Source organism: Opisthocomus hoazin, chromosome 2, assembly GCF_030867145.1.
Source record: "Opisthocomus hoazin isolate bOpiHoa1 chromosome 2, bOpiHoa1.hap1, whole genome shotgun sequence".
Classification (NCBI taxonomy): Eukaryota; Metazoa; Chordata; class Aves; order Opisthocomiformes; family Opisthocomidae; genus Opisthocomus; species Opisthocomus hoazin.
Window position 1 is genome coordinate 33,560,734 of NC_134415.1, and position 71,328 is coordinate 33,632,061.

The window sequence follows — 71,328 nt, forward strand, 5'->3', positions numbered from 1 at the left end:
TTGCTTTATTGCAAGGGTGCATTGTTGGCTCTTGTTCAGCTTTCTGTCCACCGGGACACTAAGGGCGTCTTCTTCAAAAACACTTAGGGTTGCTACCAGAGAACGCGTCCCTGAGAATGTGCTTGCTGCATCCATTCCCTTGGATTTTGGGCTTCTTTAGGCTATCACAAAATCACAGAATGGTAGGGGTTGGAAGGGACCTCTGTGGGTCATCTAGTCCAACCCTCCTGCCGAAGCAGGGTCACCTACAGCAGGCTGCACAGGACCTTGTCCAGGCGGGTCTTGAATATCTCCAGAGAAGGAGACTCCACAACCTCCCTGGGCAACCTGTTCCAGTGCTCCGTCACCCTTAGAGTGAAGAAATTCTTCCTCATGTTCAGATGGAACTTCCTGTGCTTCAGTTTGTGCCCATTGACCCTTGTCCTGTCGCTGGGCACCACTGAAAAGAGCTTGGCCCCATCCTCCTGACACCCACCCTCGATATATTAGGTCCCCTCTCAGTCTTCTCTTCTTCAGGCTGAACAAGCCCAGCTCCCTCAGCCTCTCCTCGTAGGGGAGATGTTCCAGTCCCCTCACCATCCTTGTAGTCCTCCGCTGCAGGGCTCCGCTGGACTAGACTATCTCAGTCTGGTGTCCAAGAAATGAAATAACTTCCTCCTTTCCATACTTTTGCTAGATACCCTTTAATTCTTTGACCTTGGGCTTTAGGATCACAGAGGCCAGTCCCCTAAGTCTCCTAAATATATGGCTAACTCTTACTTCCTTAGGGAATCCTGGAGGAAATGAACTTCCCAAGTGAGTGAACCGCTGTGGAATTTGAGAGCCCAGTGTAAATGCTAACAGGTACGGGCCTGAAAGGATCCGCTGCTTTTACTGCTGCAGAAAGAATGACACACAGTTCTGATAACTTGTCTCGTGGTAAGACCTGCCAGGCAGTGCCTGGATCCAGGATGATTGCTGCATTTCCTGGTGGTGTGTGGAGAAAAACAGGTAATGTGAAAGTGTGGGAGGTGCAAACAAATACTGTTTGAGTTTTTTTGGTTTTTTTTTTAATAAGAATAACTGTGACTGAAGCCACAGTTAGCCACAGGAAACTATCAACTGATATAGGTCAATAGACAATTCATTGTGGATGGCTAATAGAAGCATACATATGTATCTCTCCATGGTACGGAATCTGTATGAAACTATTATGCCTGAGTCGGATTGCTTGCTTTTAGCCTTGAACTTGACTTCAACTCAGTTACGTTTACTGAAGGCGTGGCAGAAGCTGCCCTATAAAGGAGGATGGGGATAGTGCCAGCCTGTCTGTCACTGTTGGTGTTGGCTGGAGAGATATACCGAAGGCATTGCAGGTAAAACATCACTTTGCTGTTTTACTTAGTACAAGATGAAGCAGGTAAAATAGAAGTAATAGTGCTGGAAAAGGACCACAGACACATTGAGAAGGATTTGTCTTCGGGAGACAGAATAGAGTCCCCGTCCTTAATATTACCTGGAGGGAAAGAAAAGACAAATTTTACTGTCCTTAGAAACAGCCTTACAGTAAAACGGTAAGTTGTCAGAAGTAATAGGATCAAGTGGGAGTGGAGATCCTAAGAGGAGGAGGACTCTATAGCTACTGCATGCTGCTGCTAAATGAGGTAGAAAAGAAGTATCTGGAACTGTCCTATGGTATGTATGTAAAACAAGGAGAAAATTGACTTAATAAACAGCCGAAAGGGAGTACTTCACAGACTGTTTGGAGCATAAGGTCATGCAAAATGCTCCTGAGAAAGTAATCACTTGGAGGGTTGCCAAAGTGCCTGGCTTTGGTTTTGATTTTCTGAAATACTCAAGGCTTTTGCACACTGTATGTACGAGGAGTTGTTGTCCATCTGGGGTTTGGGACACCTAAGTTCAGGTCCCTGCTCTCCATCTGCAGTTCACTGTCACTGTGGGCAAGCTGCTGAAAGCCAGCACTCTCTCATTTGTTTTTTTTCTGAATGCAAGGACAGCTAATAAACTCAGGCTTTTCTTCATTATACGACAATCCTGGAACTGACTCCCTGAAGTTTTTACAATGCTCCAAATACATGAATGACACTGTCTTAGAGGGAATGAGTGCTTGCATTACTGTAGCATATATTGAATATTATGGATGAGATGAAATGTACGTTGATAGTTTGGAGTGTTTGAGAGGGAACAGGGGAAGGAGGGCTGCTGGCTTTTTGGCTTTTCTGGTATTCTTTGTAGTGTTTGAGAACTCAGCTGTCTTTCTAAAGTACAGAAACCCATCTGAGCCAACATATAATGGAAGTGTTTGGAGAAAATTGTTGGAGAGGAGAAGGTGGACAGTTCACTATGAAGTAGATGCGTGTTTCTAATTGCCCGTTTCCACTTTCTGCTTGGCGAAAAATATTAGAAGCCATTGGAGGAAATTATGTCTATACTCTAACATAAGTCTTCATGCAAAGTGTGATTAGCTGCCAGTAGCACTTGTCACTGTTGAGTACCTGATTATAACAGTTGCTTGACATCTTTCGTGAATGAGTGCTGGAGGGAGATGAGACACACCCTTTACTGCTGGCTTTTAAGCTGTTTAATGCAGAAAATGGTGGGTGCTTGGGGTTTCCAGGTTGGTTTCTGCAGGGGTCACCAAACTTTTTGCACTGATATCCTCAGAGGCTCACCTTTCCTTCCCATCCCTTCCAACTGTTATACCTGATCTCTTTTTCTGCATCTCTCTATAGCTTTTGCACTGGTCCCCTTCACTTCCTCACTCTTTGTCATTTGACCCTCACTCTGAGACAGACAGCAAGAAGAAGGATCTCCCTCTGCTGAGAAGGAAGTGGGACCAAAAAAGAGCAGTAGATGCAAATTTGAGTGTGAGTTCTTTCTCGATTTCAGGTAAGTAAATGTGTTGGAGGAGATCCCAGGACTAAGTAAATGTATGTTTAACAGCTTCTGAATAATAATTTTCTTCCTTAGTTGAGACTCAGTCTCTTGTTCTTCTGCAGTGTTTCACACTATATCTGAACCAGCTTTTGTGAGTGTTTGAAATCCCTCCCTCTATCCCTATGTCTTGTGGCAGGAAGCAGTCCAAAGGCAATGCCTCTGAGACCCACTGCATTAAAACTTTGTCCCTTTAAAGTCTCTCTTCCTCAGAGTCTAGTAACAGTAAGAAGCTCCCCAGCAGCTGTTGTGATCTTTGCTGTTGCTGATTCACCCATGAAAGTCAGCTGGTGGCCAGGGCTCAGGATGCTACTCCACGAGAGGTGCTGGTGTGGGCAGGACAGTGCTAGCCAGGTGTGTGTGATCCCATGGGCTGCCTATGCAGTGGCATGGATGGATGTAGAGCTTGTGTATCTGTGCATGTGTGCCCCCAGACACAATGCTCATGAAGTTATTCCTGCAAGGGAAAAGTAGTTAAGTGTATTATTTTCTTCAGTCTGGTTGCTAATTTATTCTGGATATGTTAAACAACGTAATTAAACACACACACACATGCTAAAAACTCTTGTTCTCTGTCAGAAGAGAGGGAACGCGTGTCAGACCCAGCCTTCAAGCTCTGTTAGTTTTAATTTGAGTTTTGGAATTAGTAATCAGTTTTGCTGGAACACTGTTGCAAGAAATAGATCTTAGCATGCATGGGGCCTCGGCACAGTTTCAAATGAATATTTGTTAAGAAGAAACCATTCCCTTGTCATGTTATGGTACATTACATGAGATTTATTTCCACTGTATTAAAAAGTGCAAGCCCAAGGGGAATGTTCTCTGTTCTTGTTGGCCAAGGGTGATTTCTGAATACCATCTGATTTTTTTTTTTTTTGGTGGGACTTTTAGTTAAAACAAGGAGATGCAAACCTCCTTATTTTTCTAGGCTGTTGTTATGATGCCAGGAGGCCAAATGACTTGAAGCACTGAGAAAGGTGATGACACTAAGTAAAAACTGTATATGCATGAGGGGGCTGCATCACACGTTCAGTATGGCTGGTCTGTGTTTTTCTACATGTGTGAACGATTCACAATAAAAATCCGAGGCTTTGCTCTTACTGGAGCCATCTGCTCTCTTTGTACCATACCAGGAACATATCATATCTACAGACAAGTTTGTTTGGTAGGAAAAGAACCCTTTCATCTACCAAAAAAAAAAAAAAGTGATGGCATAGGATGGCTTGAAACTGAAACTAAGTGACTTCAGGCTAGGAAATAGCACAGCGAAGTTAATTAACTATAGGAGTGGTTTTCCCAGAGCATGTGGTGGATTTTCCAGTGCTAATTTAAGAGAAGGTACGTCTTAAGTGGAAGCCAAGAGCTAGGGGCAGGAATCGCTGGATCCAGTGTGGTGGCATCTGCACCTGCTTCACCAAGGGCTTCTCTTTTCATGAGAAGAAGGACAAAAGGGGAACTATAGCTCAGGACAGTTAAAGTTTTGGTTTTATGAGGACAACTGCAAATGAAGGATGAAAGCTGGCAACGTAATTTTTCATGATGGAAGGTGCTGGAGGAACCAGGAGGCTGATCAACCTTCCTGCTACTTCTCTGAACCCCACAACAGAGCTTTTTAGCTGAAGGAAGATCCGCAGGAGATGGTGAACACGTGTGCAGCTTTCTGTACATCCACGTGGCTCTGGGGAGTGTACCTGAAAGCTGCTAGTCTGGTTAGACAGAACAAACAGTGCTTTTAAAGCTCTGGTGCCACTGCCTGTCCAAACATGCAAATTTTCCACCTTTCTGTGCCCTTCTCCTACTCATGTTCCAGAAGTCCTCTCGCTCCACAGTCCAGCGTCTCCATGGAAGATGCACTGCCTCCCTTTGGAACAAAAGTAGTTCTTCGATGGCAAGAGTCTTGCTGTGCCCTATGACTGTAAAGGGGACAGAGTCTGCAATGGCAGATTTTATCTTCTGCATCCCTCCATAGCTGTGCCAGCAGATGTATTAGCAGGTCTGTCCGTTCTAGGGATTCACTGTGTGTGTGAAATCTTCACTCTTCCTAAGTGAATTGCCCCTTTCCTTTAGGTGTGTTGGTGAAAAGGGACTCGAATGTCTTCAGACTGGAATAGCTAAGATGCCATGCAGTGACTGCCCAATTTAAATACAAAACTACAATTCTGATCTGTTTAAACACTGGCCTCCCAGTGAACTACTGAGTCCAAAAACCCCAGACTTTGGTGTACGCTCATGTGAGCAAGTAGTGCAGGTGGGATCCGGGTCTGGATGTTGCAGCTTGGTCCCATTTCTGCACTGTACCTTTAGGAAATCTGGTGGAGTGTCTGTGTAAGCTGGTAGGAGGCCAACCCCTAATCTGCCTGGGGTCTTTGGAGCAGACCCCAAGGAAAGGTAAGTCTCTGTCATCTTTAGATCTCACAGGGAGCGACCATCAAATGCTCACTTGTGGAATTGGAATAAATAACTTGAAAGATACCATATGCACAGATGTGATCCATGGCCAGAAGAGTACTGGGTACCTCTGAGCATCCTCCCTGCTCACACCACCTCCCTCCTCCCCTGTGTGTGCAGCTTCTGCTCCATCCCCTACGCTTCCTTATGTTGCGGATGTACCTCAATGCTAACACAGCGGTTCACTAACAGCTTTGCTCTCTGTCCTCGGGGAAGACTCAAAATTGAATTTGTAGCAGTGACAGCACTGGTTTAAGATAAACCAGTTGGGATTTCACGACTACTCTTTCCCCAGGCATTTCCAACTAATAAGGATTTAGTCACTGTGACTGCCCTCAGCTTCGCAAGCTGCTGTTCCACAATCCTTTTGTGGGTCGGGGGGGGGGGGGGGGGAACGGGGTGTGTTTGCTTCCCCGCACACTGCTAAGGCACCACTTTGGATCAGGAAACTAACAGCAGTCCATGTCCCTCCTTCACAGGAAAGAGGTACAATGCTCGCCCCTGGCTCTACTCTGACGTCAGAGCAGGGCTGGCAAACAACAGGGGCAACGGGAAGCCTCCAGAACCTGAAGAAATTTAATAACCAGGACTTCAACCGCCTGCGAGCTTTGTGTCTGAGCCAAGGACTGCTTTTTGAGGATGCCACCTTCCCCGCTCATGTTAGCTCCATCGGTCCCAACCTGCTCCCAGAGGATAAGCTGCGACGAGTACAATGGAAGAGGCCAACCGTGAGTTACGCCAGCCAGCGTGTTTTGTAGCCCTGCTGCTGAATTGCAGCGCTGGTGGCCAGGGGCTAAAGACCTTCACCCTGGGGGAAGAGATCTATGCGAAGCAGGGAAGTAGACCCCAAGGGGAACACTGGGAGCATGACACTGCAAGGGGGGATCCTTGCTGTGGGATGGGTGGAGGGAAGATAACCTCTGTAACATTAATGATCTCACCGGGTACATTTTGGCAGGAAGTTTGTTTCCACCAGTGAACCTGACTAGAACTAGTGTTCCCGCTTTGATCTGCTTGTAGAGGGCTTCGTGCAAACCTGAAAAGATGTCAAAAATCTGTTAAAGATCTTCAATTTCTGTAATCTAAGCCACTGACTCAGCAATACCTATTTTAAAGTAATTGGGACAAGGCATGAGATGAAGTGTGTTTGCTGATTCCCATTTGCAGTTTAATAGGCAGTTGTCATCATCTAGCACATGGATGTTTAAATTGGGAGGCAGAATCACATATGCAGCTCTTATCCTAGGACCTAACTCAGGGAATCTTTCCATGGTTGGATTTGCCACGTGCTGCCCTTTTGGTGGGTTTTACTGAGTGCACCACTAGCGCCTGGGGCGTTTGGCTTCCCTGGGCTGGAGCAAACCTGTTCATCTCCTTGAAGGCAACCCCTCGGGATGTAGAGACAGTAACTGTGAGACTACGTAGACAGGACAAGATAAGACAACTAGAAAAGATTTATTTGGACTGCAGATGCATGCAGGGAAGTGAGGGTACGCTGGAGATTGGCAGTGTGGTGGCCTTGGCATAGCAACAGCAGGGGCTGCTGCTGGCCTGGACGTTGAAAGCCATGGCTCACAGAAGGGAAGCTGGCTAGACCAAGAAGCCTGCAGAGCTGCTGAATGTGGATGCCCACATAGAAAGGCGGGAAACCCCCGCCTTGTTGTAAAAGGAATGTGATGTGGTGAAGTATCAGATGGAGCAGAAGCTGCAGCCTGGACACCAACAGGGCTGTGACTGCAGTGTTGTGATAGGGATGGGGGCTGAGGCTTGAACTTCTCACTACCCAGTGTTGCAGCAGGGCCTGAAAGTGCCAGCAAAATTGTGTGCTCAGAGGTACAGGCACTTCCAGTCTGGGTTCATGCTTTATCACATATTTTGGTAAGTGTGGAAATGCTGGGTGCAGATGTCTGGGTGGCCTCTCTGGAGATGCTATGAAGGGATCATTCTCCTCTGCAGAAACAGTTCCTACTGCTGGCTGAACATCTGGGCTTCTCCTCAGGCAGGCTTTCTTCAAATCCAGGTCCAGTGAGAATGTAGCTGGTGCTGTGTTTTGTACACTAGCACTCCACTGACAGGTCTGTAGTAAGTGGGGATAATCTGTCTTGGAATAGGGGTGGTAGTAGAAGAGTAACTAAAAAATGCAAAGGAGAGGAGCTAGTTGCCAGCATTTCCAGACTGAGACAGACAAAGATATGATAACCGAGCATTGGACTCAAAGACAAACATGGATATTAGGAAGGGCTCTCAGGGGCCTTTTAAAGATGAATAAACTGGAATAAAATGTTATGATACAGTTCTGTTAAGTACTAACCACCCTGGTGTTTTTGCTGTTTAGAAGCCGCAGAGCAGCGTAGGATTTCAAAAGAAAGCAAACTGACTTAGGAACACAAATAGCACTAATTGTGAGGCACCACAGTGTGGGATGAACCTCTATCCTACTCAAATGTCCTGAGAGTTATTTCATGTGCAAAGAGACAGACGTACCTTGCTAAAAGCAGAACCTGCTGCTGCTAGTGCTTCAAGTTTGTCAGGTGAGGCAGGTGTTGGAGAATCCCCTTCCATTTTGCTGAATCCACGAAGGTTAAGGTGATGAATGAAAGTTTTCATGGAATTGGTTTAAAAATTTGCAGAGGTCCTCTCCTTCCCAGAACTTCTCTTTTGAAGATTTTTTTTTTTTCCAACAATCACTACACAGTTTCCAGCATTGCTCCACCAAACTGACTGAAACCCATCAGTTCCAGCAATTTTCCAGAGTTTTTTCAGGAAGTAGCAGGCTTCTGGCTTTGCCAGAGCTCTCCTTGGAAAAATGAAACCATATGCTCATGGCCCAGGGTTCATGACACAAACATTGAAAAGGCTTTTCTTCTATTATGGCTCGTCTCAAACAGAAACCCAGGGCATCAGTGCTGGAGATGGCTTCATTTTAGTATTTTTTTTTCTCAGTTTGACCAAAATTTCTTCCTGTAGCCATTTCCTGATCATCCAGGCTTCATCCTGCTAGACAAGATGCAAGATGAAGGGCAATGGTGCCAGCTGCCTGGGGAGCCCAGTCAGAAGTTCTCAAACATCACCACAACACCCAATGCTGTGTCAAGGTAACATCAAATCTTGGCCTCCATCTCCTGGCAGAATGAAGCAGGGGCAGAAGTTGTTGCTGAATGTTTTGAGCCATGGGTCAGGAAGTAAATAAAACTGTCTTTGCATTTCCTAAGTCCTGAGAGGCCATTGCTGTGTCCAGTTGCCTCTGGGAGTTGATCCTTAGGGAAGGGGAGGGAGGGCTGCAGTGTTAGGAGTCAAAGTGTTCCAGACCTGAAGTTTTTCAGCTGGGCACCTTTCACCTGTGCAGAAATGTTCTTAAACTCTTTGGTCTTAGATCATTTTGATCCTCACTGTAAGGATACGTGATCCCAGGTGTTTAAGCCACCTAAACTAATGAGCAAAAAAGAAACCTACAATTTCCCAAAGGGATTCTGTTTCTTTCCTGAATACATCTCCCAGAGAGTGAGTGTAGTTTCATCCTGCTGACAGCATGGCTAATTTAACCTATGTTAGTATTTTTCTCAGCCTCCATCATTACCTCCCTCTGACATTAAAAAAATTTGGCTGGAATTGTACTTGCGACACAAGTGGCATCTTAGTCCTATTGATCTCTTAGCCTCCATCTTCCGAGTCACATAGTATCTGGTTATTTAAGGGATATATAGCAATTATAAATCCAAATGAGCAGGTGAGCAACATGCTGCTTCTATTTTACCTTGTACATTCTCAAGAGAATTGCCAATTACACTCAGAGTTTGGAGTCTTCGTATGTATAAAGTAGAGAGAAAACAGCTTGGTTTTCAGACAGCAATAGTCAGTGGTGACAGTCAGAAACAACTTATTTTGACTTGTAAAGTGTGCTGATTTAGTATCGGAGTCCCTGAGGAGAGAGGTGCATTCGGAGCACCAACACTTCTTTTGAAATGTCACTTTTCCAAGCTACACAGTAGTTGCAGTTTCCCATCGGATGGGGACTGCTCCAGGCTGTTTTCATCCCCAGGCCCTCAGTCTACATCCGCTGAAATGTGTGCAATTTCTAACAGAGATTTTGCCTGTGGTATTTCAAACATTACTAGCGCTGGGGCTGGAGGTACCAGATAATTGCAGAGCTTCTGCTGTAGCTGCTCTTCTGATTCACCCACATTTTGGAGAAATGGAAAAGAAGTCTATTCTAGACTGAATAAAGTATATTCTATAGCTGGGCTTTTCTAAGAGCAGTTATTCCCGGGGTATTCAGCCCCTGAGCTGGAAGACAGGGATGGAGAGCAGAACAAATCCTCCATAGTCCAGGAGGAAGCAGTTAATGACCTGCTATACCACCTGGACACTCACAAGTCTATGGGGCCAGATGGGATCCATGTGAGAGTACTGAGGGAGCTGGGGGAGGAGCTCGCCAAGCCACTCTCCATCATTTATCAACAGTCCTGGCTAACAGGGGAGGTCCCAGACAACTGGAGGCTTGCCAATGTGATGCCTGTCTACAAGAAGGGCTGGAAGGAGGATCCAGGGAACTATAGGCCTGCCAGCCTGACCTCAGTACCAGGGAAGATTATGGAGCAGATCATCTTGAGTGCACTCACCGGGCATGTGCAGGACAACTAGGGGATCAGGCCCAGCCAGCATGGGTTCATGAAAAGCAAGTCCTGCTTGACCAACCTGATCTCCTTCTATAACTAGGTGACCTACCTAGTGGATGAGGGAAAGGCTGTGCATGTTATCTACCTGGACCTTAGTAAAGCCTTTGATACCATCTCCCACAGCATTCTCTTAGAGAAGCTGGCACCTCATAGCTTAGACAGGTGTACTCTTCACTGGGTAAAAAAACTGGCTGGATGGCTGAACCCAGAGAGTTGTAGTGAACAGAGTTAAATCCAGCTGGTGGCCGGACACAAGTGGTGTCCCCCAGGGCTCAGTTTTTAGTCCAGTCTTGTTTAACATCTTTATCAATGATCTGGACGAGGGGATTGAGTGCTCCCTCAGTAAGTTTGCAGATGACACCAAGCTGGACGGGAGTGTCGATTTGCTCGAGCGTAAGAAGGGCCTACAGAGGGATCTGGACAGACTGGATCAATGGGCCGAGGCCAACTGTATGAGTTTTAACATGGCCAAGTGCTGCATCCTGCGCTTCGGTCACAACAACCCCATGCAATGCTACAGACTTGGGATACAACAAGAGGAAATGGCCTCAAATTGCACCGGGGAGGTTTAGATTAGATATTAGCAACAATTTATTTACTGAGTAGGCTGCCCAGGGAAGTGGTGGAGTCACCATCCCTGGAGGTGTTCAAAAAACATGTAGATGTGGCACTTCAGGACATTGTTTAGTAGGGGTGGTGGTGTTGGGTTGACGGTTGGACTTGATGATCTTAGAGGTCTTTTCCAACCTCAGTGGTTCTGTGATTCTATTCTGTAAAGATCCATCAAAGAGAAATTCTCCTTGAAGAGTTATGTCAGTTTCTAAAAACTGAGATGCTCCCTTAATGTTCACACCACATTCTTTCATTTTTTGGTGCTTTTTCTTCACACAAGCAATCGAGTGGAACAGAGAAAGTCACAAAATTATTTGCTGTTGCTGAATAAGTGTTTTTAATCAATTAATGTTTTAGCTAAAGGTGTCACTTTGTTCTGATCATAATGCATAATACTACACAGATGCAAAAAGAAACTGAATTAGGACGAGCCAGATGATGTGAATTGTGGTGGTGCTGAATTCCGAGTGCTTTATTTTTGCTAACATTGATTATATTTTCAAATACGATATGTGTGAGGGGAGAGAGATTACCACATATGCAGCAGTGCCTTGGCCCTGCACCAGGGATAGCCCACCATGGTGCTTGATGTGATACCCTATATAAATTTTGTTAAGGATAGTCCCTGATCTTCAGTGCTTATGCCTTCAAAGGCTAAAATGGGCAGAGGATGAAGCTGCTGAAGGTTTTTCTGAAGAGTCTTCAAGGTCACAAACTGCTGCTCCTGCAGCTGCTCACCTTTTGTCTCTTGGGGAACCCGTAGCTACCTTACGGAGTGAGGGATTGCTGAGCAAAAGCTAGCATAGGGTGGTCCATCCCCTGTTTAATGTAGGGGGACAACATGTGGGGGGCAACCAGAAGAGAGGGAAAAGCTGCAAAGTGGACAGCGGAGGTTTGAGGGTCAGCATGAGAGAAATCCCTGAGTGCCTCTTCTCACTCATACGAGGGTGTGTGATGAAAGGACCGTCTGAAATAGCCATAGTGGGTTTTGCTCTGCATCATCACAGTCTGTTCGTATCATCAGGGCATGGACTCCTGGGCGTTTGCCTCGTGTCCGGTGTCAGGAGAAGAGAAGAGCAAGGTCTAAAAGAAGCCCTTGGGTAGAAGCCACCGAAAGAGGCTGCACTTGAGCAAGGGAGATGCCTTGTTCTCTTAGCAGAGACTCAGGGAACTGTGCACTTAGCTTCTAAAAAGCGTTGGGGAAAGTGGTATAGTTTGAGTCAATGCTTTTTTTCAGGGAAAAGTGATTCATCATTTGATGCAGTAGTTTTGCAAAAGGACTTGCTCACGTTTTTTCCTCTCTTCCTCTGTCCCTTCCCAAGCCAAATGTAACTTTCTTTCAGCAACAGAGTGCCTATCATGATTCTGCACTGCTTTTGGTGATTTTTTGTTTATTGCCATTTTACTTACTCCCCAGAAATTTCCAGGAATTAACATCAAGGAATTTTGAACCCCGGAACTGACTAAACCAAAACGGATCCTTTAAAAAAAATTTTAAAGTTAGAATCTTTCCAGATGGATAAGCTGAGCTGGAGTTTCTGCTGCATCAGCGTTGGCCTGTCTGTGGCTGGAGGGGAGAAAAAGGCAGATTTTATTCAGGCAAGAAAGAAGACAACACTTTGACGTTAACCTGAAAACTTCACTCTAATAGCAGAGAGGAAAAATGAAGAAAAACCTATCAAAAAAAAAAGGGGGGGGGGGGAGCGGGGAGAAAAGTGGATTGTCACATAAGCTGCTTTAGTAAAGCAAGTTACGGGAAATGTGTGTCGATGAGGGATAGTGCTGTCCTGCACTACCTGCAGGTCTGTCACCATGGGGCTGTTCTCTGGCATGAGGCAAAGCTGCTTGCCAGCTGTTCGTGGCAGAGTTCACAGCTTGAGGAGTTCCCAGGGCCTACAAGGCCCTTGGATCCTCTTCAGTATTTCTTTTTGATGAAAATCAAAATCAATTCACCTTATTTTCGAGTGTGTGTGTGCAATCAGTGTAATTGAACGGGAGCAGCATTTCCAGGCTGCGATTGTCTCAGCCCTTGCTGACTCAGCTGATTGCATCTGACCTCGACTCCAGAGTTCATATCTCTGGGCCAAGGAAGCTGCAGTGCGTCACCGTTTGTCACATCTGTCTTTCTGCACAGGCTTGAGATGAGGAGAGTTTATTTGCATAGTATCTCTGGGTCTGTTGCTTTTGGAAAGGACTGGTTGTGGGTGGGAATGCTCGCATCCCGGGCTGAGAGGAAAGCAGTGCTCCTGTGCTGGTTGGCTGACTCACCCGCTTCCCTGTTTCTCAGGCTGAGGAGTCAGTCAGCACGATGTTATACGGCTGTGGTGGCTGCAGGGCAATTGTTTCTAACACCGTGCCACTTTGAAAACTTGTTCTGTAGAGTCTGAGTGGGAGGTTTCAAGACCTCTAAGGAAACTGCGTCTCAAAGGCTTAGGGTAGACAGGGCTTTTTTTAAGCAACTGAGGCATTTTTGTTGAAAACAGACAATTAGGAATTCAGCTATTTGGCTGTAAAGCCATGAATAGCCTCCCAGGGACACCTGGGCAACGTCCTGTGCAGCCTGCTGTAGGTGACCCTGCTTCGGCAGGGGCGTTGAACTAGATGACCCACACGGGTCCCTTCCAACCCCTACCATTCTGTGATTCTGTGAATTGAGTTCTGGTGGTGCAAGCAAATCCCTTGAGATTAGCCTGGTTTTTCCCATCGAAGAGAAGGTCAAGAAAAGCAGTATAGATGTTTGAAAAACAAAATTAGGCAGATTCAAGAAAAGATTCCTGATTCCCATGAGGTCTAATAAACACAAAACAGTGGATAGAGCCTCTAGCCTACTAAGTCCTTTAGCCACCGGAGCTGGAGAGTGGGAGGGTGTATTCTGGAGGAGCATTAGCTTTGGCTTGCTTGGTTATCCTTCTTCCTCTTCAAGCTGCTGGAGATGAGGCATTGCAACAGGCAGAACTTTGGTGTGACCTAGCACAGCTTATCCTTTCTTTTTGCTCTCCCTTGTTACTGCAACTGGCTTATTTCTGTGTTAGCTGTTCCACGGAGGTTTCCTGCCATTCTGGGATGTATGACAGTGGTGTGGCTGACCCCTCCTCAGTGTACCGCTAGGCAATGCCCTCAGCCCAGGGAACTGCAATACCGTGTTTGCTTCTTAATCCAGACCAACACTATTACAGGCACAGCAGTGACACTGAATTAAGATTTGTCCAGACGAGAACCGAGTTTGGCTTTCGATCAATAGCAGCTTTTTTATTTTTCTTAATTGCTGTTTGCTGAACAGGGAGCACTGTGGATGGCGATGGAAGGATGTGTTGGGAAGGTGGAGGTGGAGCAGGGGGGCAGCAACACAAGTACAGCCAAAGGGAAAAATGTGGTGCTGTGGCAGGAACAGAAGCAGGGCTGGGATTTTGCTGTGGGGTTAAGGTGAACTGATTGGGAGGCAGGTCTGCAAAGAGTCATTTCTTGCCTCTTAACCCTCACCGGCCTTGTGCCTGCACCCAGGATCATAGTGGGCAAGTGGTGAAATCTGTGGGAAAGTGACCAAGGCCAGACCACTGTACTGAGCAGCAGCCTGCAGTCAGACTGGCTTACGCTGCCTATGAAATCCCACCTCAGGCTTCCGATTTTCCACAAAAATGTCTATGTCCTTTGCATATGTCTGCATGTGTCTACACTATTCACTTCCAGCTACTTCTGGGAAATTGTTCTTCCTTAAAAATTTCAAGCAATTATACGAAGAAATTTAGAGACAAATGCATGTACAGTGTGCTCTCCTTCCACCTCTCAAGCTAATTCTCTGTCTTGCCCTTTAGATAAGCAGTACTTCTGTGGTAAGACCATTCTCTAGAGCCTGAACTGGATTGAACTTGAACTTCTTTTTTATTTTGAATACATAATGAAGTCTTCAGTGGGCCAGGGAAAGCAAGTGATGATAGCTTTGTCCTGAGGGGATGAGTTCAGGCAGAGCACTTGACTTACAGCCCATATGGTTGCCTTCACTACTGTACTCGTAGATACTCTGAGAAGAGATCACGTGCCTCTGTGAGCTCTCTCTTCTTTCCCTCTCCAGCTAAAACTGAAAAGTCTTGGGGAAAATGCCACAAAGCCTCATCATAATTTCTCAGTGAAACAGGGCTCTGCTTCTAGACAGACTTCTAGTTAAACCTGTAGTTTCTCTAGCTGTCATGCAATTTAAGCACTAGCGAATAGCGAGGCTTGCACATTTTGTGTAGTGGTAACTGGGCATACCTGTGTTGTGCAATAATAGAGGACAGTTTCTGGTGTTTTATGACTGCTGTATTCTTGCATTTGAAGGAAGAGGAGCTAATTGGAGACTTCCTTTCCTCCTTTTCCTTCCAGTTGAGAAGGCCCAGATTTCCAAAGCACTACACCCATCACTATTATGTCCTCTCTAATCTCTTTCAGAAACCCTCTGCGCGTAGTTCAGGCTTCACATAGCATCCTTCAAGGGAACAGTCCTTCCACCACTGACTTCAGGGGTTGCACTCTTCCAGAGCTCTTTTGAGCATCTCGTCTTGCAATTCCTCACCAATGCCCCCTCCTGCCTTTGCTTCAGCTTCTGTTTGTCCCTGCCCTTCCTTGGCTCACACCCAACACTGTGCAAAGAGCCCATGCACTGCGCACTGCATCCTTTTGAAGCGTGCCCATGCTTCCTCTTCCCCTCAAGCCTGCAGGGAGGTGGCTACAATCAGAAGCACAGCCTCTCGCTAAAACCTGCCCACCATTTCTGACCGCAGTGCACGCAGCAAGGAGGACTGCTGCCGCCATTTCAGCCAGCAGCACTGGTGTCAGCTCCGTGGGAATTCAGCTTGCATTTGCCGCATGGTTTCTGCAGAGGGACAGCTGCTGAGCAGCCCCTTTTTCCATGGCTAGTCACATGCTCTGTGTTGCTTTCCAGTTATTGCCCCAAAACTACACCCCAATGGAAGCAGAGCTTAGTGTGTTGTGGGTGGGGATTACAGTGAGAGTGTTTGACTTCAGCTTTTGTTCTCTCTGATAGCCACAAAATTGTCTGTATGGACAGTCAAGGCATGTTGGCTGGGGTTGACTTCAGATCATGTCTTTCCTGGTTTTAGACAGAATTACTGGTTTCTCTCAGCAAGGAACCTGCTTAATGACTCAGCTCATCCCTGTTTGCTTACTGGGGAGTCGAACGTCTTGGTGGGCAATAGGGTATCTGCTGAGGCATCTAATGGGCTGACTTTTCAGCTGATCTTCATAACAGGCTAGCAGGATCCACAGTGCACTGCAGAGCTTTATCGTCCCAGCACGGAGCACAGCATCAGCCCTTTCCTTGAGAATCCCATAGGAGATGCAGCAGCCTTCCCAATTGTTTCAGGCTCGTGTTTCTGTACGGTGGTTACCCCCATGGCAGCCATGAACTATAGCATATCCATCAGAGCCCAGCCACCCTGCCTGGGGCAACAAAGACTTCAACAGCCTCAGAAATGCTGGGGGAACAAAAATGCCTATTGCTTTATGCTGTTGGCTTTCTGGGATGATTATTGGCAAGTCAGACACATGTAAAGACATAGGCCAAGTTCAGAGCCTTGTCATGCAAGTTACTCTCTACTTGTTGTGGGAGGTTTTGAATTCACCCAGGTGAGGGAGGCAAACTGCTGTCAGGGAAATAAAGGCAGGGAGAAAGTAAAGCTGGGACAGATGTAGAGGGGAAGGGAGAAGGGCTTAGTGCTGCTGCTTCCCTGTACAATGACCAACCATTGCGCTGGTGACCACCACTTCTTAGGTCTGCTTCTGTGCTATGGGCAAATCTCTTACTGCAAATCCCTGAAATCCTAGGATAGGTGTGAATGATTGTGTGAGAGCATCTGTCAAGGAAGACGCCAGGGCAGGCTGCTTTCCCCAGTGTCTGCAGTGCTGCGGGACCATGATCTGTCTGCCAGCCTGGAGCAGCGACTTTGCATTGCATCTTCTCCTGACAAGGAAACTTCTTGGAGGGGTTTGATCACCGCGAAGCCATTTCAGAAAACTGACAGCATTTGCTAATACTGAGCTCATGCAACTGTATAAGTCACGAGTCACGTTGTGTGCTGGTCTCATTTTTGTGCAGCATGTCGAATCAATTGGGGAGAAGAAATGCTGAGGCCAGCTTAAGGAAGAGCTGCTGTATTGTTTTTCTCACTCAGGTGTTTTTTCTCCTGTTTATCTCTTTATTAGTTGTGTGGTGACTTTTCCTGATTGCTCTGTCAAAACAGAGCCTTACCCAGCCAGGGTGTGCCAAGGGTTACTCACAGGTGATGTTTGGGCCATTCCCACCTGAGCACTCTGATATGTCAGACCAATAACAGACACAGGTCAGAGAAGGGTTCACTTTTCTGTGTGCAAAGCCAAGCTCTGAAGTGTTTTCCCCCTTCACTGCCCAAGCAAGTCTCTCAAGGAATGCAAGGAAAATTCTGCCTGAACTAAAAATGTCAGCCAGGCCTACGGGATTTTGTAGCCATAGATTAAGCTCTTTTTCTATAGCTTCCTCACCAGACTGACGAAAAGCAGCCCAGGCTTATCTGTATTAGTCCTGCATGGAAACACAAAAGACTCAGAGGTTAAAACATTCCCAGACTCTGCGCTGAACCGAAGTACAGACCCTGTCCCACTTTGCTTGGAAACCTCTGTGTCTCTGCCCTACTGCCCCCAGGAAACCGCATGATTTCACAGCCAGGCTCAGAGCCCTCTCTGGAAGGTGTTGGTAGCATTAAAGAAACCCAAATGAAAACTCAGCAAGCACCCAGCCACAAGTCTCCATCCCTAGGAGCTGAGCAGACTAAAACGGGGATGCCCGAGTATCTCCTCTGGTTTTGTTTGTGGCAGGCAACAAAATATCAGGGCTCAAGAGAAATAGTTTCATCTCTGGAAAAGGTAGGCAAGCAAGGGTCTTCAAGGGGCAAGAATACACCGCTGGCAAAGGCTGGGTACTAACACTGCTCTTTGCATTTTCTTTACTACAGGAACTTCAGAGAAACCCTTATTTGATCATGGATGGAGTTAGCAGATTTGATATCATGCAAGGAGAAATAGGTAAGGTCATATTCCTGTTTTGGAAAAGATTGGCACAAAACAATAACCTGTGGTTGCTTTGTTATGTTCGGAGTGCTTGGTGGGAAGATGTGGACCATGGTGGCTGCAGTAAACAATTAGGGCAGGTCAGTCCAGACTCATGCAAGTTCACACACAACTTATTGTAGATATTTAACAGGATTCCCAAATGCAGCAGGTCTAATCCCTGTTACTTATATATAGCACCTGCCCTCTATTTATATAAGAACAAGCATGGAAGGGGAGGTCCAACTGAGATCAGGCAGATGTTTCAAGTACAAGGGTCAAACACAATTCTGGGGTAAGTAGGCACGGCTGCAACAAATGTAACACTGGATTTTATTTTCATCCTGTCTCCAGCTGATGGCTCTCAGTATTGTGTTTTCTATTGTTATTTCTGTCCATCTTCTCTGATACTTACCCAGACATGTGTCTGCACCCTGTATCAGTTCCATCTTTTTCTCCTGGCCCATAACCATGTTTGTGTTTAGGAGCAGCTCTGCTCCCATATAGGAAGAAATCTCTTCTCATTTTTCACCCCACTGAAAGGTTTGAAGATTACCTAAACAGTGTTTTAGACTGCAAGTCTCAGCATGACCGCAAAAGATAGGCGGAGCATAAAAGTAGGAAAGGATGGCTGAGTGGCATCAGTGTTCCCAGGGGGCATTGCTGGTGAGTACTTGGGTAGTGTTTCAGCATTTTGGGAGAGAGAAGGGAGACCGCAGAATGTTGGGTTTTTTTAACTAGCTGCTTCTTGGATGTCTTAGATGTTGAACTCTGCTTTCCTAAAGAGTTAGTTATGGTCCGCAACAGTGAGTAACTGACTGAATGCACTGGATTCTTCCCTCCTTTGAGGTGACTGCTGGATGCTGGCTGCCGTGGGCTCCCTGACACTGCAGAAGCATTTTTTGGAAAACGTTTTACCAAAGGACCAAGGATTCCAGGACGATTATGCTGGGATTTTTCATTTCCGGGTATGTATTCTCTGCTGTATTTGTACTGCTCAACTTGGCTTGGATTATGTAGGGGTTGTTTTGGTTTCGCCTGGATAAATGCCAGGTGTCCACCAAAACTGCTCTATCACTCCCCTTCCTCAGTTGGACAGAGGAGAGGAAATAGGATGAGAGGCTCGAGGGTCAAGATAAGGACAGGGAGAGATTACTCACCATTTACTGTCATGGACAAAACAGACTGAACTTGGGGAGAAAAGGGAGTTTAATTCATCACCAATCAAATCAGAGTAGGATAGTGAGAAATAAAACCAGATCTTAAAACACATTCCCCCGACCCTGCCTTCTTCCCGGGCTCAACTTCACTCCCGTTCTCTACTCCCCTCCCCAGGCGGTGCAGGGGGACAGGGAATGGGGGTTATGGTCAGCTCATCACACGTTGTCTTTGCCACTCCTTCCTACTCAGGGGGAGGGCTCCTCACACTCTTCCGCTACTCCAGCATGAGGTCCCTCTCATGGGAGACAGTTCTCCACAAACTTCTTCAACGTGAGTCCTTCCCATGGGCCGTAGCTCTTCTTGAGCTGCCCCAGCGTGGGTCCTTCCCACGGGGTGCAGTCCTTCAGGAACAGGCTGCCCCCCAGCATGGGTCCCCCATGGGGTCACAAGCCCTGCCAGCAAACCTGCTCCGGTGTGGGCTCCTCTCTGCACAGGTCCACAGGTCCTGGCAGGAGTGTGCTCTAGCGCAGGCTCCCGACGGGGTCACAGCTTCCTTCTTGCATCCACCTGCTCCAGCATGGGGTCCCTTCCACAGGCTACAGGTGGATATCTGCTCCACTGTGGACCTACATGGACTGCAGGGAGACAACATGTCTCACCATGGTCTTTCATCACGAGTTGCAAGGGAAGCCTCTCTGCTCCAGCATCTCAGGCACCTCCTCCCCCTCCTTCTTCACTGATCTTTGTGTCGGCAGGGTTGTTTCTCTCACTTCGTCTCACTCCTCTCTCTAACTGCCATCACACTGCAGTTTTTTTTCTTCCCCTTCTTAAATATGTTATCTACTTGGCCTTGGGCAGCAGTGGGTCCATCTTGGAGCCATCTAGCACTGGTTTTATCAGACATGGGGGAAGCTTCTCACAGAAGCCACCCCTGTAGCCCCTCCGCTACCAAAACCTTGCCACGCGAATGTGCAACAGGGGTCCAAACCGCAGTTCCAGATCTCAACATCCTTAAATGCTTTGATTCCTCAGTGCTGACTCAAAGTTTAGAATTTTGCAGAAAATCCCAAATTCTCTAATGGTTCCTGGTGCTCCAGGTGGTGCAATCACACTTCAGGGAATTTGAAGCCCTTTACTGAAAGGTATGAATCCAGGGGTACAAATACCAGCTGTTCAGGTGGATTTGTGTACATATGTGTTTTAGATGACATTGTGGTGTCTGCTTTGATTTGGAGAGTTTGTTATGGCTGTCAGCACACCTGTGTTGTTTATCTATTTGGACTAATTTTCTGTTTCCCCATATACTGCACCTTGCCCTTATAGCTGGTGGAAATGGCTTGAAATTACAAATCCTTGGAGACAGATCAGAGGAACAGGCTTTTGGTATTGTGAAAATAGATTTACTTCAGAGAGAGGAGCAAGGCTTTTTAGTAAGTCTTACTTTCTACCAACTCTTGAAATTCTCTGAATCGCCCAGGAGGCTCCAGGAGGGTGACTGGGATAGTACTGGCGGGCCTTGACTGTATCTGTATCAACCACATATCTTGTGGGATTAGAGACACTTGCAGTACCCTTAAGCTCCAGAAGCTAAACTGGATGTAGAGAGAATAGGTATATACTCAGCCATTCATCACCCCCCTTTTTTCACAGATCCGTTTTGTTATATGCAGTTCAATACCAAGTGCAGAGCTCTGGCAGTGAGACTTCTTTGACCTCCTGGAGCCCTTGTGAAGCAGCACCAGGAGAATCACCTCATGAGCAGTCTAAATTTTGCTCTGTTTCTTTGCTCTTCGGAGTACCAGAGTTTCTGTCTTGGCCCATTTCCAGCATGCAGAGGTGCACTATATGAGACAAACCAGCTGAAGGGACATGAGTCTGCTTAAAATACATTAAAAGGGTTTGAGCTAGATTGTCTTTCATGAGAGCTTTGAAAAGATTAGTTATGAGCAATCCTTAAATCTTAAGCAGTATAAATACCTTACAGTATTTGAAAATGTTTTCCCTGTCATCTCATCTGCAAATCAATGCAACTGTTTCTGGCTTTGCTTGAGCAATAAACCCCTGAGAAAGCTCCTCTGAATGGAAATGCTTCTCGGCATTGCCTTTCAATTATTCCATCAAAGATATTTTACTGCCATCCGCAGGCTAAGCCACCAGTCCCCAGTTCAGTGAAGAATCGCAAACAAGGCACATCATATGCCAGTATAAAAATTTTAGCATATGACTTGTACCTTTTTGGATCTGGATTGTGTTACCTCTCAGGAATACAAAGGGCTATTCCAACCTTCCTGCACAACTCTGGCTGTTAGGCTGCAAGAGTTAAGGGTGTTAAGCACTTCATCAACTGTAGTTAAAATGGGCAATGTTTTCATATAGGGAATAATTACAATTACCCTATTTCACCAGGATTTAAGTTAGTCCTGTGTTTGTACAGGAATCACTTTCTCTGCCACAAACTCTGATTCCTGTGAGGCAGGGTGTGCTATGCATTGTGCCAGCGAGCAGCAGCAGCAGGTCAGCCTGGGAAAAAGCTAGAAATATCCTACAGGGACTACAGGCAGTTATGGCATAGTGCATCATCTCAAAACAGGGAGGATCTGACCTGAGCGTTAATGTCCCTACTCTCAGGAAGAAGCTGGTGAAATTTTTAAAGGCCAGAGGTAGGTGGTCAAGACCTCGGTTTCAGGACATTTCCAAATGTTGCCTTTTTAACACCATGCAAAAGAGAGGCATTGAAATGCATGGGGTTTTCACCTTGCTTGTTTCCAGAACTGAATTTCTCTAAGTTCCTAGCCAAGGGAGGGGTAAAAAGGAGGCAAAACAACCACACAGTATTCCCTCTCCGACCAACAGCACCCTAGGCGTGTTTTTGTTATCTTGCAACAGTCCATTTCTTTTTCCTCCTCTTCTAAGCCCAGGAATATAAAGTCGTGGTTTAAAAGGCTCACCACAAATGTGGAAGTGAAGAACTTCCCTCTTTTCAGTCTGCCTAGATAGGGATTCTTTGTTTCATTTACTGTCATGTTCCCGGCTGAAGTACTTTAAACACTGAGGGTGTAAAAAAATTTCGTGAAGCCAGACTTTCAAGCCGAAAAGTTTTGCCAAAAAGCATTGGCCCTCTCTGAAGGCGTGTGGAGGAGAATGGCTTCTCCTGTAGCTCTCTTGCACTCCCACAGCATCCCAGGACTTTCCATGAGATCTCTGATACCCATTGTGTCTTTTCCTGTCCTTGTGAGCTCAGATGAGACCACGATCTTAAAGTCTGTGGCAATCAGGACAAAGCAGCTCTCTTTATCCAGGTGAAGGAAAATACAGTGCTGTGTTCAGAAGGCCTCCAATCTTGAGCTCCCTGCCAAAGATGGCCAAGGAACTTGGCTTTTGGAAATACATTGCTCGGTGGATATGAACTGCATTATTCCCCACAGCCAGTTCCATGTTATTCTCCTTGTTTACCTGTTGTGTTTACACATGAAGCACCATGGGAAAGTGTAGCTGGATGTCACAGCTTTTCTCCATATAGACCTGCTGCCAGGTGTTGACTGGTGACAGGAGGTCATGTCAAGTGACCAAAAGGACAACTCCTTTCAGACTGTCCTTTTGCCCGTCTCTCTTTTGGGCAGAGGACAGCCAGTGGCAGACTTTTCCTCAAATCCCATCCTGCCAAAATCAAATGAAGCCTCAAACCACTCCTGGAGCTCAGGTTCGAAGAGTCCAACCTTGCCACCTCCTGCTGCCGCTAATGTAGGAAGTGAGAGGCTGAAGTGAGGCAGAATGCGAGTAGGATCAAACATGCTTTCAGCTTAGCAGCCTGTGAGATGCTTTACTGCTGGGCAGATCTGGTCTTGTGCTTTTCTAATAGAACATCTCATTTTGGGGTTTTTCATTGACCAAAACTGTTGAAATAAAATCATGCTAGACTAAATCTATTGCTGGCTTGCTTCCACAGGAGTCCTTAACATTACTGCAAATAAGAACTTGGCCTCTTATGATTGCGAATCACGCTAAGCTACATTAATCTGCTAATGACTCTGGAAATGGCTTCTTTAGTTCATCCCCACAGATCTCTTTCCCTGTCTTCTCCCTTGAAAGATTTCATCAGCTGGATCAGCTGGAGAAACACCTGCTCTGTCCACATGCTGGAGAGACTGCCTGCGTCCTCTCATCTATCAAGGAGATGGATAACACCTCAGAACAGTCTTTAGTCGCTACACTGTCCCTGTCCATGACAACACATCAGAGTCTTAATTGAAACACAGAGGACAGAAAATTTAGACAGAGGCTCTCTGGCCAAGAGCTGTGCTGCAGGGGAAAATCCAAGTGCAGCTGAGTGAGGCTCACTGAACCATCTGCGTGATTGTTCTTTATCATCTTGAATGCTTGCTATCGCCCAATAATAGTAGCATATTTCCCATGTTGAATCTTTCCTCCCACTGATTGCAGGACTATTTATATTCCCAAATGACTTCCCCTGACACTGGGAAATCCAGCCACTTGGTAGCCTTTTTAACAATGTGGACCATTAGCCTGAAGCAGTTCAGGAGAGAACTTGCGCATATCCATGCTTAGATGAATTCCTGTGCTATTTCAGGAGGCTGTTGCTTGGCATGAATATTAGCTTTTAAAAGAGGCTCATGCTTTTCTCTCTCTTCTTGTTTTTATTCTTTTTTTTTTTTTTTCTTCTGCTTTCCAGTTCTGGCAATATGGAGACTGGGTGGATGTAGTGATAGATGACCGGCTGCCATTCCTAAATGGAAGATACCTGTCTGTACACCCTCGAACATCAAATGAATTCTGGCCATCCTTGCTGGAAAAAGCATATGCCAAGTAAACATACCTGATCTATTCTTCCACCCAGTGCTGAATGCTTTCTATGAGTGGTTTCACCCTCTGCTTTAGCAAAGCACGCAGGGAGGAGTACAGGCTAACAGCTGTGTATGTTGTGCTGTGCTGGTGTAAGGAACTGCGGCTGAATGCAGACACAGGGCTGACATAACCTGGAGATGTTTGTTTCAGGCTGAGGTCCTAAATACACCCAGTCTAACTCTGGGACATTAATGCCTGAGAAGTAAAATGAACCAGGCAATGGCTGGTGACACAAAAGGGGCTGGGCATCTCCTCCTTGCTTTAAGCAAACTGCTTTGCTTCTGTTATCCTTTGCACATTTTCCTCTGTTTAAAACTGCAGACTCTGAGCAGGGATTACCTCTGTTTACAGTCACCAGTCAGAGATCATACAGACATTGGGAGCAGGCAGGGAGCGGAAGCTGCTGAAGAACATGCCCAGGCACAACACATGCACTCCTGTGAGTCTCTGGTCAGCTCTCACTTCACACAGAGAGCTCTGACCCTTGGCTGAGGTTCCCAGAGTACTTCAGGGTTAATAATGATTAACAAGGAGATAATAATTAAAAAAAAATCCTGTGAGGAGTGCAGGGATCAGGGTGTAGTCCCTTAGCATCTGTAACATCACCCATTGTTAAATGTGCTAAAGAGAAATTTCTGTGCTGTGGGTATTATGAAGGGCTGGAACTTGATACACACACCCTGCATCAAGCTGGTATAACATTTGCAAAGCAGTAAAGAGGAGCTGAAGAAAAGAGCTGATTATTCTGGCAGATTTGGTCAGGAATAAGCACGTGGTAAAGCAGCATCTGAGTGACTCGGGAATAGGATGCATTTTGCCCTGAGATATCTCAGAAAAGTTGACTCAGGATTCAGTATCAATTTGCTGCATAAGATTTTAATTACAAAGCAAACCAAACCTTTATTAAATTAAAATTGCAAGCGATGCTGTTTATGAGATTCCCATTTAAGAAGTTCTTCCCCAGTGCCCATGACAAATTCTTTTCATCAGTGTAGGACAAGGACAACCCTTCAAAATACAATTAGCTGCAGACTTCATTTGATTACATTCATTAAATACAGTGTGTATGGTGGGGTTTAACAGCATGCTCTACCTGCTCTAAGTACAACATGTTCCAGCTTATTTGCTGTCTCAATAAAAAGCACATGATAAAAACAACAAGGAGTGTGTTGGCAATATTAAATTATTATCCTATTATTGCACTCTAGCAGAGCGAATTGGGAACAGTGCTGAAAACTGGTTTCTGTCTTGTCTTGGGAGCATGGGCAGATACCTTCACCTCTCCTCACTATTTCTTACTTGTAAAAAGGCCATTTTTGTGACATCATGGCAAAATATGGTGTAGAAACTAACAGTTCAGCTCTATTTGATCTGAAACATCCATTTAAACAAGTCACCCTTGGCTCCCTTTCTGTTCAGAAGAACGAAGCTGGATGCTTCAAGATGAGATGCAGCTCATCTCCCTAAATCGTCTGCATTGGCATGAGATGAACCTTATTATTTTCCACTGTCTGTAAATGACTCTAGACAGCTGCCTCAAACGTGAGTGAATACATAAAATAAAAGTCCCCCTTTGCCTCATTTGTTCCACAGGGCATGTGTTATGCCTGGCCATGTATTTCAATCACATTACATTTCATTACCTGTGTCCAGTGTTTACACACCCCAGGCTCACCGCCTCAATGTGCATGTCCATTTTGGAAACCATCACTGCATATTCTTTATTAAAACACAGTGTAAGGACTAACTAACTCTTTTTTTCCACCAGGTTACGGGGCTCCTACCAGAACTTGCATGGAGGCTACCTTTCTGATGCTTTAGTAGACCTCACAGGTGGAGTCCAAGTGCAGTTTTCACTGAAGGATCCTCCTCCTTATCTGGAGGAGATACTGAAAGCAGCTGACACATCTCAGTGTCTGATGGGGTGTAGCACCTCAGGCCAAGTGAGTCATAGGGCCAGGAGCATGCCTTTCTGGGTTTACCATGTTTGTGTAAGGGTTGCTCTTCTGAGTGAAAAAGGAAGTCCAAAATCACTCTGTGTAATAGTTACAGCTTATGTATGCCTGGAGAGATCTCGACAACAGAAAGTATATAAGGTTATGCAGTAGGTAATGTAAAGGCTTTTGGGTAGATGTAGATGGATTGGTCTATCAAAGAGGGGTCTGTGGCTTCTCTTCTGGCTAATTCCAGTGCGATGGAGTGGCATTCTCTTGCAGCAGGGCTGATTTGGGCCTCATAGCTTTGTGATCGATTTTGGTAAGGTCAAAATGCACCTCTCTTCTATGAGAGAATGTTATTATCACATTATGATTTGCAGGCTACTAATATTAATGATGGGAAGTTGCATAACGCTTTGTGATCCTCAGCAAGTATCTTGCTAAAAAGCTGCTAAGGCTTCGCTTACAGCATGTAAGGGAAGACTAGAAAGTGTACGGCATTGCTCCTGTAGTGCCTGGCTCATAAGGACACAAAGCTCAGCTGCTGCAAACAAGACAAGAACTGGCTCCTCAGCTCAGGTGGCTGATGCTGGACTGTGGGTGGCAGGGAAATTTGGAGGCTCTAATCCTCGCAGTGACCCAGTCTAAGTCATGCTGCTGTTGCAGCAGCTCTGGATCATTGAAGAACTTGCAAATATGTGAAGACCTGTAGTTTTGTTAAATTTGCTGGACTTTTTATGGCTGCAGTGCGAACAGCAGTCACATTCCTTTGGAGCCACTATATCTGAAAGACTGTTGTAGTCAAAATGAAGTCTTTTTCTACTATACCAAATGGTAGTTCTGTGAGTTGATGGCCATACCTTTGCAGTGTAGCAGAAAGCTAAAAGCTGTGCTTTCTTCCTTCTGCAGCTGAGGAGGAACATAGAGCTGAGGAATGGGATTGTACAGGGTCATGCCTACACTGTCACAGGAGCTGTGAAGGTAAGATCAAGGACTTGTTCCTGCCTGGTGATCTTGTACTGGTGATCCACTACAGGGCAGTCACACTGCGGCTCCATTCAGAGCAACTTGAATTAGCTTCATGGTGAGAAGGGACTGTTGAAAGCACGTAGTTCGAATTCCAGGAGATGGAGGGATTCTGGCACAATGGGAGGAGAGACAATATCTGAAACTTGTAACTTTTTCTAATGGAAAAATACAACTTAAATTAACTTTTGTTTTGGAATACTTCAACAATAAATATAGCATTTCTGGGGATTTTGATTCCATGCTGACTCTTTAAAAATTAATCTTTTTCAAACGGGAGTAGAAGTACTGGCTGAAATTCTGGGATTTGTCATATGATGCAAACCTACATTTATAGAGCTCAATCACAAGCTGCCAAAAATTACTGTGTGAAAAGTAAATACCTCACTTGTTCAAGAACATAGTTTATCTTTTAAAGCTGTTCTACTTATGCAGGACTTCTCCTGGCTAGATATTAATATTGCTGATCTGAAAGCAGGACCAACGTATCACAGATCAAAAGAAATAAAGGATTTTTTACAACCAGAAGTCAGAACATGGCTTACCTCACTAAGCTGCAGTGCATACAGGGAGTGTTAACAGTGAGTAAGGCCAAGAAGAAAACCAAACAATGGCTATGCTATCAAGCAAGGTAGCCACAACACATTTTAATCTAGGAACTTACAGTACTTTGGAAAGGGGACATTGTTTTGCCTAAGCTATTTTCTCTCTTCTTCCCCTCTAATGGTCTCCTGTATGAGCCTGGCTTTGGTTTATAGCTCCTTATGCCATGGCATATCTGGTGCCATCATCATAGTCAGTGTGCTGCTTGTTGGAGGACGCTTGCTTGTAGCTAAGAGCCTCTGAAATGGAAGGACAGGGGTTGCCAGGCTCCAGAGAAGGTCCCATCTGGCTCTCCCCAAGACAGAGGTGGAAGGATCCTGAATTCTGTTGGAGAGGCAGCAGGCTGTTTCAGCTTCCTGCTGCTCATGATGTGTGCAGAGAGGAGAAATGGTCTCTGCCCCATCTTACAGCAGTGCCAAGGCATCCAGGGGGGTTGTCCTGTGGGGAAATGATTTGAGGCTGGCCAGGAGCTGGGCCTTTGCCTGGGGAGAGACTGCCACAGCATTTGTTTCCAACACTGCTTGTGTGCATAAGCAAAACCAGAAACAAAAAAGGTTTGCTTTTCCTTTCCACTTCTACCATTTCAGCTTCACTGCTGAAAGTGAGTTGCTTCTGGCTTAAAGCAGTGACAGCAAAAGGAGAAAAGCACCAAAACTCCAGCTGTTGGAAACCACAGTACTGTAGATATAGAGACACAGATTCTGTTTATCATTGTCTCTCCATGCTGACTGTCGACATTCACTCTACACAGTCTGGTGGCCTGGTTCCTCAAAGTCTCTGCCTGTGCTGACTCACAGCATCAGATGTGTAGTGTTAGACACTGGACTTTCCCAAGGCAGTTGAAGTCACTCAGTGTGGCAGGAATACTGCTGCTTCCCTCTGTTTCGGCTGTTCACTGTCCTTGGGAAAGCAAAATAGGTGCAGTTTTCTCCCACACATCATCCTTTACAATGTAGCAAAAGGCACTGATTTTTAGCTGCAGTCAAATAAGATCAGAAGTTAAACTATGCCTTGAAGGTATAGAAGCAGATCCATTTTATTACTCATTTCTTCACTGAATATCACAATGGTGAAAAGCTGTGACTGAGTTTATTTTTCTTTCCTCTTTACAGATATGCTACAAGAATGGCTGGAAACATATCATCAGGATCTGGAATCCATGGGGTCACGGAGAGTGGAAGGGGCCCTGGAGTGATGAGTATGGTCTTAAAGCTGTGATCTCACAAAGAGAATCACTCTTTTATAGGCTTATTGTAAAGGATCTCTGCCTTTCACCCATTATAATGAAACAGATGTTTCTAAATCAGTTCATTATAAGCATTAATTCCATCTACAAAGCAACTGGCCACAGAAATCCAGTCCAGGGAAAACTAACTCAGCGTTGGTTTTATATGTGCTCCTCACTAGGCCTAGCTCAGGTATCTCTTTTTCTCTCCGTGTATGTTTTTCCCAGTGGATAATTCCAGATAAGTCATAGATGAAAGAGTGGTGATCACCTGGAGTAAACTCTGGCCATGCCCCTAGGCACTGACCAGCTGCTTCTATTGAATTCTCCTGCAGCAATCGTGCATCCACCTTCCTGTTCCTTCTTCCCCTCCTATGAGTCTGAATCTGGGAAGTGTATGGCTAGCAGAGTCCGTAAGAGTAGGGCAGTGGTTTTGTGCAGTATTGAACACAGAGAGACAAAAAGGGTCCTTGGTTACCGCAAAGGCGAAGTGCCACTGGGTGGCTTGAACTGATCTTTTGGATCCTGCATACAGCTTCGGAGATGCAAGGACCCCTTTGCTGCTGTATGTGTAAGCTAACACCTCTTTCCTGAGGAAGGGAATGATACAGAGGAAGACTGCCACAGGGTTTTGTAAATAAATAGATGTTAGTTTTCCTGATGGAGTTGCATTAGTGTTTTTCTGACTAGTGAGGTGTTCAAATGTCACTCTTACGTGATTTAATAGCATCCCGCCTCTCCCTGTTGCTAGGGACACTCATAACTTCCCTGCCGAGAAAAGTCAGGCTAACATGTTGCGTCTGGATGGGTTGGTGGGTGGTGCAGACATGTTTAAGGCTGGGATAGTAGCTGTCTGCTCAGATAGCATCCTCCCATTGTTTGGAAGGGTGAACTATAATCCTAACTGTAATTGAAATGTCAGTAGAGTACGTTCACAGGTAAGCTGCATACATCAATAAATTATTGATGCATGCTCTGTTTATTTATCTTGCACTCTACAGAAAGTACAATTATGACTTAATTATAAACATGCTGCTTGGAAACAACACACTTGACTGGCTAATGTGCCCTCTACGTGTAAATGTAATATCAGTACTTCAGAGTACTATGCCTTGATGCCTCACTAACCTCTCCAGCATGGGGACAGGTGACCAGGGCTTGGAAGGGAGGATTCCCCATCCGAGGGTGGGCAATTCAGACAGACACAGAAAAGGTGCAGAGCTCTGTTTGCTGGCCTTGGCTATGAAGGTATCAAGCACAGTCCTGTTCCCAACATGCCGTTTGCTCACCCCTCCCGATCCCTCATGACTTGACGGGCTAGTTAGAGGAAAATTGTGCCTCACATCTGCTTGTTGATTTGTTTCTTTTTGCAGCTCTCCTCAGTGGGACCATGTCGAGCCTAAATGCAGAGAAGCCCTACTCAGAAATAAAGACGATGGAGAATTCTGGTATTTCCCTATCGATTCTTCTGTCTACCAGGTTTTCTCTTTGTGTTCATTATGAAAAGAAAGTCATCTAGGCAGTTCTCTGATCTTAGTGATGGCTCAAGGCACCCAGTGTTAGCTGAGTGCAAATAGCAAATTGAAGGTAATCTTGACCCCATGGATATCAGAGGAAACAAGACCTGGAGAAATGGAGCTGACCAAGATTAAGTAGCAAGCTGGTGAAAAAAATGAAGAGTGAGAGAAGGAAAAATGCAGCTGCCTGAAACCTAGTCATTTTGTCACAATGCCTTTCCCCATAAAGCGCCTAGCTTGAACCTTGGGCTGGCTGGTGCTTGGGGGGGAGCAGTTCATAGAGCTTGTGCACTTGACTGCTCTGCAGGTGCTTGTGGCTTTTCACTGCCTCTCATTACTCTCAGATTAGTTTAGCCATGTGTGAGCCATCCTTTAGAAAAGCTATTATTATTAAGTAAGTGTGCGCCTGCCCCATGAGGCCCTGGGGAAGGCAGGGGAGCAGCAGGCTGGTCTGAGATAGGTGCTGCAGGCTTGACCAAAGCATGAGTGTGGGGCAGGACACTGTGGAGGGACAAAGCAAGGTGCAGTGGCAGAGATGTGCTGGAGATAGTGCTCCACCTAGGTACTGCTGAACATGCCCTGTAATGTCCTTGGGGCTTTAGATGCAGTTAGGGCAGCCGAAATGAATTGAGAGCTGACCTGTTCTGCAAGGTATCAGCCAGCTCAACTGCAGCCTGCAGTGGTCTCTGTAATCTCCTTTTAAATATACAGGAGGTGAACGTGAATACTTGAACAGTGTCTCAAACTGAAAGGTGAGATTTTCTCCTTCTCTGCAGGATGTCCTGTGAAAACTTCCAGGAGCAGTTTTCCTGGCTGTATATATGTAATAGCACTCCAACATTTCTGGACTTTGGAGATCAGCACAGCACAACATGGTCAGTGGACACGCACATCAACCTATGGAGTCCGGTCCTTGCCAATAGGAGCAACTATTCCCAAGGTCATAAACTCTTACTGCAGTCACCCAGTCCTCTCCTCTCCACTGATGCTTATAGTGAAACATTCACTCTGAGCACAGAATTGCTGAAATATTGATTGCCAGTTGTTAATGCTTGCCCTTTCCTGTTACACTACCTATCAATTAAAGAGGCAGAAACAAAGCAGCAGCACTGGCTGCTGAGTTAAAACAGGGGACTTGTGATTTAGAAACCCTAAACTCTTTAAATCAAAATGTGCTTGTCTATCTTCTTTCAGCCAGTTGCAGTAGGTGTTACTGGGGACCTCATCAGAAAGTCTGGTCTGGCAAATATGTGGCTGATTTTACATAGCAAGAAAAACTCTGAAATTAAACAGATACAAAATGAAAGGGTTGTGCTACAAAGCTTTGTTTATGAAGGTAGAAAGGCCTTTGAGCAGATAAGATCATTGGTTTTACAGTCTGTGCAAGGACTCTTCTGGCTTTGAGAGCTCTGATTATTAGTAGGATTTTAAAAAATTTTTATCTCATCTGATCTTATCTGACTTTAGCTTACCTTATCTTACTTTTCTACAACTGCATCATTGTTTGGGCTCTGTGTTTTTAATCTAAGATGGTAGCATGTGGTCAATGGAGGAGCTGCTTTTTTCTGCAACACAGATCCCTGACTTAACAGCAAACAGGTTTTGGTTTACAGGTTTCAGCCATCTCCTCAAAATCTTGATCGCCATGTCTCAAGGGTTGATAATAAAGCAATACCTGTGCCACTGCACACCACAGGTACTGGGACTGAGTGAGGAGGTGCAGGGGCTGAACTGAGATCTTGTGGGCAGAGCTATTTTCCTTGGAGCTGTGCCAGTCTTGGGCTAAACTGCAGCTTTTGAGGCCACCCAGCACAGCTACATGGCTCAAAGTCCAGACTGATTTAAGCAGATCCTGCCATCTCAGTCCTTTTTCCCCAGTTTGGGCATTTTAGTGCTTTCTTATCAGGAATGCTTCCTGTTAATGAAAACCTTGGCCAAGAAGAAGCCTTTTTCCTCTGGTGCTCAACACTCTGTCTTGTCCATCACAAACACTAACAGAAAGGAAGGGGAGGATAACTTTGGACCATTTTGTCTTTTTCTGTTACGTGTTTATGATCTCCAAGCCACAGTTCTTTTCAGCTCCACCACTAGGTCAGGCAGCTGGTTGACAATCACTGCTTTTCTGCCTCGGGGAAAGTGTGGCATGAAAGAGAAACAGGGGTAAAGGGGGTTGAAAAATCTGCATGACTTTTATGACTTTGCCAGAGATTTCTAGAATGATTAATGGTCAATTAGTTTAACTCCAGATGCCTCAGCTCCTACTGGTAATGTGGAGACCACAGTGCTCTCTTGTATTGTAAGCATCTTGGAGCAGTAACTGCCTATTCCTCTGGGTCTGTATAAGCAAGATCTTACACAACAGCCTATTATTGGGACACGTTTGTGGCTGCTATTAATCTATTAACAATTTCTCAGCAGGTGCAATTTCAACAAATCCTCAGTATTTCTTCAATGTGCCAGATTATGACCCCAAAACCTATAATGTAGTCATATCACTCATGCGAAAGCATGCTGATGATACACAGGATGCAAAAAGCCTGAAGATTGGCTTTTTGATCACCAAGGTAAGCACAATCAGGTATCATGTTAGGCACTGTTGTTTTCTGTGTGGCCTATTATACCTGTACATGGAAATGCATGACTGAATTGTCTTTTGGGCTGTAAAAGGAGACCAATCAGTATTTGGAGTGAATGTCTCCATGCCTTCTGTCTTAGAACATCAAAGGAAAAGTAGGGTTAGGCAGGCTTAGTTTCCTTTATTCACGTTTTAAGTGAGAAAAAGTTGAACTTTTAGTTCTGTAGCATCCCAAAATAGCCATGGGAAACCTGGGGGGTCCTTAGGTTACAAGAGATGCCAGGGTAATATCCTCTGTGCCCAGCAGTACTGGTGACATGTCTTGCTGGCCCAGAACAAGGCATGACAGCCAGCACTAACTGCAAGACTTGAACAGTACTCCAGGTTTAGTAGGGAACAGAGTGGCCTCTTGTTCCTCAAAATGGGCCTGTCTTACTCATCTCCCCTTGTCTATCACTGAAATGCCATGTAAAACCCATCTGCAAAATATATGGCAGGCTTTGCTTAAGACCAGTGCAGAGGCAATTCACTCGGATACCCGAGACCTCCACTACAATTCACTATTTCCTTTGGGTTTTTTTTTTTTCAATGACTGTCCAGGGAGATGCCATTTCGAGGGCAGTTATTATCAGAGCATTACCAGGCTTACTGAAAGTGCAATTTCTAGTGCAGGTGGATGCTAGCCTTTTCCAAAGTGTTTTTGTTGTAGGCTGAGAGGAGTAGGAGGGGGTTGTTCTTTACCTGAAGAGCAAAAGGAAGCAGAGATTGGTATGACCCTAACTTCACATTCTCCTGATCACTGATGAGGTTTGCTCTAGTCCCAGACTTTGAATAATTGATGCCATAAGTCTAACAGCTCTTCATAAAGGAAGAGCATGGCTTTGTAGCTCATAAATAACAGTATCTGATGAGAAATAAAAGACGTGATAAAAAGAGCATCCCTCCAGCAAGTGGAACTCACTATGCCCACGCAAGGAGATCTTCTACCTGGTGCAGACAGCAGCCCTGCAGGTCTCCATGGGGCCAGCTGTGCCACTCAGAAGGAGCTGCTCCTTCTGGTAAATGGGGAACTCACTGTGTCCAGCAATATCACCAACTGTCCCTCAACAGTCACCAGACATGGAGGTCCCTGCGTGCTCTTGCATGATGCGTGACCCCCTCGATTAGCTACCCATTTTGACAGAAAGGAATCCTCACTGGGAGGTGATGACGTAGGTCTTGGGTTCCCTGAAAAGAGGTTATTTCATCAGAAAGTAGACTAGAGGACAGATTTGCTCTATTCTTGCTTTATACTTAAAATTTATTCCTTCCTCTCCAGTTGGTGCTCAGGTGTCTTCATTTAGTTGTTCTCTCTCTTCGTGTATTCCCAATGAATTCAATGACACATGGCCTCTGAGCGCTGTCAATCCATGGCTCACCTCAGGCTCAGTTTGGGCTTCTGAACCCAGATGATCTCCTACACAGGAGCTGAAGGGCAAGGCCAGAACAGACCATTACTAGAGGCACCAGGATTACTGTGGAGCACCTAGTCTATGAGGGAAAGGGGACAGTTAAGCTGCTCTGTCACACCACAGCTTTTAGTAATGTAGTGACATTGATACACATCCACACAGCAGATTATACAGAAAATGTTCCCCCATGTGCACAGCCTAAGTGTTTTAACATGGGAGCTGGTCTACCAGCTCATCACAACCAGCCCAGCATCCTGCCCTGGTAGCAGCAAAAGGCAAGTCCAGGAGCTAAAACCAGGATAAGTGTACAGCACTAGTCTCTTGGTTTATTTCCCGGTGTCTAACCTCAGTGCCTGAGGGCAGTCAGAGGTGGCATCTTTGCATAAAAGTTTACAAGGGGTTTTCTTTGTGCAAGGAGAGTACAGTTGCTAAGATTCATGTGGCTTCACTCTTCCTCCCTCAACCACTTTCACTGCCATTATTCATTAGCAGCATCATTCATTGTTCAGTACCTTTTGAGATGCATCAAATTGTTGCTGTGAAGTAAAAAAAAGTTATTATCCCTTGGCAGGATGGGAGGGGAGTGCAGTGCAGGCAAGGATGCAAACTGGAATGGACATATCGATAGCTCTAGGAAGCGTTTGATTAAATATAGACGTGGAACACTAATACATGGCTCTGAGGGAAGTTTAATGTTGTGTGATAGAGCTGAGCATTGTATAGAGGCTGATTCTTGTCTCACACCGGTTTTGACTCCATTGAGATATTAATCTGCTTCTGCTTTTTACCAGCAGGAATGTGGAATGAGACTTGAAAGTAAGAAAAGGATTACACCATTTATTTCTTTGCAGCACTTCCCATTTCTATCTGCTCAAGATCTGACCCATAATAGCTGGCAGTCTACGTACCTCCCAGCCGTCTGTAACAGTAGTCATCTTCCACCCCCCTCCCCTCCCCCCCCCAAAATGGCAGTTTTATGTTATTTTCTCCCAAAGGCATGGCTCATAAATAACTCTGCCATGCTGTATAACCATTCTAAATGGAATTTATACATGCTGATGTATTTTGGGGAATATGTTTAGTAAGGGTTTTTTATTATGCTATCTTTACCTGTCATCATAGTAATAGCTGTTGCATTATATTTGTTTCATCTCAGCAAAAGTACTGGAATAACAGAAGAAAAATCAGAATATTCTGTTTTCTTGTGACACTTGCTGAAAGGTTTGGGTTGTGATTCTTGAAGTATTGTCATCTGGGTGAGATGCTTAGTGAGCTCTCTGACCGCTCTGGGTCATGCTCGATCTCAGAGAAGTTTTAGTAAGAATATTCATCCTTGATTCCTTCATGAACTCCCGTCCGCTTAATGTTGATTGAAGTTCTCTTCAAATCCACTTACATTCATTTTGCTTTCTGTTTATTTCAGTTCTTCCACCCTTCTGCCTTTTTGATGTGTCCTTGAACAAAGTCTGTCACCTGGGTAGGCTTTTCACACCACTAGGAAGGTTAAGGCATGTTAGATGCAGTGTATTTTTAGAGAGCTGTGGGAATGTAAGGCTGCTGGTGGTGCACTTGCAGATTTACTTTGGTTCTTGACATGGAGGGCAGATAACCAGCTATATTTTTCTTTCAGGAGAACTCCAAAGTTCTAAACCAAAATTTTTCCATGACTCGAGATGTGACCAATTACTTCATCTTGAGCCCAGGAACCTACACTGTCACTCCTACTACAACAGAGAATCAAGAATTTGAATTTCTCTTACGAATTTTCCTGAAAAATCAAGACGACAATGAGTAAGATGATCAGTACTCCTTATAGGCCCCAGAGTTAGTGTGCCAGTATTTAACAATTTAATGTCAAGATAACTAATGTGGCAATTTGCTTTTAATGTACTCTGGAAGCATGTTGGGAAGACACAGCTGAGTGTTAAGCACCATGTTGAGGGGGATCAGACATACTATCGCACGCATAGGGGTGGCCACTGCAGAACAGGGCAACTGTTCATCTGCAGCCACCAAGGGTCTCAGCTTTGGTACAAAGAACCACACAAGCAAGAAATAATTGTGAGATATGCCTGCCCCCACCTCCCCCCCCGGCTTGTGGGGAAATCTCTCTTTACTGAAAGGAGGACTGAGAGCTTGCTTGGTTTTTTTAACAGCTGTTATGTAGCTTCTTACGTTATGCCAGCTGGACACCAGACAGATCAGGTCCCATGCTGCTCAGCGTGGGACCTAGAGAAGCAAAGAGCAGTGAAAGGCTTTGATCCTTTCACCCAGTCGTCTCGGAGACAGGATGGTAGGGCGTCCTGTGGGTATGAGAGACGCCTTGAAGATAAGATTAGTGGAAAAATGATATCTTGGTTCATGCAAAGGCAGCTATTATCACATCTTCATGTAAATATCTGGGTGTGCTTTACATAAAGAGCAAGGCCCAGCATTCAGCCTTACCAAATGACCTTCAAGCATCAGACATGTGGTGGCTTTCCTTCAGCAAACTTTATAGTGGAAGGCGATTGGAGTTCTTACCTCATAGGCCCATATCTTAATAATGAGATTGCTTTCTAGGCTTTGGCCCCTAGCAAAAATAGCCCAGCACCAACTAAGGCAACTCCTTAGCTATTGAAAACAAACGTGAGAAGTCTATGTTCTGGGCTGGACTGCCTTCAGCATGATGAGTCATGCACAAGACGGCTCAGCCTTGGGAGGTGGCACTTTCCAGGAGAGCCTCTGCCCTTCACAGACTTTCCTGAGCTAGGCCAAGCGTGGGGATAGCCTTCCTGTGGGTCTCTGCAGCACTTGCCTATATAATAGCACAGATGCTATATAAATAGCATCTGGCTGCCTAATTTCTCTACTAAAAGCAAAACTCCAATATTGAATGTTGCTACTAAGTGAGTGTCAGGAGTAGTGACCCCAGTTAAATTTCAGGAAGTCTGTAGACATTTAAAAGACATTGCCTTTTAATAGCCCAGATGCTATTTGTGTTCCTACTATTAAACTAGGCAAAGAGAAAGCAGGTGAAAGTTTTATGTGGCTCAAGGCAGGGCAGCCCTATCTTCTATGGGGTGAGGTTAGTCCTGACATGCTCAGAGTGAGACAAGTTACTCTTTCTCTGCTGCTGGTGCCAGCAGGGCTGGCTCAGGAAAGACAGTGGCCCCAGAGCAGCCAGAGACTCAGACCTACCCACGTCTGCTTGCACAGAGAGACCCAGGACTGGTACAAGAGTCTTGACTGAACTGGGACAGTCTGGGAGGTGTGGGTATTGATCATCCTGTGGGGCCGCGGGGTGGGTGAGTGCTCCTGTCGGTGCCTTCCTCCTGCTACATCTGCAAATCAGTGCTCTGAAAAGGCCCGTTCTCTCCCAGTTTGACTCTTGTAACTCTTTTCTAGGAACTCAAACTCTCTGCCCAGCCCAGTGCTGCCGATGGTAAGAGTTTGTGAAAACTGATGTAGATACTGGTGGTGGTGAATGGTTCTCAAGGAGCTGACCATTCAGTAGCCACCTCTGCTGACTCCTGTGCTTCCTTCTCTACATGCCAGACATCACTCTGCTCTTCTCTCCTTTCACCACTCAGTACCTGTCCCAGAGTTTGACTCTGGCACCCTGCGACCTTGCTGGAAGAGCAGGTGACCAGCCTGGAATACCTCTCTGGAGAGACAGGGGTGACAACAAAGCCCTTCCTCTTCACATATGTCTCTTTCAGAGCCTGATTTTTGAAGGAAACAAATCTTGTACAGTCCCTCTGTCTGCCTGTCCATATGTCCTGTTCACTTTGCCACCTTTAATGCTTTGACTAACCAAATACAGCAGGGGGGGAGAGCATTTAAAAGATACTAATTTCTTGCAGTGTCTGTAAAATGAGTAGATATCTAAGGAGGAGAGAGGGGGAAACTTTGATGAAAAAGTCACAGCTTGAGTTTGACCTCTTTTAAAAAGACCTCACAACCTGAGAGCAGGGTCATACATTCCTTCCCCATGGGAATGGCGTCATTTAACTGCTTGCACCAAAGCACAGGAGTCCACAGAGGTGAGGCCCAAAGCAGATTTCCTCTGATTTTCATCAGACTATTTTCACAGACATAAGGAAAATTACACTTCAAAAGTGGTTTCACCTCTAGTTCAACCCACATTTCAGCCTGTCTAGCCCAACTATAATCTCTTGCTGGACTTCCTTGCTGTGAACTGTGCAAATTGCCAGGGCTGGTCCAGTCCGTGCTGCTGCCTCACCGGTTGCTTGCAAAACCCTGCCACTGAGAGGCTGTTATTTATAGCAGTGCAAACTCAGTGCAGGTCTTTGAAGCCAAAGGTGTAACGCTGCCTCAAGAGAAGAGAAAACAGAGTCCTCTCCTTGTGATTCATTTTCCAGCCTGCAATTAAGCCCTATCAGAGGGGTAGTGTAAATGGTGGCTTATTATCTCTTTCCACTGACAAGCTGTCAGTTTACTCCACTGTTGTCATTAGCTAATGTTTTGACTTTGACGAATTATGGTACCCACAGTTTCTGCTCCTGTTCAGGTATTTGGGCTTCACTGGTATGAATTATCTTGCACAGAGCTGAAGATGTTGGTGATTAGGCTTAGATCTTTCGGGGAAACTTTATAATGTTAAGGATAGTTCCCCTGAGTGCCTGGTGGGTCTCCTCAATGGAGGGTTGAAAAAAATCACTTAACCATTGAATTGCAATTGCTCAGGTACACTCAAGCCTGCCTTGGGGCTGAGAAGGTACAAGAGAAAAGATAAGTCAATTCCTGCTCTATTTTCTTGTTTCATGTGAATATTCACCTGCCCTATGCCAGTGGTTTCAACCAAGGGCCACCAATAAGAATGAGGCTTTGTATGTCTATACTCACGTATTGACTTGCTGAACTCTACCCTAGATGTGTTTGATTGTCCTTCTGAGGCTCTGAACTTCTCCTTCCTGGTTGTACTAAGAGATAACGTCCAAACTATGCTTCTTCATTCATTGCAGTAGCTGTTCCTTGCTCCTAGTCTGCTTTACTTTCAAGGTGTTAAAACTGCAGTCTGTACTGTACCTTCCCTGCCCTCTCTAAAGTGCTGTTTGGATCTGCAGGCTTCTGTCTCCAGTTGTTCTGTAACTGAATTATTTATGTGCATACTTTGTCTTTGATCCAGGGTGTACCAAGACAGAACCAGGACATCTCCTATAAGGCTGTCTTCCTAAGATACGCTAAGCAGGTATCCTATCTAAAACATCTTGCTGAAAAATCGAAATAAAAAAGGCATGCAGACTTGCTAACAGAAAAACTGATCTACGATGGTGATAGAAGTCCATTTCGAAAAATGTTTTTTGGAAATTTAGCTCTATCCTCAAGCGGATACCCTGAAAAGAGTATTGATTGACCTGCCAAACCCCCCAGAAAAATGGGACATTCAGCTGGGATAGATTGGCTAGCCCCATATAGCAGCATGGGATTGGAGATCTGTGGCTGTGTTGCATGTGTACTACTTTTTTTTTTTGGCTTTGGTTTGTTTATTTACTGAAAGCAATTAGAAAGCCTTGGGTATTACCCCCCCTCTCATCAGCATCATTTTCCATTTGCCTTGGCAGCATTTGGAAACCAGACATCAGTCAGTGTTTGAGTAATTGATTCCTGCTCTTTCAGAGCCAAACTCTGTGTGTTCACAGGAGATGCTTTTAATGGTTTAATAAACTGTTATAAAGAACTCCTCGACTTAGTCAAGAGGAAAAAAAAGCACTGCCAAAAGTCTTAGCACAATGGACCTCTTGCAGTTAATAGTTATAGCAATGCATGAAGGTGAAAATGAACACGAGCTGCCACGCTGCATGCCCTAGGAATGTCTCGGGAGGGAGGCAGTCAGGTTCACTGGTGGGCGGCTCAGAAAGAAGCGGGCAGCAGCACCTGCGCTCCCAGCCCACTCACCCAGATGCCTGCTGTGCCTGGCCATCGGCAACTCCCCAGCTAGGGACTGGCGAAGTCAGCAAGTGTTCCCATCTCTGCTGAAAATACCCCATGGTGACGGGATTGCCCGTAAATCCACTGCAGACTCTTGTAGGGAAGGTCAAAGAGTGGCCCAGCAGAGTGAAGGACTTTGTTACGCTCCCGAGGGGGTGCTATTTGTCCTCTGGTATAAGCAGAGGTCCTTCTTGGTTGCCATAGAGCATAAGTAAAGAAGTTTCAGGCAAAAGTGACACAGGAGAAAACCTTATGCTCACAGACCTCTCTGCATTTTGTTCTGTGTTAGGGCTCAGCTATTGATGCCTTGCAGCTGCAACAACTCCTTAATGAAGTGATCCTGCAAGGTAAAGCTTTTACAACCCAGCTAATGTCTTTGGTGCTTCCCTATCTTTAGTCTAGTGTAAATTAGGCAGAGGATTTAGTGGTGTCCTGGTGGTCCTCAAAAAATCCTCAGCATGGCTTGCTGCACTGTTGCGTCTTGAAGAATGAGAAGTGCCTCCACCAGGGTTCCTCTACATGCACAAAAGTTTGGTTTTATTTTTTGAAGAAAATCAAAGTAATATTCACATGAAGAAGGCAATGCAACCCAGACCAGCTACTAACAGACTCTTTGCTGATGGCCATGCATCAATGCTGTGCATCTGCTTGACAGCCAAATTTCACCCTCCCCTCCCCCTCCCAGTTCGGCTGTGGGATAGCCTCCGCTTCACAGACCCACCCTCTACCCTATGCTGTCCTTTGTCTGGATGTCCCTGCAGCCCCCATGAGCACCCCTTCCTGCTTCGTGCCCCACCACTTGCAGCAGGAACTCAGTCCCTGGCTGGGCTTCACGAGTAAGCGCCCCAGGGAGCTGTGCCTCCCACTCTCCTCAGTGTCACCCGATTTCTCCCAGTTCAGCCCTGGCCTACATCGCTCCTCTGCAGAGGCCTCAAGCTCCATTTCAGTGTTTCCCAGCCTTCCTAACCTGTCCGCCTTGAAAATAGAATGAGACAGGGGCACAGACGAAGGGCTTGAACCAACTCAGTCATGCACAAGGCTCAAAGGGCTCTTAGGACTTGCTAGCTCAGCATAAATGGCCTTTCTTGTCACTTTCATTTCCCTTATCCTTATTTCAAGAGGGAAGAGTTTCCATCAGGGCAGGTAGGTGGGCAGAAACTGTACGAAGTAGCTACCTGTGAGCCCAAACAGGGCACCTGTCCTTGGAGAAGGGAGTGGCAGAGATGGCTGAGACACAGCAGACTCCCTCGGTGTACCTCAGCCTGGCATGTAGCCTTTGCTGTTGTTTGAGAACCTGGGGCAGATCTGAGGCTTTTTCGCTATGTGAGCCTTCAGACTGGTACCCTCCGTCCCTCCAAATGGTGACCTGATACCTCTGTCACTTCCCTCGATCTCCTTAATTCCTTCTGTTTGTCAATCCTTGCAGATGAAATGACCAGCATGGGAGGAAGATTCAGCTTTGATTCATGCAGAGGCATTTTAGCTCTGATGGATGTATCCTTTCAGCAGAAGCTATAAACTTCCCCGGTGCTGCCCATCCTTGCCTTGAGTTATGGCTGAGCTGAGCATCCCAGTGTGGGAACCTGCAAGTAAATATTAGCCACAGTCCTCGATAAATAACTGTCCCAGAGTCTATGCAGGACATTGCCATGCATGCTCTGGCTCTGGTATCTCTGCTGAAAGGTGAGAGTCAACCTTCTGCTAGTAGCTACCTCTTGGCTCTCATTTTCCCCTCTGCAGGGCCCAGAGCTTGACTAAGCTTCACCCTTGGGTGCAGGTCCCAGGCAGAGCCCAAGGTGAGGAGGCAGCAAAGAGCTCAGGGATAGCTTGTCTCTGTCATCACGGCTGCAACCACGCTGGCCTGTGATGGCAGCTCGTGCAGGCTACTAGAGCTGCCAGCAAAGCTGGTGTTAGGGGGAGAAGCACTGTCACCGCTGAATCACAGGCATTTGCCTGGCAGGCCATTCATCCTTTCCAGTGTACCTTCCCTGTTTAGATGGGTCATTCAGTCTTTTTACTGTTAACAAGACAACACTGGAAACACATTGCTGGCCATTGTAGAACAAGAGGACTCCTTGATGCAAACATAAATTGTATCCCATGTGTTTTCTTCTGCTTGCATGCTCACTGCCTCTTTTCTTCGATGCCTTGAAATAACTGTAGAGATGTTTTCAGACCTTTACAAACTGCCAAGGAATGAATAAACATAACTAAAAGTCCCCCTCTCTTTCCAGCTTTCTGCATCTAGCCAGTGGAAGAGACTCTTCCTCCTTTCCAAAACCCCTCCTGGGCTAAATGGGCCCTGTAAATGCATGGCACATGCAAAGAACTGATAAAGCCACTGCTCTGCTTTAATTCAAGATGGACTTTTCGTTCTCTAGGCTACATACAATCCATGCACATTGTGACATGTCCTGGCCTACAAAGACAGGATCAGCTGTTTTCACTCAGGTTTCATGGCAGTGGCAGTTATCTGCTTATGTTTCACTGGTGATAAGTTTCGCTTTCAGGGAGATTTCACCATCCCAGCTGCACTAGGTGAGGTGCTGCATGTCTGCCCAGGACTCTGAGACGATGTATGGAGGGGAGCAAGCCCACAGACATAGTCCTTCAAGCATCCCTGGGGAATGTCTGATGACACCCCTGGGCTCCTGCAGCTCATGGCAGTGGGGTGTTTTCTCAGGTGTATCTCATGCATGGCTCAAAGGCTGCTGCTGCCTTCTGACAGCAGGCATCAGGACTGGCTTCTCATGCTCTCGGCTCCTTCAGTGCCTGTTCCTCCAGGAGGATCCAGCCACAGCTAAGACTCTGCTGCAAGGCAATGTGCACACGTGACCTGGAGCATGGGGTCATGTTCATCCACAGGGGCCTCTGTGCTCCGTGGCTAAACGTCAGCTGAAGCTGTCACTGCAGGTTCCCGTGTGGTTAAAGGTACCGTATAAACAGAAACCTTTTGTTCTTTCTGAGCACAGGTATGAGCAGCTGTACAATGTGCCAAAGAAGGTGAATTTAAGCATAAATGAAAGCAGGAAAGCTCTCAACACAAAGTAACAGACAGAAGAGACTGCTTCTTACGTCTTCCTTTATGTGAAGGCAGCATCCTCGGCAATGAAGACAGACAGGTTTAGCTCTCATTAACTGTTCAATTCTTAACTAAATGCACAGCTCAACTCCAACGGACAACTCACACTGCAGGAGTTCGGGAGACTCTGGCGAAGTCTCACTAAGTACATGGTACACGGGGGCTGCTCTCTCTTCTCTGCCGATACTGTGCTCTTGGGCTTTTCATCAGCAGGGCGCGGATGCTCTGTGATGTCAAAGCACTGGGGGAAAACATTGCAAAGGTTGCTTGCTTAGTGGATAAGATTTCCATCCTCTCATGCAAAGGTTGAGAGCTCAGGAAGCAGCAGTGTGTGTAAAGTGCTTTTCTAATGCAGGGAATATTGAGGAAAAAGAGGGAAAAGGTAGGAAGGCTAATTAGGCTCAGAATTTGATTGAAATCTCTGTGTGGCACCACTGGTAACTCTTTGAAAAGTTTTCTAAGCTGAAATGAGTTCTAGAACAGTCATCTGAAAACTGTCACTTCCTCATGGTGGCATTTTGTAGTGGAAACGTGTAGGATCTGATGAAAGTTTATCTGGGAGATACGTCTCTGCTCCAGGATAAGCGTTAGGTCTGGAAGCAGTGCAGACAGTACTTTGGTACTTACGGTCCCACCTAAATTCAGGAAGCTTCTCTGTGTCAGGTCCTGCTCTCTTCAGTCTTTCTGCAGGATGGGAAGATTTCCTGAAGCCTCAAGAGCTGGGTGGGCTCTACTTTGTTTCATCCTTCTTGAGATGTCTGAGGCCACTTACGATGTGGGATGCCTGTTCCCCAGCTAGCAATGGTGCTCTTCCCACTGACAGCACCTCAAGTGTGGCTTGTGGGGTTTCAACAGTGTGTTGGGGAAGATGACCCCACACCTTTGTGAGACTCAGGGACTCCTGACTAATTTCACATGTTATAGGCAATGTCTTTATGTCAGTGGAGGTGTGAGTATTCCTGTTGCTGCCTGCACACGTAAACCAGGGAGAGTGAGCAAAAAGGCTTCCACCCACCCAAAACTGTGGGATTTCTTACACCATAACATACTGTCTGAGCCTTCTGGAAATAGGTCTCCCTCGTTACGGTCACCCTATCTCACCTGTTGGACTTCCTTGCAGCCTATTCATTAAGGAGGGAAAGCATCCTACATAATTAGAAGTAGTAGTAAGTTTGGAGAATGCTGATACGGGCTTGAGATCTGGCTTTGCGCTGTTTTTTAGGATATCTTCAGCAAGGAAGACAGAAATCATTCTGGATTTCTTGATGTGTCTGAACTGAAGAGTGCGATACAGACAGCAGGTATGTCCATAGGTGCTGAGCAGCTCCCTTTCTTGTGCCTGTGACAGTGAACGAAAGGATGAAAAAGAGGCAGGGAAGAAAAAGGAGCGTCAAGGAGGAAGCGGTTTGGATTGCCCAGAGGTGCCAGTTAGGTCACAACTCTGCTCAGGGGTCTGCATCTTTTTAGGGCATTTGAGACAGAAAGCTCGTTTCAGGGAGAAACCCTTCGCATTGCAGCTGGGGAGCGGGCAGAGAGAGGCAGAGAAGCACAGCACTGGCCAGAGCCTGCAGACTGGTTCACCCATAGTCTCTCTAGGCCTTGGACAAAACATCCAGCAGAGGAAAGGAGCAAGGAGCAGGCGATGCTTGTGCTTACGCCAATTCCAGCAGTATCTCTCCAGAGCACTGACTAATGCTGTAAGGGAAAGCCCCAGTGACAGACATTTATTGAGTTTGCACTGACCTCTGTTGGCTACACGAGTGCTGAAACTTGCAGTGAGTGCATGGGACCCCTTCACATGAGAGGTGTTTTAGCTGGCTCATCTCTCCGAACGCTGTGCATGAAATACAGCTCTGAGGCAGCAGTTGTACAGCAGAGAAGCTCCCACTTGGCTACCTGGAGCTTGGAGGGGTGTTGTCCTCAGGAGGAACCTGGTGCAGAACTGCTATCCGTGGAAGCCATCAGCTCAAGGGATATATGTGTAATTTTTCTGTTACTGAGAGGTGGGCAGACCATTAGCATCTGCCTGAGGAGTGCAGCACTAATGTGCCAAATGTCAAAGAAGAAGCTGCCAGGTCTATTCTGTAAGAAAGACGTTGAAGTGTAAAACTGGGAGGAGTATTGTTGTAAACTGTTGAGTATTAAGTCCTGGCAGCCAAAACAATGCAGCCATTTGAAGGGATAAAAATGCACTATTAAATAGTAAATTCAATAGGTGTTAGGCTATAAGCAGTTCTGACTGGGGGGGGCAAAGAAAATTATAAGCTCGTTCTTGTCTTCTTCTAAGTCAGACAGCTGCATTTGAATCTGGCTTTGTATTAGGATGATCTCTGTCCTGGCTTTTGAGCAGGAAGGAGTGGACAGCCCCAGAAAGCGTTTGGGAGGTTGGTGCAGCCTCTGGGAATGGCACTAATGTATCTAGATACAGCTCTCAGCCAGCTGTTGCCTAAAGTGTTCCGTGCTTTCCCCAGCAAAACACTGAAGTCTGAGCTTAATTTTCACTGTCGTCCTAATGCATCCTAAAGCAGAATAACGATGGGTCAAATTTTCTGCCAGAGTAAAGCAGGCTAGCTGCATTAACAGCAGTGCTGCCCTGAAATGCAGGAGCATTGGCCTGGGGTATTTACAGACTCCTTACTGGCAATTCTAAATGCATCAAAATAATTCAAAAAAATAGGGAAACATGAAGTCTGTATTTTAAAGCTGGACTAAAACCAGAGTGAGGAATCCAGCAGATAAAAGTTGTGGGGACTAACCTTACAAATAAGCAACAGCACGTTAATTGAAAGGTCTTGGGAACAGAGAGGACTGACACTTCAGTCTCGTTGATGAGGTTAATTGAGAGACATTGCCAGGCGATCAGATTTCAGAGCAAGTATATCCCAGACTGACCATGCCAAATTGTTGGTGTTTTACTAGCGTAAGATGTGATTATAGCATCTCGTACTGCAATGCTTGCTGGAATTTGCTCTCCAGAGAGGGCTTGATTGAATTCCCACTGCCTTCACAGGTTAAAAATGAGATAGAATTCATTAGTCACTACTATAGTGGTTCTTGGAAGCAGTTTAAAGCCATACCCAAAGAAGAAATTTAGTTGATTAGATTTTTTTGAATTCCTAACTTTTTTCTCCTAGAAAAAATCTAGAATAAGGTTTATCTTAATTTGAAATGTATCTTAAACCCAAATGTATTTCTATTATTTAAATATTCATCATTGTGTGTCTGCTTTCTGCTGGAGACCTTCTCCAGCCAGGCTCGTGCAACCAGAGTTTGTCGACATACTAACACACCTCCATCGGTTGTATCTCCCCCTACACAGGAGGAGAGAAATGATTTCCTTCTTTTCTGCTTATTCAACTAATTTGGATCCTTGATGAGTTCATTTAAACCTGAAAAGTTTAGAGCTGGTTGAAAAAGCAGGAAAGCTACTTCTCTTCCAGCTGAGCCACTAAAAACTAGGAGTGAGTAAATGAGACTTTTCTGAAGTCTCAGAGAATGCATTAAACCGAAGCTATCAGTCCAGCTCTCTGCAGAAAATTTCTCTTTTGCTTAGCAAATCAGCTTTTAGTGCAAAATATATTTAAATCATTTCTCTTATGTAGCCAGCACATTTAGGGTAGTTTTATTTAACTAATAAAGGAATATTCTGAAAGGCAATTTTTGTTCATTCAATTGAATACCAATTTCTATCCAAATAGACTGTGACACAAATACTGAATAATCAGCTAATAAAAAAGAAATGCACCCTTCACCATTTTCTAATAGAAGAGAAAATGTAAAAATTAAGAATCCCAGGCATGCTATACTGCATAATAGCATGAGCGTGTAGTATCTCCCTGTTAGGTAGAAAGTGCCAGTGGTATTGTAAATGCTGTGCTCAGACTTTAACAGTTACGAACCAAAGAAAATCATGCTTTGGTATAGAAAATTAAAGCTAAAAAGGCAAAGCAAGATAACACTGGAGGAGTTAGCTGTATGTTTCCTGCTTGCTGACCTAAGCCACAATTTGAGTAATTGACTAAATGGACTTTGATTTTCCATCACCTTACCTCGACTCCTACGTACAAACCTGGAGGAAAGGCAAGCTGCTGTCCAGGGATGCAGGGGAGACCCAGCATGACAGGGTGGGGGGCTGAGGGCTTTGCAGGGTGCTCAAGGCCAGCAGGGCTGGTCCATCATCCCCCAGTGAGTCCCCAGTGCTGTCTTTCTCTTTCCTCCGCAGGCCTGGCTGCTGACGAGCAGCTCCTGCACCTGATGGCCCTGCGGTATGGCGATGCCTCCAGGAGAATCGGCTTCTCTGACTTCGTGTGCTGCATGCTGCGCCTTGAAACCATGACCAGTGAGTTTCGGTGCCGGGGCCTGGGGTCGGGCAGGGGATGTGGCAGCAGAGAGCTTGGAAAGACAGAGGGCAGTGGCAGGATGCAAGGGATGTGCTGCTAGACATGACAATACATGTCTAACAGTGTAGCTTGGAAACAACAAACCTGCCCAAAGTCCAGGCGTGGTCCAGGCATCTCTTCAGGCAGCCTGTTTGCCAGAAACAGATTTGTCTCCTGCTCACAGGAGCAATCGGCTGGTAAAGAGCAGCTTACTGCTGGGAGAAAGCAGCAGCTGGGAATACAGTGATGCCTTCTCTGAAAGGGGCCAGGAGGAAGTCTGGCCTCCAGTTGCCCATCAGAGCTCGTGCTGCCCTGTGTTTTCCCTGCTGATGAGTGCTCACGATCAGCTTCTTCATCTGCCAGCCCTTTTTTGCTGCATGAATCTAGCCTGGCCTCTGCAGGTTTGTTCTTAGAGCCCCTGTGCACCAAGACTCATTTTCTAAAAGCGAGATGTGTCCTTGTGATGGTGCCTTTCCACACAAGTTTGAGCGTCCTGGTCCACAGCAGAGCTTTCTCCAAGGTGGTGTGGAGTGTTACCAGTACCGCTGAGGGAAGACTACACTCATTCACAGCCAGTGAAGAGGAAAGAGGCAACTGCTGTCAAGTGGAAGGCTTTATCTTTTGGTTAAAATTTGGAGAAGTCTGGAAGTCTGAACCACAGCAAGGGTGGTGCTTTTTGGGTTGTTTTTTGGTTTTTTTTTTACTGGAGAGGTGTTCCCACCAACTTCAGTGAATTCATCTCGTTTTTTTGGTAAGCAGAAGGTCTGAGATCCTTCTCAGTGGATGAACAAACCCGTGCCCTGTGTTGTGTCCAGCTATTGTCTGGCAGTTGCAAGGAGGGAGTGTCTGTAAATAAGCTTTTGCCTGAAAGTAAATGAATTTCTGTTTTACGAAAGCACATTTTTTGCCATTATAAGTATTTTGACTGGAAAATCTGGTAGTTAAACAAACCCAGCAATTGTGACCCATGTGCTAGAACATTGCTACAGCAATTTAGTTTATCTTTGGAATGAGCTGGGTTTCAACAGTGCATGGAAAGGAGTATTAATTTTTTGCCCGTGTGTTTTTACCACTGATGCTTTATGAGCGAATAGTGGTCAGCGGATCTGCCTGGATGACACTGCCTAAAACCCATTTCAAGGGAGTACAGCAGAAGCAGCACAGAAAGTCAAGGCATGTCCTGATATTTAATGCTTTTGTTGAAATACAGACAACTTGTAAACACCCATTTTTTTTTATTATACTTGTCACTCGCTGTAGATGAGAATTCTTATGCCTAAATTAGTACCATGGCATTTTTTTTCATCTGAAAAAGATCCTCTTACATTTTAAGTGCCTTAAACACAGCTCCTTTACATCCATGTGGAAAGGAAGCTCTAAAAGTTTCATTGCTGTCTATAATGAGTATCTTAAAATGCTCTCAAGTCTTTCAGTTATCACTTTAGAGCGGGATTAATGTGGAATACATTTCTCAAACTTTTCAAATCATTGTGAATAAGATTTTTACAGGAAAGGATAAGGGTGCCAAGTGGGAATAAAAGGCAGTCCACCTTTATGATGATGTGAATACAGCAGGGAAGATAAAATCTGCCCCATTAAATGATTACTCATCCTTTCAAGATAGCCAGAGATGAGACCTAAACCAAAAGCGGCAGCTTCTTTGCAGACTCTATTTAACTGGAGTTAATGAAGCAGTAAAGGGGCACTTACTTCTGCGCAGCGGAGGTAACTTCAGCGCTGCCATTTGTTCCTAGAAAGACTGCTGGGCACAAGCCCAGCCCTGCAAATACAACCTTGTCGAGGGGGTGCAACATAGTGATTTCCCTGTTCTGTGACTTTCTTCAGAGCACTGTAGGCTGGATGTGCTTCATCATGTTAGCGTTCCTCTCCGCTTTCTGTCTCCTCTGGATTGTATAGGGAGCTCTGCTTGCCTCCTAAGGGGCAGATGAGCAATGTGCCCCTGTGCCCTGTTCCTACACTCTCCCAGCAGCCTTGCATTTTTGTCTAAAGTGGGGCAGGTTTCAAAACATTCATGCTCTTACAATGTCTTTTCCAGTCAGGGTGGGAAACAGGCTCCTGGAAAAATGTGTCATGCAAGGATATACAGACAAATTTGTTTCAGCTTTTTATTACTGTTTATAGCAGCACATTTCTAGGAGAAAAGTAATTTCAAAATAAATAAAAAGAACTCAGAATACTATGCTTTAACTTTATCCAAACACTTTTGGTTTGAACGATTCTGCTAGACAAACTGCAATATAAATGTGCATATAGAATATCGATATTTGAATGGATTTATATTTTCTGATGGCAAAGTGTCCTGTCAGGAAAATTTCAGCAATGTTGATTTCAAACTCTAGCTGAATAACAGCAGCATCTGCATTTATATTCCCTGGAAAAAGCTTGCAAGGCTTGCTAATGACTTCAAGAGAAGCACTTCCTTTAGGACACACTGCGATCACTCACTGCCAGGAAGGATGGAAAAGGACCAACACAGTTTCCCTGTGGGAAGATGTGTTTCATTAGTTCGTCATTCTCCTGTCACTCTTCAGGCGGGAGGTACAATTGAAACAAATTACGAGAGGAGATGAAAGCAGTCACATTGAGCACTCCCTGTCTCTACACTTTTGCCAAATTCTGGTCCCGCAATAGGGATGCCTTCCCAGGCAGTGATCCAAGAGCTAAGGCAGAGCGGGCACCCAGCACAGCGAGGACACATGGCTAGGCAGGACAGTGTGTGTGGACACCCGAGCCAGGCAGATCATCCCAGCACAGGGGCTGCGGCTCTTCTCCTCAGCTGCCACAGCCTTATGTCTGCATTACATTCTTGCTTTGTTCTCAGGAAATAAGATTTTCTTTGTTCTACCCCTAGGTGCATTTCAAAACTTAGCAGAGGGCGGATCACAAATTTTGATGACGGCAATGGAGGTGAGAATGCTCCCTTCGTCTCTTCTGTCCAGGTCCAAAGTGGGACCACTGAGTATGTTAGCAGGAAGGTGAAGTTAAAGACGGTGTGTGATGTATGCTGCTAGGGGTTTTGTCTCCGACACCAACAGTGGTGAGGGTTTCCCCGGCTCGATGTGCCTAATAGGTGGGAGGTAATTCTGTGGGGTTCCGTGGCCCCAGTCACACAGCCTCGCTGGGGTCACCACAGATCTGTGGTGGCCATCCACGTGCAAAGTACAGAGTCTTCCCTCATCGATGCCAGCCTGCCACTGCTGGAAACGTTGCTCAAAGTGACTTTGAGGAAGCAGCCAAAATAAAATCCATGCTCTCATTTCTCACTGCCCCAGCTGTTAATTCTGAATTGTGAAACTACTTGGTTTTAAGAAAGAAATAGCAGACTAATGGTTGCTGCTGCTCTTTGTCTTAAAAGCACAGCCTGAAGGACAGCTAGCCGAATGGGGATACTCAGGATTTTTATCAGCTAGTCTAAAGCAAAACTCCTGCTGTACTCCGTAGTGGTATGCCTGAGTGCTCCATTCTATCAGTCTGGGGACTCTTATATGAGCACACAGTGTTTAAAAAGTTGTTTTTAGAAGACCTTTTACAATCTTGCTGGCTCCTGTTTACACTCTGTGGTTAGTTCAGTGGCTCATCGTTAAATATTTGTTGCACGTAGAGCTGAGCAGAGTTTCCAAGCAGAGGTCCTGAACCTGTTTTACAGGGTAGTCTGCAGGATAACCGTGTTCCCATAGCCTGCCATCCCTGCCACTGACAATCACGCAGGTGCTGTCCTTTCCCAGTAACTGCTCCTGCTGCAGCTGCAGCAATAATTTAGCATGGAAAGCAACACATGGAAAGTGTTTGTAGGTCTGAATTTTAATAATGGGGAAAGGTAGTTCCCAAACCCCTTAACTATGCTGTGCAGGACAAAAGGACCATAGTTACTGGGTCACAGCCTGAAGGTACTGAGACACGTCTGAAGATTTACTGCAACATCACTATCTAAATGCACCTTTTCTTCTCCTTTTTACAGTGGCTGACTCTTGTCATGTACACCTAAAGAGATGTCAGAGCTCAGTGTGGCTGGTAAGAAATCTCCTTAGTACTATACACACTGAGAAGAAAGAGGTGGGTGCCCTTAGCAGTGGCCACAGGGACTATGAGTGGGGGCCTTACAGAAATCTTACCCTGGTGTTATGGTGGGTTTTTGAGAGAAAGAGAAAGGTGAGAGGTGCAGTGTGAGTGGGGCTGATGATGAGCTGCAAAGCGAATTGGACTTTAGGCAATTTTTTCTGGGGAATTGCTCATGGCCTTGTCAGTTGCTTAGACCACAAATGTCTCAGCCACTTGCCCCCTGTTCCCACCTGAGGTAATACAGTTTCAATAGATCGACTAGCAGAACTTGTCTTTTCTTTTTCTTCTTCTTCTAAGGGATATAATTAATCCTCCATAGCTCACATTGCTGCAGCAGATGTAAAGCCAAGTAGAAGCTGGGGATATGGAGTCACTTAGATTTCTTGGTCAGTCTGATTTCACTTTTTTAACTGAATTACATAATTTGATTTACCTTCGAACAACAGTCCCTATGATGTGTTTCACTGATGTTTGCTCACTCTGTACCAGTCCTGGAGAGGAGACGTTTTTACCCTGAAGTTTACCTGGACTTTCCAATTTTTCTACTTGGTTCTAGTGAAGAACTCTGCCTTTTCCTACAAAGCTTGTCCTATTTATACATCAATAAACCATCTCAGCCATTATGCTTCTGCTAACCCACTGGGACGCAGCTGTTCGCAGTTACAATGGGTAATGAATTAGTGCTGGTCCTAGGCATTTGGAACTAAGGAGAAACAGGGAGGAAATCCAGTCCTTGGAGAAAAGGTACAGTGGAGAGCCAGCAGCCTCCTGCCACTGTGCTGCGGTTGACCCCAGGAACTCACAGAGCACCCTTGAGCAAAGTCAACCTTCCTTATCAACCCGGTTCAAAAGCGGAGTGAAAAAACAAAAAAAAACTAGGACCTTCATTGACATCCAGATGAGCCTTCCTATAGACAGGAATTACAATAATAGATAATAGAAGAACAGCATCTCTGGTATCTCACATCCTGTTTCTGAAGGCAGGTGACTTTGGATGCCAGCTTTGGTGAGAAGTTGAAAGAGGAAATGTATAATCTGGGTATAAATTGCACTCCCCCAGGGAGAAAACACTGTAGATTCAGACCCAAGGCAGGGACAGCTCTGTGTCTTTCACCCTTGACTTTCACGCATTTTAGCATTCATGCCCAGCTGCTCCTATGTCTTGGCTGCTAATTACACCCTCTGTGTCCATCTGCAGCAGGAGCTGAGCCTCACCACTCAGCACTGCGATGCCTTCACCTCTCTGAGCTCTGTTTGCACGTTTTTTTTTCTTTGGAAGTCTTCCCTTTGCAGTCAGAGGCTTTTGGACAGTGCACCTTCCCTTTGTCACAGCAAAATGGTATTTTGATGTGTTGATGTGCAGCAACACGTTATTGACAAACACAGCACCCATCCCTTGCACCGCAGAGTATCCTTAGGTAAATATAAGACAAGAAGGACCTCGCTTTGAGAGATGAAGTTGCTTAATTTATTGCTTGCAAATGATACTCATAGTCTATTTAGTCTTCTTTTTTCCTTTCATGAATCATTCATAAACTGATAATAAGTTCTGCAAATATATCATTAATCATAATTTTCACTTACCGGTTTTGAATAAAATTCTGCCTGTAGGGTGTTTGTAAGCAGTTCACTTGAGCAATTCAGCAGCCACTTGCAGCAGGAGGCTGGGCGGTCACAGCACGGACCCTTCAGAGGACTGAAACTCTTTAAACTAGAGGCTAACAAACCATAGGCGATGTGAGAAAACACACTTGGCGTTCGTTGGAAAAAAAAAAACCTGTTGAAAAAAAAATTCTCATTAGTGATCTCTAAAGACTGACCTTCAGCTGTCTGTTTTTTGAGTGAGTCTCTTTACCTCTGTTTTAGGTGGATTTTCTGCTCCCCAGAATGACAGAGCCCAAGGCTACCCCGTACAAGAGCCATCCATGGAAGCTCTTGATAAACCAGACACAGTGAAGGAGTGAACCCAAGTTTTTTATGAACATTTGTTTACACTTGATGGTACTCAGATGTCTGGATGGAGAGTCCCTTTTCAGGCAAACTGGAGTTGCTTTGTAGAGAGAAGATGAGTTAATGAGAGAGATCCATGGGCAAACTGGTAGTGCTTAATGGTCCGGGCAAGCTGGAAGTGCCGACTATAATCTCCTCTCATCTTCCTGTAAATAGTACGGCTGTTTCTCCTGGTTAATGCACAGAAGTCAGGAACAGCTCTATTAACTTCATTGCAAGTAAGACCAGAATCAGGCCTTTTGTGTGGAAGGAGTGTCTGTTGCTTAGATAACAAAAAAAATTAAGAAACAGTTTTATTTGAATTATTTCTTAATTTGCTTGTGTGCCATTTCTATATGCCAGAAAAAGGTTGAAGAAATTAATCATAATTCATAAATAACACCAGTAGCTTTGCCTTTTTTTTTTTTTACTTTTTATCAGTAAAAAAAAGTAAGCAAGTTATATACATATTTGAGTTTGTCAACTGTAAGGATTCCATTTTATTTGCTATGGCAATGAAGAGGCATATTAGAGTAGTAGAACAGATCATTCAGTGTTTTCTTCTGATTTCCAGCATCTGTATCAGGACTGTCTGGGAAGAGACAAATTTATCTGAACTGCATGCTCTTTCTCTATCCTGATGTCTTTAAAAATATAGGGCTTTTTCAGATATAATTCCTTCTCAAAAGTTTAACTGAAATCTGCTAAATAACTGTGACCTTTCTGTAGCCTGCACACAAACTCCGCTTTCATAGTTGTGGTTTTTTTTATCATGTGGTAAACGCAAAGCTAGTGATCTATTCTACTGAACTACTGACAAAAAATCTCTGCAGACTATTTGTGGAAAATGCCAAAAATAAGGATGCAAATGTCGATGGATGAAAGCAATTGAGGTTGCCATAGCAATATAATTCACACTGTGCCTCACCCAGACCTTCTGCCCAAGTTTCCATCGAGGCATCCACATGCTAGCAACAGATTTACTCATTTGGCAGCAAGATGTTACACACTGGAGCAACTACTACGTCACAAGGTAAAGAAGGGACCTGTGTCAGTTATCATGAGGTCGGTCTGCGGCAGTGTCTCTTGCTACATCTTGGAGAGCATTACTCATGTTGGTAGGTCTTATGCAAGCGGGGCCACTGAACCCACCCTTTAACTGAAAATGTGGGGAAAGAGAAATCAGTAAAATGAGACTATTCCAATATTTTTCATTTTTTTTAAAACAAATCAGTTCTTTCTCCAAAGTGTGACTTACACATCCCACCTGAAATCATTAACCATTAATTAAGCTCTCTGAAAATAAAACTCAAAGTTGGCAAAGAGGAAAGATAAATAAAAAAGGTGGCCATAGAAAAATAAATATGCTTTGCTAAAAAGGTGTATTAGTAGATCCATCTCAGAGAAGTATGCTTGTTTAGTTTAGCCTGGGAATTCAAAAAGGGTAAGTAGAAATCTGGAAGTACTTCTGTTTGATGTCCACCACGCAGTTCAGGGATGCTCAGGTTGGCTCAGACCTGCTGGGAACAAGCTACACAGAAGTCACTCATGGTAAAATTGTGAAATTCGGTTCAAGTCAATGGTTTAAATACATTCTTGTTGTGTGAAAGTCCCATCTATAAAAATACCAAGCTGTTCAGATCACAGAATCACAGAATCACAGAATAGTAGGGGTTGGAAGGGACCTCTGTGGGTCATCTAGTCCAACCCCCCCGCCGAAGCAGGGTCACCTACAGCAGGCTGCACAGGACCTTGTCCAGGCGGGTCTTGAATATCTCCAGAGAAGGAGACTCCACAACCTCCCTGGGCAGCCTGTTCCAGTGCTCCGTCACCCTCAGAGGGAAGAAGTTCCTCCTCATGTTCAGACGGAACTTCCTGTGCCTCAGTTTGTGCCCATTGCCCCTTGTCCTGTCACTGGGCACCACTGAAAAGAGCTTGGCCCCATCCTCCTGACACCCACCCTTCAGATATTTGTAGGCATTTATAAGGTCCCCTCGCAGCCTTCTCTTCTTCAGGCTGAACAAGCCCAGTTCCCTCAACCTCTCCTCGTAGGGGAGATGCTCCAGTCCCCTCACCATCCTTGTAGCCCTCCGCTGGACTCTCTCCAGTAGCTCTTCATCCTTCTTGAACTGGGGAGCCCAGAACTGGACACAGTACTCCAGATGAGGCCTCACCAGGGCAGTGTAGAGGGGAAGGAGAACCTCCCTTGTCCTGCTGGCCACACTCTTCTTGATGCACCCCAGGATCCCATTGGCCTTCTTGGCAGCCAGGGCACACTGCTGGCTCATAGTTAACCTGTCGTCCACCAGGACACCCAGGTCCCTCTCCGCAGAGCTGCTCTCCAGCAGGTCCACCCCAAGCCTGTACTGGTGCATGAGGTTGTTCCTCCCCAGGTGCAGGACCCTGCACTTGCCCTTGTTGAACCTCATCAGGTTCCTCTCTGCCCAGCTCTCCAGCCTATCCAGGTCATGCTGAATGGCAGCACAGCCTTCTGGTGTATCTACCACACCTCCCAGTTTGGTGTCGTCAGCAAACTTGCTGAGGGTACATTCTAACTCTTCATCCAGGTCGTTGATGAAGAAGTTAAACAAGACTGGGCCCAGTACTGACCCCTGAGGGACACCACTTGTCACCAGCCTCCAACTAGACTCAGCGCCGCTGATGACAACCCTCTGAGGATCAGATCAGTGCATATAAGATCGGTCTTAAGAATCTTAATTTGCAGAAAATGTATTATGTTTCCTTTTGTTGTGATATGTCATTGCCTTTCTGTGGAAGGCAGTTCTGCTTGTCATGAGACAAAGGTCTTTGTCTCTAATAACTTAGTCTGGCTACAGGCTAAAATGTTTCTTCTTCATTAAAAAGCTAGCAGCAGACACAGATATCCCAGATGAGAAACATCATCAACATGTAAGATTATCTCCCTGTGGACAGATGCAGGTCGTGCCAGATCTCCTCACGCAAGGGGTACCCATGCCCAGAACCCCTGCAGCTGGTCACCACTGCAAATGTTGCCAGCTGGAGCCCGCCTCCGCCTTCATCACACCAACCCTTCTTTCTGGTGTGTGCGGTCTGTGCACACCAGTGGTCTCGGGGATGAACATACAGCCCCTTCGGGTTTGCAGGCTGGTGCCTGCATGCTGGTCCCACACTGGGGCAGAAAGTAATAACTCACTGCTGTCAAGCTGAGCGTGGCTGCCTGTCTGTAGGGCTGCAAGAATTGGTATTCCACTTGATTTATACTTCCAAGCAAGCTAATTAAGCAACAATTCGTGAGGAATCCATCATTGTGACAGACTTGTTGATTAACCATCCCACAAGCAAAGTCAAGGGTGTTTGGTAGCCTGAAAAAAAAATCGGGTCAATAGGGAGAAAAACAATGATTTGGCCATAATACAACAGTGACTATTATTTCCAAAAGCAACAAGGACCTTAATACATTTCACAAACACAGGGACCAACATTGAAAACAATGGCAGCTCAGATTGGTGGGGTGTTAGATAAAGAGGGAAAGCATCTACATCTCAGCTTTGTATAATTAAGCTGTGAAGGGACGGTGCCCCTGTTAAAATCTTCTGTGCACCTTCATCTGTGTTTGCCAGTTCTGAAATGTTAGTGCAATCCCCATGAGGTTCCTGGCATTTGTGAAATCTCTCAGGTTCATGCAATTATGATTAATATCATCTCCAATTTTTTTTATGAAAATCAGTTTCTAGTCCGCAGGGACTCAAGTCTGTAAAGCTCTAAGAGGATCTGCTATTACAAATTGAAGAAGAAGGACCTCAAACAAACGCTTTATTTTTAAATCTTCATGATGCTAAAACGCTGAAGAGGGTAAGAAGCAGGCAATGTGAAGAAACAGAGCTGAAGCGGGTGAGATTAGTGATTCTGAACACCCTAGGACCGAAGACAGGATAAGAGCTGATGAAATTAGGTAGGATCTGAGAAAACCATTAGCATTAGAAGGACTTTGATGCAGAAGTGGTGACAGCTAACCCTGCAAGCATAATCTCTGGATATAGATCTTGAAGCCCTGCTGTTAACTGTTCTTCTCCTGGGCCCTGGAGGCCCCATGGCTGGCATCTGCCTGACAGAGGCCATGCCCAATCCAGCAAGGGTTCATGAAAGGCAGGTCCTGCTTGACCAACCTGATCTCCTTCATTAACCAGGTGAGCCAACTAGTGGGTGAGGGAAAGGCTGTGGATGTTGCCTACCTGGACTTCAGTAAAGCCTTTGACACTGTTCCCCACAGCATCCTCTTGGAGAAACTAGCTGCCCATGGTTTGGATGGGTGTACTCTTCGCTGGATAAAGAACGGGCTGGATGGCCAAGCCCAGAAAGCGGCGGTGAACAGAGTTAAATCCTTCTGGTGGCTGGTCACAAGTGGTGTTCTCCAGGGCTCAGTTTTGGGACCAGTCTTGTTTAAAATCTTTATCAATGATCTGGATCAGGCGATTGAGTGCTCCCTCAGTAAGTTTGCAGATGACACCAAATTGGGCAGGAGTGTCAATCTTCTCGAGGGTAGGAAGTCTCTGCAGGGGGATCTGGACAGGCTTTATCGATGGGCCGAGGCCAACTGTATGAGTATCAACAAGGCTAAATGCCGGGTCCTGCACTTGGGTCACAACAATCCCATGCAACGCTACAGGCTTGGGGAGGAGTGGCTGGAAAGCTGCCCAGCGGAGAAGGACCTGGGGTTGCTGGTTGACAGCCGGCCGAACATGAGCCAGCAGTGTGCCCAGGTGGCCAAGAAGGCCAATGGCATCCTGGCTTCTGTCAGGAATAGTGTGGCCAGCAGGAGTAGGGAGGTGATTGTGCCCCGTACTCGGCACTGCTGAGGCTGCAACTTGAGTGCTGTGCTCAGTTTTGGGCCCCTTACTACAAGAAAGACATTGAGGTGCTGGAGCATGTCCAGAGAAATGCAACAAGGCTGGTGAGGGGTCTAGAGAACAAGTCTTATGAGGACCAGCTGAGGGAACTGGGGCTGTTTAGTCTGGAGGAGAGGAGGATGAGGGGGGACCTTATTGCTCTCTACAGCTACCTGAGAGGATGTTGTAGTGAGGCAGGTGTTGGTCTCTTCTCCCAGGTAACTAGCGATAGGACAAGAGGCAATGGCCTCAAGTTGTGCCAGGGGAGGTTTAGATTAGATATTAGGAAAAACTTCTTTACTGAAAGAGTGGTCAGACATTGGAACAGGCTGCCCAGGGAGATGGTAGAGTCACCATCCCTGGAGGTGTTTAAAAAACATGTAGATGTGGCACTTCAGGACATGGTTTAGTAGACATGGTGGTGTTGGGTTGACTGTTGATGATCTTAGAGGTCTTTTCCCACCTATGATTCTATGATCTCAGGATGGAAGAAGGAGGAAGCTCTGGCATGTCTTCTGCCTACAGGGCCTGATCCTGAAGGTGTTCCCAGAGCAGGCAGCCTGGATTAAGGCTTTCCCAGAAGGCAGAGGCCTCAGAGGCTGTGATTTTGGTGCCCGTGCCTCAGTCTATCTATACTGTTGTTGTGGTATGGGAGAAAGGGAGTGTTCACAGCTGGTTTTGGAGGAACTGAACCTCCCTCTCCACCTTTGGCTGTCCCTCGGGTCTCTCATAGAGAAACTGCTGCAATTTATACAGAACTAAAACACTTTTCAGACCAAAAAAAGGGCACATTTTTTGATAATGTTGCTCTTGCTTGAAGGGGCAAAGTCTGGATTTGACCCTGGCTGTGAGCAGCCCACTGACCCATGCAGTTCGTGACATGCACTAATAATTTTTATTTATTTTCATAATGCATTGAAATTCTTGAAGTAGGGAGCAACCATGCCATGCCGCAGCACATGCTCTGACCACCGGCTGCAGAGTCGCAGGCATCTCTCAGGTAAGGGTGCAACAGTAAGGGACTGGTATGGCCCTGTGCAGCCTGGAGGGATGCCTACAAGCCCAGGAATGCTCAGCTTTTGCTGCTTCCTTCAGTGAGACAGTGAACCTTTCTCAAAAGAAGCAGCTGTCCTCCTCCCAGCACCCCAAACTCAGGGAGGCAGATGGAAAGCCAGCCAAGGGTGCCCCCACTGTGTTTAGGTAGCTCAGCAGGAGCACAGGCAGATGTTGGGACTGTTTTTCTGACACGCAGTACCAGCTGTGTTTGACATTATCCTGCTTAGTGTTAACACTTGTCTTTAGGATCTCTTTGCTGCAGGGCTGGAGCTGAAACTTGTTGCTTTTACCTGGCAATTCCTTACCCAAAATACCTTATCCTGCAATTCCTGGCTGCTGTCCTTGCACCCAGTCCAGCCCTGCGATAGCTGCACCTTTTCTGCCCTGGGGAGTGGGATGCCCAGGCACACCGAGAGTGCACCAGCCTTCTCAGGGCAGGTTTCCCCAGTCCCTCAACCGGCCTGGCCGGTGCCGCCCTGGGTGTCTGCCGCGAGCTGTGCTGCCAGCTGTGCCACCAGCTGTGCCTGGGCCGGGTGTACCCAGCCCACTGTGGCACTGGGGTCCCTTTCTGCTGCATGGCAGTGACATCTAGAGGCTCCCTGGCCTGAGCTCCTGTCTCTCACTGTTCACATGCTGCTGGCAGTTCTTGGCAGGCAGAAACCTGCTCCTCATGAAGCCCCCTGGGAAGGCAATTCAAACTCTATAGGTGAAGTATTGCAAGACTTAAATCCATGCTCCTTGCCTTGCCCTCCTTCCCTAAACCACCATGGGAAGGATCTTTGTTGTAACACCTCGAGGAAATTTGATATTGCTTCTGGGATCCCAGAGATTTGAAGGAGCCAACACATGTCCCTTCCCCGAGAGACAAACTGGTCCACATAAGGCTGGTGCTGACTAAATAATACACGCAGCTTTCCACTCGAGGAAATATTATTTCCTTGCTTTATAAGCCATACATTAGATCCTATGCCATCCAGCATCAAATGCAGAGCTGCCACAGAAACACCTCTGTATCGAGGCTGGCTGTGCAGGATGAAAGATTATTGTGCGAACAGTACTATTTTTTTAAAAGCAATGCATTCAAGAGAGAGGGGTAAATATATAACCTCCGTAGGCTGAATTGTTCAACCAGCTGATGAATGTATCTCCTGAAGCGTTTCCCAAGTTTGAGATGAAATGCCCACTGTAGAGAGAGATAGGGAATACTATTGCCCATATGAGGGGTACTTGATATTCATTAGAACATGTATTTGCTAGGGTGATATAACATAGGCTTTGTGAGTCAGCAGAACACATTGCAAATAATCTTCTAGCCTGACATCAGGGAATGAGCAGTCTAATGGAGCAGAGCCCTCACATAGGGTGTCAGTGAAGGTTTAGATTAGATATTAGGAAAAATTTCTTTACCGAAAGAGTGGTCAGACATAGGAACAGGCTGCCCAGGGAAGTGGTGGCGTCACCATCCCTGGAGGTGTTCAAAAAACATGTAGATGTGGCACTTCGGGATATGGTTTAGTAGGAATGGTGGTGTTGGGTGGATGGTTGGACTTGATGATCTTAGAGGTCTTTTCCAACCTATGATTCTATGATTCATGATACAAAATTTGTGGGAAGATTGCTGTGAGAAGTGACAGGAATGGCTCTTGCCCATCCTGTGAGCCACCTCACATTAGGAAACACTCAAGAGAAAGGTTAGGTCAGTCCCTCCCTGAGATCAAAAATCTCTGGATGATAAAACAGGAAATCTCAAGAGGATGAGAGTAGCCAGAGAGACAGCAAGGTGAGGCAGGAGCAGCATAGAAGCACTGTGATGCAGACTCCTGCTCCCTCCATCCTCCTGCCGTGCATGATCCCTCATGGTGCCTGGGAGAGGCTCAATATATCCCAGTGGATGTTAAAGCTGAGATTAGGGGCTCTCAAGCCAAGCCCACCTAATGAATGTGCACCAAAGCATATACACATAAACCCCAACCTCCCCAGAAAGCGTTCAAGCATCCCAACCTGCTTTCCTTATTTAGCAGCATTCTCATGAGGAGGAGGAGAAGCCCCCAAAAAAGTGGCTTTGGAGGAGTTGAGGACAAGGAGGTACAGAAAGATTGTCCCTATACCACACGACCACCCCCTCCTTCAGTGCCCTCCATGCTTTCTATGGGCGTAGAGGTGTAGGTATTTGTTATCATTTACAGAGCTTTGAGATGGTTCCTCCCAAGGATGCTAAATCCACATTGGACTGAAGAAGATGCTGCAGGTGGGGTGAAACACAGTCATTAACCTACAGAGCTGCTAGTGTGTCTTGGGGTTCTTTTTTTCCCCCGAACTAGCATCCCACATCCTCTATAGCTCAGAGGTGACAGGAGATGTGGAAAGAAATTGAGGTTGTCAGGTTGTCATGATGTTACTGGATGGCAAGAACAATGGTTAAAAGCAAACAGTGGCTGCAAGTCCCCGATTTTTCTTTTTCGGATACCTTCTTTTTCTCTTAGGCACTGACATAAAGTTTTCCCTTTTCATTATTATAGCAAATGAAACCAAGGGAATTTTTTTCCCCCCATGGGGAAAAAATAAATGGTTTCAAGTTTCTAGGGCAAAAAGTAATTAGTAATGGCCAGCATAATGTTGCACTGATGTGCTCCTCAGAAATCAAAGTCAGAAGACAAACTGGACACCTGGCCCAAAGGCCACAGTTGTCACTGGTTTCCACTGAGGTTTCTTGGCCAAAGCCTTCTGCTCCAAGCTGAAGGTGTTAGGAAGCCAGTGGGAGAGCAATGTGCTGTAGTGGACTCGGACACACTCTTCGGGGCTCTGCCCACCAGACACAGGGTGTGTGACCTCAGGAAACCGTGCGGAGATCCTGGTCCATCAGAAACACTGAGCCTTAGTCATAGCAGCTGAAGTCAACAGCAATGGTCAGGCTTTGCATCAGACCTTTCATTGCAGCTTCCTCTCTGCAACAGGTACAGCATGAATACTTGGGTCCTTGCAAGTGGTGAAGGAAGGAGCTTGAAAGTTAAATTAGATCTGCTCATACAACACTGTGAGTCTCCAGGGAAAAGCCAGACAAAATTTCATACTAAGCATTATAGCTTCTGTATCATCTACTGTTTGATTTCTCTTTCAAGGCAGTACAGGGGAATTTTGGACTCGTAAATTTTCTTTGTAACACTCAGCATTTCAAACTTCTCATTTGGTTGTTGGCTCTGGGCTGGGCAGATGTTGACATCATGTCTCCTTCCCAAAAGGAGGCATCAGAAACTCTCCCTGAACTTCCATGGGGCAGGAGGACATTCTGTGGCATGGCTGGAAGAAAGAAAGAGGACCCAAGGAGTATGAAATTGGGCATGAATAGGCCAGGACTGGCCCTGTGTACGCAGAGGCACAGGCAGCTCTTTCCGCGTTACTGCTGGAGGTTGCCCGGTGCAAGCACTGACCCCTCCAGCAAGCGCCCGAGACAAAGGTGGCCACAGAGATGCTCTGGGGAGGTTTCTGTGTCTTGCAGCCCTGAAACAAAATCATAGGGACTTGGGAAGGTCTGTGTTGCACTTCATCCTGGACAAGCAGGAGGGAGCTAAGAGATCTCGGTGTACTCCTGCATGCTGACCTGGGTCACCTTATCCAAGGGGAAGTGTGTTTCCTGCAGGCTCGGACTGCTGCTGGTGCTATCAGGGCTAAACTTGTGGCTACCTTACAAACTCCGTCTCCCTCCAGGCAGTAACAGACAACTTACCTGAACACTTTACACTAACAAATGCTGGGAAACAGCATTTTTGGCTCTGCTCTTCAAGCGGGTGACGGATCCAGACCTCCTATTTAATGTTCATTTAATGTGAAGAAGCCCTAGAAAAGGCAGGCATCTGCAATCACTCATCCCTGCTGCTGTGATGTGAAGGCACGACATTGTAGGCACTTCTTCATAGACAGCAGACTGTTTCTAAAGCCGAAGTTGGGAGCATGGGATAGAGAAATCCTGTGTCCATTAAATTGCATTTGTAAAAATAATTTCTCAGGTTTTACCCCAGTGCAATTTCACTTTGAGCTCTTTCTACTCACCTCCTCCCCGAGGCTGGGAGAGTGTCATGCTCTTGAGCACCAGCCACGTCCCAGAGGCAACAGGCCAAGCAAATAGCTTCACTTTGCCGAGCTGGGAGAGCCAAATTGTGGAAGGCAATGGCCAGAAGCTGCTTGCAAAGCTGCTGAAAAGTTCAGGAAACTGCGTGGTGCCCATGCCGAGCCACCACGGCTGCGCCCCTGTGATGTGCCCTTTGTGCTGCTGGGACAGCGGTGGATTGGCACATATTCCCACTGACCTACATTAGAGGGATTCACGAGTCACACATTAAAAATATAGTTTCTTTAATGAGCAGACTGCTGTTACTGAGATGGCACTTTTGTGTGAGATGCTAAGCAAAAGCCTTTGGATACTTTAATATAATAATGCACTTCCAACGTAGCATTAACAAAAAATAACTGGGATCAGGCTTTTAGACAAATATTCATGGCTTTCAAGGCACTTTATGGATGAATTGATTCGGTTGGTCAGGTGGGAAAACTGAGGCATAGAAGAGTTATTTCCTTCTGCAGTCACACAGTAAGTCAATAGTAGAGTAAGAAAGATAAAAAAGCTGGCAGGATTTCTGAAACTCCTTCTTACTTCAACAGAACAACAGGAGAGCCTTTAGAAAGGCCTGAGGCTCAAGTGTACCCAGGTGGCAGAAAGTCAGTGGAAGAAATTTTTAGGTCAGGAACAGATTGTTTCTTTTTTGACAAGATATGCTCCAATTAGATGAAGACTTCATTAATCCAGGGACGTGCCGTGTCATGTATAATACAGTAGTCCAGATGGATGGAGCACAATGTTCTCCTCCAGAGTGCTGATCTGAAGAGGTGAGGTCTGGATAGGGATGATGATAGCTACCTGTGTTATGCCGGGATCCATCCTGAGGTGGTTCAGAGGCACGCACCAGCAGAAGAAGCGGTCTGGCAGCATGTAGGCTCAGACAAGTCATCACGGTGTCCTCTGACCAAGATGTTTGAGTGCTGCCCTATGGCTGGGTTTTATGAATCCAAAGAAACATTTGCCAGCTACTTTCGGTGATCCACCTGCACACATTCTTCAGAGAAACAGGCAAGCTCCAAACTATCCTCCCACAAAAAAAGTGAAGGCATGCAAAGATTTGGCAAGTTCGAGCTTCCTGGGCCAAAGTATTTGAATGAACTCTTTTTCGCCTTGTAAAATGGACAGATTGGGTATGAGAAACAACAAGCTATAAGCCCCTTGTACTGCTGATATAGAGACACCCCCCTGAGACTAATCTCATCTTAATTTGTCATTAGAGGTGTGTGTTTTAACTACTTAATTATCAGGGAGAGAGACTTTATCTCGTTTACAAGATATTCATTCCTCTTAAAACCCGGTTTCTCTGGTTCTCATCTCCAGAAGGTTTAGACACAGAAACTCCACCTGAGAATACTATTTCGATGAAGGGTTGTTTGCCTGTCTGCAGCCCGGCGTGTGCCCGTGGGGCAGAAGAGCCTCCCGCAGTTTCAGACGCGAGCTGCAGATGGCAGAGTTGAACTGCAGACGCCTTTCGAGACCAGAACTCTGCTCGCCCAACCAGCACACCAAATACTTTCAACCAGGAGACCAAGGTACGTGCGACATGTTGTAGGCGAGAGCCGCGGTACAACACCAGCACACAGCTTGCTTTGGAGATGTTCAAATCCTCTTGCAAAACAGATTGTTATCTTCCACAAACACAGAGGCTGTGGCCGATATTGGTAGTGCCGATGTTGCTCTGAGGTTGCTGCACCCACCTTCTTCCACCCACAGAAGAACACCAAAATGCACAGAGAAAAGCACCAAAGATAATCCAAGTTTTCTGGGCAGCTTCTGGCTGAGGAATCATTAAATAAATTATGGTATATTAGCCTGGAAAAGAGATGCCTACATCGGCGGTCGAGAGCAGATGCATAAGAAAGGATGTCTCTAGCACGAGAACCAGGAGCGGGAAATAAATCACTTGCTGGTGTGTTCAAGCAGGCAGAAGGATGTACTTCTTTACGCAGCCTGGAAATGGTAGGGCTCATCTCCACTGACACTGGGGCTGCCAAAACCTCGTCACACTTCGTAAAGTAATTGGATAACTTCATGGGAGAAGAATCAGTTGAGGGGTACCATGCTCAAAGGTGTCCCCCTGGTTCATGAGGAGCCCAGTTCCTGTTGTTATACCCTTCCCAACACGTCTGCTGTTGGAGGCAGGAGACAATGCTAATGGCCCTTTCAGCTGGCCTGATCCAGCACTTTCTGTGGCCTTGGCTGAGGGACCCAGGCCAGGGGACGCTGTGAGCTGTGCAGCTTTCACTTCCAGAGGACCTTTTGCAGGAGAAAACTTGAGCCTGTGATCCAGGTACATTGCACAAGTTCTGAGGCTAGAAGATCCAAAAACATATTAGAAAAAGATATCCTCTTGACCTTGAAGTGGGTTTTGAAGGTGAAAGGGTGGAACTGATTCCTGGCTGGGGATTTCCAAAGGTGTGGGATGGCGACATTGCACCATCTCCTTGAGCTTCTCTGTTTGAACTCAACTAGAGCCAATGTTGAAAGGCAGGGCTGAGCCCCTGATTTCAGGACTGCTGTGCTTTTGAGCATCGCTGTTTGGTAGGCAGAGTTTGGGCCTGTCTCTCACCTACAGGTCATGAAGAGACCAGGCCCTTGCTATTTTGGGTGCTGCCTCTCTTTCACAGTCTGTGGGGGAGCAGGCTGCTCTGCTCTCTGCTGTGAGCAACGCAGGGTTGCTGGGAGGATGCCATGTGTGCCCGTGTCCCAGAGCAGTCAGGGAGTGCAGAGCAAGGCTGGAGCAAGCAAACCCTGGGTTCAGCGTGGCTTTCCACCCAAGAGGTCTAGTTAATGGATCTGGATCTGTGTGACCATGAGGGGGAGCAGCAGCAGGAGGGAAAGAGGAATCAGACCAACCTGGTGACCTGGACCACCACACAGGTGCCTCTTTAGAGTTGCGACATCCGAGTTGGCGCCTTTCTCAAAACCTATTTTCCCTTTGAGGAAAAACAACTCTTTTCCTGTTTTAATTACGCTTAATTGGCAATATGGGAACAGCCCTAATTCATAGCTATTTCCTGCCAGTGCTAGGTTTAGTGCTGCTTAAATAGCAGTCACTGCTCTGCCGTCAGCATAGTGGGAGTGATGGCAGCAGCAGCTATTAAAGCCAACAGAGGAGGAATGGCAGGATCTCGGTACAAGATGCTGGCTGGGAATGCTGATGGCCTGATGTTAACAACTGGATAATACAAATTGTTGATCAGCAATTGCTCAGGTCCATTGGCTTCTTGGCATCAGCGAAACAAGCTTTTATGCTGTTTCTGCGGCCTTGATATTTGGGCTTTTTAACTTGCTAGTTGATCTGGTTTGACAAGGGGGCTGGGTGTACCTGGCTGCAGACAAATTCCTGGTGTTATAAGGTTACCAGGTCTGATATCTCTTAATACCGGCCAAGCACAAATACGAGTAAAGAAGTGTTAAAAATTGCAGCTAAAACACAGGCAGAGATGACACCCGATGACCATGTTTTTACACAGCCCTTCTGGAAGCAGCAGGGCACGGCTCAGCACCTGAAACACCTGGAGGAGGTTCTTTCGATTTGTGATTCAGTGATGGGGACCCCTCTGGCCAGAGGCAAAGTGGGCATCCACTCACTGGAAATTAACTGAAATGTATCAACTTGAGCAAAGGATGAGTCTGAAGATCTAAGAGATGGGAACGCAAGCCCAGCCTCTGAATCGTTCATTGATGTATCCATAGCACACCGGGAGGTAATTGAGATGCAGTGAAAACACTGTGATGTCCAGTGGCAAGAGTGCCATTATAAAGGAAATGGAGCATGTGCTGACGGGAGATCATCTGCAAGACTGTTTTGAAGCCTTTTTTGTTTTTTTGACTGACCAATGAAAGGGACGATTAAGGTGGAAACAACTACTGTTTGCTGGTTAATAACAACGGGAAAATGAATAGCCATGTTTCTAATCACTTGTGCTTGGTAAACTTATGCTGCAGAATAACCTATTCCTCACAATTGGTAGCTAAACAAAGACAAGCCACCTCGTTACTAACCAGCCAGAAAGGAGAGCAGGTCTGATCTTCGTTTACGCCATGCCCTGGCTCACTGCTGTGGCACATGAGAGAATGGACTCACCTGAACGTTGGCCTTGGCTTTTCATACTGGAAGAAGGTCAGCCTGGCCCAGTGCAGCATTCGTGAAAACACTGATCAATGCAGGCAAGGATGCTGGGATTTTTCCTTCATCAGCATGCACTGGTCTGTCTCCAGATCCTTGGTAATCTCTGTGTCCAGTGCCTGATTTCCGCTTATCCTAAATTTGCTCAAATCCTGGGTGTAATCATTTGCTGGGGTGGGGGAGCGTAATTCTATTTATTGAACTACTTTTCCATAATTGTATTTGCCTGCGGCTAGCTCTTGAATCTGCCTTTCCCCATATCTTGCACTATTGTGGTGGAATCCATTTATGGCCGCTTATGAAGGGAGGGGGCTCAAAGAGGCAGCCAGGCACACGTGTGTGTGTGCGTGTGTGTGCGTGTGTGTGCGCATGTGCCCATGGGTGAAAGCAGAGCACTTGGCCTGGCTTGTCCTGGGCAGCAGCTGCCTCCAGCCCTTTCTGGGCTAAGCCCTGCCTGTCTGCCAGTGGCTCCGATCCCAAGCAATTATGTGGAGCTGCCCTGAGCCAGAGTTGTCCGTTCTGCTTCGAAAGAGGCTGAGCAAATGGCTTTCTTCACTATCTGTTCATACCCAGCTCCCAGGGTGAGATTAACCAACAAGATAAGGCATAAAGCAAGGCCGGGCGAAGGTTGTGACCTGGGCTGCCCTGTCCTGCTCCCTCACAGCACAAGAACCATTGCACTGGCAGGACCAACCTTCAGGAGCTTGTTGCACCTCCAGGAAAAGCTACAGGGATTTTGCTTCATCACTTTCAGCAGGGAGGTCTTGTAGCTGTGAGGTCCAACTGTGGCTTGCGAATCTCTGTCTCTTGCCCTGCCTGCGTGTCCGATAGCATTCTGCCTCTGCCCTGCATGCAGGGCCCAGGGATCACAGAATCACAGAATGGTAGGGTTTGGAAGGGATCTCTGTGGGTCATCTAATCCAACCCCCCTGCCGAAGCAGGGTCACCTACAGCAGGCTGCACAGGACCTCGTTCAGGAGGGTCTTGAATATCTCCAGAGAAGGAGACTCCACAACCTCCCTGGGCAACCTGTTCCAGGGCTCCGTCACCCTCAGAGGGAAGAAGTTCTTCCTCATGTTCACCTGGAACTTACTATGCTTCAGTTTGTGCCCGTTGCCCCTTGTCCTGTCGCTAGGCACCTCTGGAAAGAGTCTGGCCCCATCCTTCTGACACCCACACTCAAGATATTTATAGGCAGTTATAAGGTCCCCTCTCAGCCTTCTCTTCTTCAGGCTAAACAAGCCCAGCTCCCTCAGCCCTTCCTTGTAAGAGAGATGCTCCAGTCCCCTCATCATCCTCTCAGCCCTCCGCTGGACTCCCTCCGGTAGTTCCTCATCTTTATTGAACTGGGGAGCCCAGAACTGGACACAGTACTCCAGACGGGACCTCACTAGGGCAGAGCAGAGGGGGAGGAGAACCTCCCTTGACCTACTGGACACACTCTTCTTAATGCACCCCAGGATCCTGTTGGCCTTCTTGGCACACTGCTGGCTCATAGTCAACTTGTCATACACCAGCACTGCCAGGTCCCTCTCCACAGAGCTGCTCTCCAGCAGGTCAGCCCTGAGCCTGTACTGGGATGCTCCTCTGCAGGAGCCGGGCGGGCACTCTGGGCTGGTGGGCATCCTGCTCTCAGTATAGCAGTGCCACTGGCAGGGAAGCCAGCCCAGGAAACCTCGCCAGGGTTTCTGTTTCCTAGGAGGTCTCCTGTCTGTTCCTGAAGCCACCCCAAAGAGACTTTGCACAAGAGCACATGGCCCTTGACCCTACAGTTTCCCTTGGATTACGATGATGTTGAGCAAAGATCACTGCAGAGCTCTGCTGATCGCCCACTCCACACCTCCCACAGTGGCTGTATCTTCCACCCTGAAGAGATCTGCCTTTGCTCTTCCTTGCTATCTGCAGCCCCATCAGTCCAAGAGCAAACACACCAGAAAGTTTGATAGGAGCTTGCTTGCAAGAACAATATCCTGCAGCTTTGGCTAGGTGCTAGTATACAACGTTTCGTGTCACAGTTATTTTTTGTTTGTTTGTTTTTAAAAAAAAGGAAAACCAGAAGACGACAGACGACAAGATGACCAGGAAGGAAGAGATCTCAGCAGAAACGTTGATAGGATCATTACAATAAGCAGCCTGCCGACACTGAAGAACTGAATCACAAGCTTCATTTTAGGGGGAAAAATACCCCCACAGAAAATGATGCAGCATTTTCAGAAAGAACTGTTTTCTCTTGTGAAGTAGAACTGCTTTCTTAAGTTGCATTTTTAACTGGATTAGAAAACTAAGTTAGAATCAAATCAAAGTAAGCCAGATGATGCCATAAAGTTTTCAAGCAGAGTGTCTTTAGATGGAGAATTTGGACATATTCATATTCTAATTCAGGAACAGACAAATTTTGAATGCCTGCAATTCTCTAGGAGCTCATCTTCCCGTACTTTGCTCAGTTATTCTTGAAGGACGAGAGACATGGAGTGCAGAGTGAACGGCTTCCGTAGGGAACTGATGGTGAACTGCCCTGTTTTATAAGGGTTTGGGCGTGGCAGAGATTTTTCTAGCTCACAGGCATCCAAAATGTGAAATAACCATTATAATACAGCAAGGCATGGCTGTGAGGGGCTGAAGGTTTTGAGGGCCAGGTGGCAGCTGGGGAAAGATCCCGTAGACCTGCTTTGTGAAGATGCTCTTTCAGGCTGTCGGGAAGGAGCAGCTCACCTGCACAGCCTGGCTCTCCTGCATCACATGAGCTCTTTCAGCTTGAACTCTCTCCTGAGCTGCGTGTACAGAGCCGAAGAGGATGGATCAGGTGCTCAGTATGTGTGCTGTCAGCCCCACATGGCTGCCGTGAGGTGTATTGCGGGGCTTCAGACACGCAACATGCCACAGCTACGTGTTACCACTTTTTCAGCGAAGGAGGCTGCATTACTCAATTACTCACCCATCCATTGCAATAACTCCTTCTCCTTGCCCCTTCACAATTTGCTAACGCAATCCAAATAGTAAATAATATTTTAAGCAGCTTTCACTTGATGAAGAGGTTCTAACAACCTTTGCCGTGAAACATGCTGGAGTGTTTTTGAGCAGCGTAATGAAAACTCTCTGAAGAACAAGGCAGTGGAAGAGCCGATATTACAAATACGCTGAGAGTCAGTTAGCCTAACTTCTTTATTGATCTTCTGTGAAAACGAAGTGCTATAGCAGAGAGGTTAAGGCAAATAGATAGCAAACACAGGAGACTTTTAATATGTGAAAATTGAGATTACAGTTTTAGGGAAGACATCTCAATAGAAGCATGGTGCCAAACTCCCCAGGGTTTCCCAGCGGGTTAGCCAACAGGTGTTAGTTACTGTATGGTAAAACACATCTGTTTTGGCAGTGAATCAGGAGAATGTCAAAGTCTGGCTCCTGCTTGGCTCTGTGGGAAGGGGCACGTCAGGCAGCAATTAAAGTGGGACGGAGGTGATCCATGTGGGTGCCAGACGGGACAGTCAGGGATGGACATCAGCTCTGGGCAGTAAGATTTGGTCCTTTGGCAAGGCAGACCAATTAGCATCACGCCTTTACATTAACTTTGGTCTACAGTGGACCAGGA

The 71,328-nt window shown here is 46.1% G+C and overlaps 1 protein-coding gene across 1 annotated transcript; it reads left to right on the forward strand.

The window, feature by feature from the left end:
- Positions 1-5,873: 5,873 nt before the first annotated feature.
- On the forward strand, positions 5,874-51,506 carry CAPN13 (calpain 13). The gene is made up of 20 exons (XM_075445979.1): positions 5,874-6,110; positions 17,654-17,723; positions 18,597-18,715; positions 23,599-23,732; positions 25,540-25,714; positions 26,618-26,689; positions 28,450-28,535; positions 29,936-30,010; positions 30,856-31,019; positions 32,498-32,643; positions 35,739-35,896; positions 37,493-37,529; positions 39,237-39,299; positions 40,329-40,386; positions 41,466-41,533; positions 43,205-43,273; positions 44,344-44,422; positions 47,344-47,460; positions 50,373-50,428; positions 51,480-51,506. The coding sequence occupies exons 1-20, from the start codon at positions 5,874-5,876 to the stop codon at positions 51,504-51,506; spliced, it is 2,010 nt and encodes a 669-aa protein (XP_075302094.1).
- The last annotated feature ends 19,822 nt before the right edge of the window (positions 51,507-71,328 follow it).

Coding starts and splice junctions, on each gene's coding strand:
- CAPN13 (XM_075445979.1), top strand. CDS start 5,874: ATGCTCGCCCCTGGCTCTACTCTGACGTCAGAGCAGGGCTGGCAAACA. Junction 25,715..26,617: donor GGTGTAGCACCTCAGGCCAA/GTGAGTCATAGG, acceptor TTCCTTCTGCAG/CTGAGGAGGAACATAGAGCT. Junction 31,020..32,497: donor TAGGAGCAACTATTCCCAAG/GTCATAAACTCT, acceptor ATTTCTCAGCAG/GTGCAATTTCAACAAATCCT.